Source organism: Sapajus apella, unplaced genomic scaffold (assembly GCF_009761245.1).
Source record: "Sapajus apella isolate SASKATOON/1434 unplaced genomic scaffold, GSC_monkey_1.0 scaffold74, whole genome shotgun sequence".
NCBI classification, from domain to species: domain Eukaryota; kingdom Metazoa; phylum Chordata; class Mammalia; order Primates; family Cebidae; genus Sapajus; species Sapajus apella.
Window position 1 is genome coordinate 2,555,538 of NW_022437014.1, and position 72,089 is coordinate 2,627,626.

Sequence of the window (72,089 nt, forward strand, 5' to 3'; positions counted from 1 at the left end):
GCAGAAGAGATACAAAAGGAGAAAGTCTCATTTTTCTGGCCACCCCCTTCCTTATCTTTTGCATGTTATGATGCGAGGACACAAAAAATTGAAGAAAAGGCCAAGACAATTGTGGAGATGATGACTTAACATCGATACTTAATCATGACTTAACAAGATGACATTAGGCTGGGTGCAGTGGCTCATGCCTGTAATCCCAGCATTTTGGGAGGCCAAGGCGGGTGGATCATCTGAGGTCAGGAGGTCAAGACCAGCCTGACCAACATGGAGAAACCCTGTTTCTAGTAAAAATACAAAATTAGCTGGGTGTGGTGGCACATGCCTGTAATTCTAGCTACTTGGGAGGCTAAGGCAGGAGAAGTTCTTGAACCTGGAAGACAGAGGTTGCAGTGAATTGAGATTATGCCATTGCACTCCAGCCTGGGCAACAAGAGCAAAACTCAAAAAACAAAAAACAAGATGACACTGTTGAGCCACTAATCTAATCCTGGAATCACTTACCTTTAAACTTCTTATTGAATGGAATATTTATATGTTTTTAGGTCAAGCAACTGTTAGTAGACTACACTGTTACTTGCAGCTGAAGGCATTCTAATTAATACATACTTCTAAATGGAAAGCTGTCAACTGCATATCACTTGGACTGTGTCACTTGGATTCCAAGCATCCTGGCTCTTAGAAAATAAATTTAATGCCCAGCCACAAAGGAAAAAAAATGTTAACCCAAAAAAGATGTGGAATTGGTTATTTTAATCTCAGAGGAACCATATTTGAGCTTCCAAACTTATGTAATAAGAAACTATCTTCTTCTTTTTATCTTGATTCATATTCTTCCCACCAAAGTGTACCCAGATGGTTTATAGGTCCAGTCTCAATTACACCATCTGTTGATTGGTAAATTAAACAAGATAAGGCCAAAGTACTGAGACTATTAAGTAGATGTTAGGTGAATTGTAATTATCATCATATACTTTTGTGCTTGATAATCAGCTAGTTTTTTTTTTTTTTTTTTAAGACGAAGTCTCCCTCTGTCACCTCAGCTGGAATGCAGTGGCATGATCTCAACTCACTGCAACCTCCACATCCTGAGTTCAAGCAATTCTCCTGACTTAGCCTCCTGAGTAGCTGGGATTACAGGCACCACCACAACTGGCTAATTTTTGTATTTTTAGTAGAGACGAGATTTCACCACGTTGGTGGGGCTGGTCTCAAACTCCTGACCTCAAGTGATCTGCCCACCTCAATAATCAGCTAGAATTTTATTTTGGCAGATTAAAGTCCATGATTAATAACAGTATCACTAAAGTCCCACCTGGAGCCAAACTGGTGATAAAACAATTTCTACATATGCTTATCCTCTCTGGGAGGATTCATAATTTCACCCAATATAGAAAAAGTCAGTCTGTGAGAAAGGTCTGGGAAAACTTCATTCTATTCCAGTTAGGGACCCATGCTATAAATTAATAATAGAAATTTTGCTTAATATGAATTTAAAGACAGGCATTTTCTATAATGTTGAAAAAAAACATCTCCCTCTAATTCTGATTCTTAGACCAGGGTCAGCGCCTGCTTACACCCTTTAACCAAACTCTCCCTAGACTAAGACAGAACAAGAGAGCTCTGAACTCCATCAAATGCTGTGTTACTGATGATCTAATGCTCTTCTACAAATACCTTTCGAGAGAGGTTCTCTCAATATTTTATACCAACAGACTTTAACAGACCGAAATCAATACTGTTTGTCCTTCCTTAGGCAAACAAGGGCCTTGTCCTTGTAATTCCAGGGTGGATTAAAACTATTAAAAAGAAATCATCCTTCCATAATAAAACTTGGCAAGTATGCCCATAAAACAGCAACCAGAGAACATACTGCTCTATGCCATCCACAGAAGCCTAACTGGGTTCTCATTTTACAGAGCAGCAAAGAACACTTGGTCATTGTTTCATGAGCAGTGACCAGGAAAAGGTGTATCAGCACATTTTAGAGCACTACATCTGTCAGTCATGCCAAAATACTAAGTATCTCCTGTGGCTGTCTGTCCAGTGCCTAGAATACAGCCTGGCTCAGGATTGCACATGATATTTTTTTGAATACTTTTTTTAAACTTAGAGAAACCAGGGTGCTATACCTCAGTGGTCATCCAGAAAAGGTGAACTCTAAGACCACAAGCCTTATTTTAAGGCAAATAGAATTTTACTATACTATTTCAAACTACTTTGTTTAAAAATTATTTTACTCTGTCCTATCCCCCAAGGAGAAGGACTTTTATTTAACTTTATTCATCTATTTTGTATATTTTCATTTTCTGCAAATTAATTTCATACAGCCACTGGAAAAGTAAACATTGTAGTTCATTCGTTTGTCATTTGCCTTACAAAATGTAACAAACTCTTTTGACTTAATTTTTCTATTGAATTGGCACATTTGAGGTACCCAACAGAACTGAAATTCAATCCACACCATATTTGGTATTTTAAATCCAAAGCATTTAAAACCTCCCATATTCTAGGAAAAGCATGGACCAAACAGAAAAGCTCTAGAAAGAGAGCCACTTAGCCAAGGCCAGAGGAGAGAGTCCTTTCCAACCCATCTCTCAGAGTGAAGTTCACAATGGGATTAAGCAAGCTGATGTTTCCATCCTTGTAAGGCTGTTTTGACAATGAGACTTCATTGCATTTCAAGGATCAGTTTCACAATATATAGGTATATGGTCCCTGCTTAGTTGGGGCTCACTTTTGCAAGAAAGATAACCTGATACAGTGGCAGGAATCACCCCTTGTCTGACTGAGTTCCTGTTCCTCCTCCAGGATCCCTGAACAGGTGCAGAGGTACAGCAAGGCAGGGAGTGATGAGGGGGCCTACTGCCACATACAGGTCTGGGATGTGCTATTTTACTCACATCAACAGTGCTCACACAAACCCCATGGCTTGGCTGATTGTGTTCTCATAACCAAGCCCAGCATTTGTAGTGTTAATTCTGCAGCAGGATGTGAACAACTCAACCTTTCTCCCTTTGCTATCTTAGCAGTCTTTCAGTTCATGCTTGTGTGGATTTAAATATTTTCTCAGCCCTCAGGGAACTTAACTCTCCCAGGCTTTTAGGAATGGTCAAGTGTTTATGTGCTAAAAACTGGGGCTCCTTCGGAGCCATCTTTTCTAAGGGGATGGTAGCATAAGTGTTCCATTTGCTTCCCTTTACTTCCCTACCCCCTTGCAGTTAGGCAAGGCCAAGTGATTTGCTTTTGCTTGTGAAATGTGAGCAGAATTGATGTGTCACTTCTGGAAGAAGCCTGTGTTTGCAGGTACTCAAACTCCAGCCGCTCTTCTCTTTCTTGGTCATCAGGACAGCATGTACTGAGAAAAGCCTCTCCCAGCCTTTGATCCTATGTCACTGTGATGAGCAGAGCCCTCCTGCCAATCCATGTTAGACACAGAATGAGCAAGATATAAACCTTTATTACTTTAAATCACTGACATTAAAAACAAAACAAAATAAAACAGCCTCTATCAGGGCCGGGTGCAGTGGCTCACGCCTGTAATCCCAGCACTTTGGGATGCCAAGGCACGCGGATCACAAGGTGAGGAGTTCGAGACCAGCCTGACCAACGTGGTAAAACCCCATCTCTACTAAAAACACAAAAACTAGCTGGGCATGGTGACGGGCACCTACAGTCCCAGCTACTCGGGAGGCTGAGGCAGAAGAATCACTTGAATCTGGGATGCAGAAGTTGCAGTGAACCGAGATCACGCCACTACACAGAGCAAGACTTTGTCTCAAAAAAGAAAAAAAAAAACTCTATTACAAACTAATTCATTCTAATGGAGGGCTATTAAAGGTGCATTAAGGGCTACTGTGTATTTGCAGGAGGAAGTGGAATTGGGGCTTTTGTGAATGAAGGAGTAAAGAGAGAAGTGGAGGCGTCAAGGGAAGGGCTGGGAGCACATTCAAGAGTGGGTCCAAGGGTCCTGGAATGGGCAGCTGGGCTCTGTCTCTGCAAGTGACTGCAAGTGACTTCCTCTCTCCCTGCAGGTGCCTCTCTCTGGTAGTCAGCAGCCAGAGAATGCTGAGGCCAAAAGCAGGATGCTTGTAAGGGAATTATTCATGGGCCCAAGAACTGAGTAGAACCAGAGAACTGACCTAGTCCAAGAAGCCTATGCCAAAGAAGCTTCTGGCTTCAGGGGAATGATCACTGCTAACATTTCTAGATGCTGGACACAGTCACAGGAAGGTGGATTCATGATCTGCATTAATGTGGGTCTCTAAGAAGCAGATACTACAAGGAGATTAAGATAAGCAAGGGATTTGTTAGCACAACACCAATGAGGAAACATGGGGAGGGAGCCAGAGCCTAAGGAAGTAGGCAGAACAATGAGATTACAGTGAGGTCTGAGGCCCCTGAAGGTGAGAGGGAAGGAAGGCAGGGAGGGAGGCCTTCGACTGCCGTGCAGCTCTAGGAAAGTTTCAGCATGATTGATGACTGATGAGTCCTTAAGCCAAAAATCCCCTTTTAGAGGAATCCTATGTTTCTCACATCTTAGTATCCTTGCCACAGTTATGACTGGCTGAACTAAGGCCCTAGAAAGCATGGCCGAGCGTTAATGTTGTGATGAATTTCATCCAGCAGCACTGAGACCCTCAGTTAACAATGCTCCTGTGGTAGGAGATCTGAGAGGAGAATTTCCAAAGCCACCACACAGCTGCTGCACCATCCTTTAGAGCACTTACAAAAGTCTAATAAGGGCCGGGCGCGGTGGCTCACGCCTGTAATCCTAGCACTTGAGGAGGCCAGGGCGGGTGGATCACGAGGTCAAGAGATCGAGACCATCCTGGTCAACATGGTGAAACCCCGTCTCTACTAAAAATACAAAAAATCAGCTGGGCATGGTGGCGCATGCCTATAATCCCAGCTACTCAGGAGACTGAGGCAGGAGAATTGCCTGAACCCAGGACGCGGAGGTTGCAGTGAGCCGAGATTGCGCCATTGCACTCCAGCCTGGGTAACAAGAGTGAAACTCCGTCTCAAAAAAAAAAAAAAAAAAGTCTAATAGGAAGAAGATTATTACACATAACATGTAGAAGAGTATCTTGGTGCTAATAATTCTACCATATATTTGTTTCAAGTTTACCCTGGGCTTTCACACATCTTACCTCCACTATAAGGGTGGGAATTCTGAAGCTCCCTAGGGCACCTGACCATGCAGAGGGGAGTGGAGCCAAGCACTTGGCCCTTTCACCTTAGTCCAGTATTCAGTCCACTGTATAATAGAAACATCTGTTTGACAGCCAGTGCTCCCAACATGTTTGTCATGTCTTTAAATGAAAATTAATCTCATGCCGCTTGCTTAACAGGCAGCTCAGAAAGAAAATACACTTCAAGAAGGCTCCTCTTCTGTTTGGTTTGTGAGTAGAGGTAGAACTTATAAAATGAGAACAAATCAAACATGAAACCAAGGGGTTAATTTGATAAGGTCAGCCTGCCCTGCTTGCTTTTGGTCAATTGCATTCTGGTTTTCTCTCCCCCTTTTCCATGAAGCTGAAGGCCACAGTAGCTGAAGGCCTCACTGCTAAATGCCAAAACTTTTTTTTTTTTAACTCTGTCACCAGGACTAGAGTGCAATGACGATCATAGCTCACTGCAGCCCTGAAATTCTGGGCTCAAGCAATCCTCAGCCTTCTGACTGGCTGGGACCACAGATGTGCACCACATGCATCACATGTGCCCAGTGAATTTTTAAAAGTTATTTTTTGTAGAGATGAGGTCTCACTATGTCGCCAAGGTTGGTCTCAAACTCCTGGCCTCAAGCAATTCTCCCACCACAGCCTCCCAAAATGCTGGGATTGCAGGTGTGAACCATCGCGTGCAGCCTGAACACTGAAACTTAACCTTCACTGGCTACTTTACAGATAATACATATATATGTCACCATGATAATGGTCGCTTCAGTTGTTGTTCAGGAACTTGAGCCAGCTCCTGTCCAGTTCAAACCAGTTGAGACCACTCACCCTTCAACTGGATGTGCCCAAGAGATGGCCTTTGGTGCCAGAGGTCCAAAAACTCCAACCTCAGATCATGCTAACACCACCATTGTCTGTACATATCTCCTATGAAATGCCATAAATCCCAGCTACACTTGTGCAGAATTAATCCGTTACTTCATTTCTTCCACTGCCAATCTCATTTCCCCATGACTTAGATCACCTCACTTCCCTAACCCATCAATATCCCTTAGCCTTATCTTTGGGGAGGTGAATTTGACAGCTGTTATCCTGCCTCCTTTCTTGGTGCCCTTGTGAATAAAACTCTTCTCTTGCAAAACCTGTGGCACAGAGATTGATTTACTGCACACAGGCAGAATGGACCAGGCCAGTGGTAAAGTTTCCTATCTACCAGGAAAGTCTTTATGAGGGGAGTGTCCAATCTCTCTGGCAGTGAGAGATTGGGCTAGAATCTATCACTGCCAGAGCAGTCCAGAATGGCTGCAGGATGGGGGAGGAGAGGCTTCTGGGCTGAAATGTCTTCCCTGTAAATAGAGAGGAAGGCTGGGTTAGAGATGCAAATTCTGCAGGAAACCTTCCCAAAGCCATAAAGCCTTTCTTATCCTTTCAACAGGCTTGTTTATGTGGGACTAGACTTTTACTTAACATTAATGGAGGTTTTCTTCTTTCCAAAAATAAAGAGCTAAAAATGGTGAAACAGGAATTACCCAGACCATGGGGAAAATTCAAATCATAGTTCCAACCATGAATTGGCACAGCTCAGGGGAAAAGACGAAGATACAGACTTTGTGTAAAGTTTCAGTGTGAAAGAGATCAGGCAGCCCAATAAATGAGCTATGACAAGTGAAATAAAAATAAATATGAAAGCTTCAAGTACCAAGAAGAAAGGAATATAATATGTCAATTCAAGGATTGTTGATTATATGGAAACCATCTGAAAGCATTTATATTTTCATTGGTTATCAGAAAAACACCCAAGAACAAAGACCTTTTAAATTATGAAATTATCTCCCAGAGGAATGAAATGTGAAATATTTCCATTTCTGTAGCACACTTCATCCAACTTCCTTTTAGAGTAAGATAGAAACAAATTGCACTTAAGAGCTCTCCATGTTTGCTTCCAACAAGAGGAAAATGTTCTGGGTCCATTAGACAGCACCAAAACTGACATTTATTTTATACTTAAGAATCACTTATTCAGCAGTAGGAAATTGCTTTCCTTTCTTAGTGGAAGCAATTGCCCTGGGTAGTCAAAGAGGAAATAGCATGGTATTGGGCTGGAAAAGGGTCCCTAATTTCTAGTCCTGATGACCACAACTAGGTGATGTTGGGCAGGTCATGCAACCACCCTGTTTCCTTATTTATAAAATGAGAAGGATATTCATGGTTCAAAGTGTTTTTTCCTCCTCCAATTGGCCTGGGGAGCTTGAATAAATACAGATGACTGGGACCTTCCCCAGAGCTACTGAATCAGAATTTCTGGGAATCTAGATTTTTAAAGATCTCCCTGGTGAAATCATCAGGTAGTCATTCTGTAGATCAGTATTTTTGGAACAACTAGACAAGATGTTCAATTCTCCCCACCCCCAGTTCTGAAGTTCTATGATGGGGAGGAGGTAGGAAGAGAGGGTCAGGGAGAGGCCATTGTTCTGTGCATGGAGCAGCTACGCACACCTGTGTTAGAAATGCACACCTATGTTAGAACCTTGGCCAGGTGCTGTGGCTCATGCCTATAATCCCAGCACTTTGGGAGGCCAAGGCGGGTGGATCGCCTAATGTCAGGAGTTCAAGACCAGCCTGGTCACCATGACAAAACCTGGTCTCTAATAAAAAATACAAAAATTAGCCGGGCTTTATGGCACTCACTTGTAATCCCAGCTACTTGGGAGGTTGAGGCAGGAGAATCGCTTGAACCTGGGAGGCAGAGATTGCAATGAGCCGAGATTGCACCACTGCATTCCCGCCTGGGCAACAGAGTGAGACTCTTTCCAAAAAAAAAAAAAAAAGAAAAAAAGAAAAAAAAATAAATGCAGAACCTTGTACCTTACTCCAGAAAACCTACTGAGTTAGAATCTATTTTAATAAGATCCCCATGTGGTTCATAAGCATTTTAGAGTTAGAGAGCCCTACTCTATTTCACATAATCAGGAGTGCGCCTGTGTACCTGCAGGTCAACCAGTCCTTTTCCTACCCAATCTCTGTGGCTTGGCCAACACAGGAATATATCACAAAGGAAACATTCCTAGGTTTCCTGGGAATTTTAGGTGGCATCACTTACTGGTTGCCTTTCTCCTCAAAGCATGAGAATTTGAGACCTCACCAACTTACTGTAAGTCTCTTATCAAACTTGGCTTAAATTCCCATGAAGGTGAAAGAGTGAGGTCAAAGAGAGAGAGCTAGGCCGTGTGTGTGTGTGTGTGTGTGTGTGTGTGTGTGTGTGTACAGTGTGTGTGTGTGTGTGTGTGTGTGTGCACACATGCATGCATGTGTGTGTGTGAGAGAGAGACGGAGATATTATCTCATCTTTTAACCAGGCAGAATTTTTCCAGAGGAATTCCAGAGGTGAGGCTGACAGTCTCAGGGAGAAGAAAATTTTAAATTGTGTGTGACTATTGTTATTTGATTGGGGTAGAGGAAAATAAAATACATTGCAACTCTAACTTTCTCAGGTACTTGCCATCCTTACCCACATCCTGTCTTAAGAGCTCATTACCAAAAAAAGAGAAAAAGAATAAAATAACACCCCCCACATGGAAAAATACTTATTTTTGCTTTTGGAGAAGAGAGAGGGATCCAATTTACAAAAAGCCCCTATAGTTGGTCACTTTCTCACAGAAAGTGCTGCTGATCTACTTCCCAGTTTACGTAACTTCAGCGCTTTGCGCAAAGCAGGAGGTGGTAAAGAAATGTGTACTAAATAAGTTCATTTGACAGCTGTCTTCATAGCACATATAACAATGATGCTTACCTCCTCTGCCAGAGAGAAAACTTCATCTAGTTTCTTGTCCAGTATACCCTCAGCATCTGTCATTTGGCTCACAGTTAGTTCCCAAAAAATACCTGATGGATGAATAACTAAATAAATACTTCCTCTGAATCTCACAAAACATCCAGTATACCACCGATTCGAGAAAATATTTGATATTTTCTCAAAGCAATAATATTTCTGGAAATGAAAACTTTTCTGGAAACTGCAGTGTAGAAGTCTCCATTATTTCCCTTTTCAGCTCAGTGAGTGATATTTTGCCATTTTCTCAAGTGTAAAGCAGCATCAGTAAAGTGTATTACTATGGAAAGAATGTTAAAAAATCAGTGAGAATGTCAATTAAAAAAACAACAACAATGGAGCAAAAGAAACCACAGAGCATAAATGATAATGGTCAGTGAAGGGCCATTTCCTGCTGCTTCCCATCCCATGATATATGTGCAAAAATAAACAAGGGGGAAAAACCATATTTTAAGATAGAATATGAAAAAATGACTCAGTAGTATGATTCAAACATAAGGCAAGAGGAACTGATTAAAACAAAAGGAAAAGAAGCTTTTCATTAGTGGACATTATTGTACAAAATTGTGCTTAAGCAAGGCTGTCTGATGAGGATGGCAGTACACTGGTTCCGACATGCGGAAAGTCCCAAAAAAGTAGATGAGACCTGCCTTAAAGGTCAACATTCATGCAATGATAAAAATCCCTCAATCAGCTGGGTTTTGTTCCCTTCCCCTCAACAGGACAAGAGTCAAGCATGGGGTGAAGGTGGGGGAAGTCAGACATTGCAAGAGATAATCCCAAAATAGGGATTAATGTTTTTCTTGGGAAGCATTCTTCATTCTCTAGTCAGACTCAGATTGAATAAGACAAACCAGAAAACTTCGTTTTTGTCTGACTGGAACTCATTTTCCAATTTTAACCTATGGCCTAATTTGGTTCTCAGTAGCAATGGAAATAATAAGTTAATTTCTTCTTCCTGAGGAAATCAAGCTAATTCAAATTACAACTAAACCATTCAACTTTTCTTTATTGAATCCATTCTCTGTAACCCTTTTGTAAATTTCTGAATTGAGGTTACATCCTGAATCCTAAAATTCTAAATTCTAAATCATAAAATACCAAACATATTTAAATGTTTGTTTAATGACTTGGGAAAGAAGAGTAAGGAAAAGCATTACAGCATACACAATTTAAAATTATTTACAAAAATGTTGACGTCCACAGAGGGGATTTTGCATTTGGAAAATGTTCCAACTAACAATATTAACCCTTTGTTTCTCATATATATTGAAAATGTTTTTCTCAGTTTAACTTCCTAAACTTTCATTACACATTAAAATATTTCCTCAAACTGCAATAAGTTAAAGCAGTATACTCCTAACACAGGTATAGATGAACAGGTCATCTATGAACAGAATAGAATAGAGTCCAAAAACACCCATTTATACTTTTACTACTAATAAATCATAATGGTGCCCAACACCATGAAACTGGTCAATGCCCCTGGGTGCCAATGCCACACTTAAACTGTCTCCATGAACCCTCACCAAGGCAGGAAGAGGCAGAGCTACGCAAACCCAGACCTCTCAGACCCCTAAATCTACACTCTTTATAAAAATATGCTAGAGTCTTCATTTGTATCAGCAGTATTTAAAATAATTACAGAAGGAATATTGAAACAATTAGCTAAAAATGTGAGGAAAAGTAAAGTTAGATTATTCTCTTGTATCACTAAACCTTTTTTTTTTTTTTTTTTTTAATATCATTTGAGACGGAGTTTCGCTCTTGTTACCCAGGCTGGAGTGCAATGGCGCGATCTCGGCTCACCGCAACCTCCGTCTCCTGGGTTCAGGCAATTCTCCTGCCCCAGCCTCCTGAGTCGCTGGGATTACAGGCACGCGCCACCATGCCCAGCTAATTTTTTGTATTTTTAGTAGAGACGGGGTTTCACCATGTTGACCAGGATGGTCTCAATCTCTTGACCTCGTGATCCACCCGCCTCAGCCTCCCACAGTGCTGGGATTACAGGCTTGAGCCACCACGCCCAGCCTCACTAAACCTTTTTTACATGAACTAAAATCTAAAATGTAAAAAAAAAATTAAGTGTTATATTAAATAAAGAACAGTTTTGTAATCTTAAAGTAAAGAAGGCTGTTCTTAAAATGATATCAAGGTCAGACACCATAGAGGAAAACTGACCTATTTGACAACTTAGATGAAGGAAGACACTATAAAGAAACTTATACAAACCTACAGAAACACTTATAATGTATATGAGAAACAAAAGATTAACATCCTCAGTTAGAAAATGTGCTAACAAATATGAAAAATATCAACATTTCAGTCAAAACTGGGGAAAAGGTATGACTAGACATTTCACAAATAATGAAAATAAATTGCCAAGAAATATATAAAAATATGTCCACTTTCACTTATTAGCGTTATGAAACATAGAAAATACCCAGACCTAGTGAGAAAGTGTGTGCAGGAATAGTCATTCATGTACACTGCTGGTAGATGCATAAATTGATACAAAGAAAGATACATTTCCTTATCCAGGAAATAAAGGAGGTAGATTAATCTCTAAGATTCTTTCAAGATCTAAACTTCTAAGGATCTATGTTTCTCTGAGTTGAGTCAATGACATATTAAAGGATGTAGCAATCAACAAAATATGTTTTTGTAGCAATAAGATATGTTTTCCTCTCCAGTGATTTAAATCTATTTTGAGAATTTATATGATTTATATCGTAAACCTTATTGCACCCAACACTAATACCAACACAAACATGTACCAAGGCAAGCATATGGAAGCACCTAGGGTTTTAGAGTTGTTTTAGTCCGTTCTCACACTGCTATAAAGAACTTCCGGAGGCTGGGCAATTTATAAAGGAAAGAGGTTCAATTGGCTCACAGTTCTATATGGCTGGGGAAGACACAGGAAACTTACAACCGTGGTGGAAGGTGAAGGGGAGGCAGGCACCCTCTTCACAGGGTGGCAAGAGACAGAATGAACGCAGGAGGAACTACCAAACACTTAGAAAACCATTCAATTTTGTGAGAACTCACTCACTATCACGAGAACAGCATGGGGAAAATTGCACTTGTGATCCAATTACCTCCACCTGGTAACTCCCTTCAGAAATGAGGATTATGGAGATTGTAATTCAAGATGAGATTTAGATGGGGACACAAAGCCTAACCGTATCAAGAGTCAACCAGGAATTGACTCTGCAGAGGAAACCACAAAGTCAACAGACAGTGACAACACAGTCTGAACAGCTAGACCAGAGCTAAGAACAGGCTGTGAGGGCACATGAGACGGGCATCCAATCCAGGCTTGGGGATAAGGAGTGTCAGAAAGATTCTCCACAGGCAGCACCTTGTGCAAAGGGGAGCCCCTGGGGGGGACAGGGAGTCCTAGGATCTACTGGGTTCACCGAGGCTGAATAAGAGGACAGCTAGGAGCCCAGAAAGGTAAGAAAGGTTTTATATGTCATCTTAAGAAGCTTGGTTGTTATTCTTACAGTAAATGTAAACCATCACAGGAATTTAAGTAGGAAATGACCAAATCAGATTTGCATTTGAGAAAAATCTCTCTAGGAAATTCCCATTTCCAGTAAGACCATACAACTGAGAGAGTCGGAAAAGGTTTCACATAAAAAACACGAAATGGGTAAAAGTTTTAAAAATTAGTTCAAAACCATAATTGATACCACAGAAAAAGAAAGTGAAATCCTGAGATACCAAACACAGAGGAAACTGAAAATCAGAAAGGTAAGTGCTTGAGCAGATGTGACACTGTCTGAAGAAGAGTAGGAAGTTTTGTCCTCCTTCAAGAACTTGAACTTAACTGACACCGGATGAAGCTTGGGCTTAGGAGGAGCAGAGAGTTAGAGCTAAGACTCTGAAGAGTGACCCCTTCCGTATCTCATCCTTTCTCACCTCCTCCAGGACGTCACTCCAGAGGTGCTTCCATCTCCTGCTTATATCATCAATTTGTCTCTCCTACTGGATCATTCCTGACAGCATGCTAATAAGCTGTTTTCTCTCCCATCTCAAGATTCTTGTCTTTGATCTCAGTACCCTAAACCCCATTAGCCAGCTCTTCTTTGCAATGAAACTCCTCAAAAATTTGCCTATACTTAGCATTTCCATTTTCTGTCTATTGTCAAGTTTACCAGTGAACTTCACAATACTATTGGATAAACTGCAGACCTTATTCATGTCTCACCCACTGTTCCATTCATTTTCTTTTTCTGTTTCAGAATTTAATCCAGGTCCCATATTGCATTTACTTGTTATTTTTTTTTTAGTGTTCTCCAGTGTGTGACAGTTCTTTAGTCTTTGTCTTTCATGACCTTGGCACTGAGCTCTGCTCAGTATATGTCAAGTTAGACTTGAAAGTTTCAGGTAAAAGGTTGAATGTGTATGTGTCTGGAACATATAAGCATATTTGAGGGGTATCAGCATCTGGAGGAGGGTAGAAACCATGGGTATGGATGGGCCATGTAGGAAGGATATAGAGAGCAAAATGGGAAGAGACAAGTTACTATAATGAAATACTGAGGAAGAGAAGCTGAGAAAGGGTGGCCAGAAAAGCAGGACAAAAGCTATTGAAAAAACCTAACTTGACAGAATCCAGGAGATGAGAGAACATTAATAAGAAAATTTGCAACAGTGACAAATATTAGCAAAGGAAAAAGTCCTCCCTGTTAAAGCCATATAGGCAAATAATCAAGATCGATCTATTATCTTTGCATATGGTAACGTCAAGACAGTAGGATTTTACCCTGACAAATCCATTCCTTGTTACAGTATAAACATTTGTCTCCTCCAAATATTGTGTTGAAATATGATCCCCAGTATTGCAGGTAGGGCCTAATGGGAGGTGTTTGGGTCATCGGGTCAGAGCGCTCATGAATGGTTTGATGCCATCCTCTTGGTAATTAGTGAGTTATCTATTAGTTTTCATGAGAGCTGATTGTGGAAAAGAGCTTGGCACCTCCCTGCCTTCTCTCTTGCTCCGTCTCTCCCCTTGTGATACACGGGCTCCCTTTTGTTTTCCACCATGAATAGAAGAGGTCTGAAACCCTCAGAAGAGGCAGATACTGGCGCCATACTTCTTGTACAGCCTGCAGAACCATGAGCCAAATAAACTTTTCTTTATCAATTATCCAGCCCCAGGTATTCCTTTTTAGCAACACAAGCGGACTAAGACATTCATATTTAGTGAAGACTGACTGTGTCCAGGATCTGTCCCAGTGTCTCTCTTGCTTTTTTTTCTCTTATTGAGATAAATCCAAACTCTCTTTTGGTTGTTTCCTGAGCTTCCGGAAATAAGCATGGATTCAACATATAAACTTAACTTGGTTAATTCCTAAATGCCCTGGGCTTCCCATTCCATTCCTGTGTATGTTAAAGTCAAATAGTTTTTCTGAGTATGACCTTCAGTTTTCTATGTATTATCCCCAGTATTTTGTACATTAAAAACATATTAAAAATCCATGTGCTCTTTCTTTTGCTTTTCGGTTATAATCTTGTTTCACAATTCTCTAAGTCAACTCTATTTGTTACTCTCTTGGGATAATCTATATACTTTGTAAAGACATTTCCACTGAATCTAATAGAATGCGTTCCTCCCTGGATTAGCACACATGGTCCTAAAGCTCCTTCTCTATATTCATGCATTAATGGCCACCTACCATTCAACACCTACTAGTTGTTCTTTTTTCCATCAAGGAACTTAAATCTTGAAAGAAAGATAAATCATCAGATTAAACAATTATAATCCAATGCAGAATATTCCAGAAGAATGAGCAAGTCTATGAGACTTTACTGGAGAAGAAATCACCTTTGGCTTGAGTGACCTAAGAGGGCTTCATGGAAAATGTGGCATTTAAATGTGGTCTTAAGTGAAGAGGTCAAGCGCAGTGGCTCATGCCTGCAATCCCGGAACTTTGAGAGGCCAAGGCAGGAGGATTGTTTGAGCCCAGGAGTTTGAGAACAGCCTAGGCAACATTAGTGAGACTGACCCCGTCTCTACACAAGGAATTTTAAAAATTAGCTGGAAATAGTGGCATATGCCTGTGGTCCCAGCCACTTGGGAGACTGAGGTGGGAGGATTGCTTGAGTTCAGTACTTGAGGCCACAGCGAGCTGTGATCACACCACTGTGCTTGAGCCAGGGTGACAGAGCAAGACCCTGTCTCAACAACAACGACAAAAAAAAAAAAAAAAAAGAAAATGTAGAGGATTACAATAGGTGAGGTAAATGAGGATGAAGAATGGAAGAGTTATGGAAGGGCAATGGTATGAGCAAGAGCAGCAGGGCAGGAAAGCACAGAGAAAGTCCAGGAAGTGATGTGTAGGTGTACATGGTGGAAAACAATATATCAGAGACAAAAAGAGGGACAAAATACTGGCAGCTAACTCTGAGCTCTTATAACAAGCCTGACAGCCTACAAAGTGCTTTGTGTTCATTCATCATTCCATTGAATCCTCACAGAACCCAAAGGGCAGATACCATTCCATTTCCATTTAACAGGTGAGGAAACCAAGGAATAGCAGGATAAAGTGACTTGTCTAACATGGACCAGATAATAGTAGGTGGTTGAGCCAGGATTTGGACACAATAAGTGATTTCAGAGCTGTACACTGTGCAAGGTGGCCAGAGAAGGCAGAGTTACTGAGTGAACCATGGGGACCAGATCCAGGGAAGCAGTGAGTAGTCACAGATATGAAGAGAGGAAAGAGTTTCAAAAAGGTAGAGGTTGTTTATAGTCATAATCTCTCCAAGAATCCCTGGGTCAGGACATAGAAAAGCCTTTTAGGGATGAGTAGTTTGCTACTGGAGAGCACTTTCAACATAGTGGTGAAGAAGCCCAAACCCAGAGGATTAAACAGGGAGAGGGTGGGAGAATGGGATGAGGTGACCAAAAATCAACTTATCAAGAACAGAGAGGACAGTAGTGAGAAAAGAGGGATAAACTTAAGATTTTTTTTTAGGCTAATGATACTTGGGTTTATTTATATGTAGAGACCAAGTTAGTGCAAATTGTCAGAGAAAAAAGATAGCTGAAGTGACAAAGTCCCTTTTGAGGTGGGAGGCAAAGTGATCAAAGATGTGAGAAAGCCTCAGAGGGCCACAGAGATGAAGGAAGACAAGGGAACGGAAGGGAGGGCCTGTGAAGATGGATTCTGAGGTCATGAGGCACAGGCTGAAGAAGTCTACTTCTGATAATCAAAATCCCCTGTAAAGAAGGAAGCCATTGCCAGTGCTCAAAGTAGTGGTTCAGCTGGAGGTGAAGATGTAAGGATTGTGGTAATGATTCACAACAACCTGTGGAAAGCCAACAAAAGCTGTGTTGGGTGTGGCCTGGCATCACTAATAGAGCAGGTTCACACGTCTCTTCACCCGGCTTTGATGCCAGTCCCTGGAGGGTACACCAGCAACACACTCACTTTGTGTGTGCTGCTTCCTAGAGCCAGCCACCTCCACCACAAACCAAGGGGAATGAACATCCAGATGAGATGAAGCAGGGCAGAGAACAAGACATCTCAAGAAAATACATCCATTAAGAAAGCACATCCGGCTGGGCGCGGTGGCTCAAGCCTGTAATCCCAGCACTTTGGGAGGCCGAGGCGGGTGGATCACGAGGTCAAGAGATCGAGACCATCCTGGTCAACACGGTGAAACCCCGTCTCCACTAAAAATACAAAAAATTAGCTGGGCATGGTGGCGCGGGCCTGTAATCCCAGCTACTCAGGAGGCTGAGGCAGGAGAATTGCCTGAACCCAGGAGGCGGGGGTTGCGGTGAGCCGAGATCGCGCCATCGCCCTCCAGCCGGGGAAACGAGAGCAAAACTCCGTCCCAAAAAAAAAAAAAAAAAAAGAAAGCACATCTATTAAGGAAGAACAAAACATCATGAGAGATACAGTTTTCACAGTTAGATGCCCTTTCTCATTTATATGAAAATCTATATTTCATATTTCAGTATGTCTAATTAAAAATGCATAATTAAGACCCAGGCATGGTAGTTCATGCCTGTAATCCCAGCACTTTGTGAGGCTGAGGCAGGAGGATGACTTGGGATCAGGAGTTTGAGACCAGCCTGGACAATATGATGAAACCCCATCTCTACCAAAAACACAAAAAAATTAGCCAGGTGTGGTGGCACATACCTGTAGTCCCAGCTACTCAAGAGGCTGAGGCACAAGAATCATTTGAACCCGGGAGCAGAGGTTACAAAGAGCTGAGATTGTGCCACTGCACTCCAGCCTGAGTGAGAGTGAGACTCTGTCTCAAAAAAAAAAAAAGGATAATTAAATATTCAAATAGAATGTTTAAAGTATATGTGATATTTATGTATGCCTAATTGAAAATTCCTAATTACTCTAAAAGAATGTGAACTTTAATAAATGTGCAAGTACACATGCTAGAAGCTACCTCTAAATGTCTCCTGAAAATAAACAGTTGAAAAATGCAATATAGGCATCAGCACCTTTCTCTCTTTGTTTCATATCATTTAACCTAATGTACTAATTCATGGAAAATATTATGTAATTGCAAAGTTGTTTGGGGTTAAATAAAATTGTGCTTTTTTTTTTTTTTTTTTTTGAGACGGAGTTTCACTCTTGTTACCCAGGCTGGAGTGCAATGGCGCGATCTCGGCTCACTGCAACCTCCGCCTCCTGGGTTCAGGCAATTCTCCTGCCTCAACCTCCTGAGTCGCTGGGATTACAGGCACGTGCCACCATGCCCAGCTAATGTTTTGTATTTTTAGTAGAGAAGGGGTTTCACCATGTTGACCAGGATGGTCTCGATCTCTTGACCTCGTGATCCACCTGCCTCGGCCTCCCAAAGAGCTGGAATTTTACAGCCTTGAGCCACCGCGCCCGGCAATTGTGCTTCTTTTAGTCAAAACTTACTGCAAGACTTATTTTTAATTTTTTTGCTGTTATTTGAGACCTAAGTACCTACTTTAAAAAGTGATTTAAATAAGTTAAAACGTATTGGGGGTTTATGCTTATTGCGTGTCCAGTTTAAAGGACCACATTAGATGAATTAGTCTCATTTTTACTTTTAGCAGAGGTTCTAAAGATTTTCTAAATCTTCTACTCTCTTTGTTTTCATCATCTTGAAACCAAGAAAGTTTATAAATGTTTACAGAACATACATGTGGAATTTTGGATAAAACTTGCCTGAGTCACTTTTTGGACAGTCCCTACTCCCTATCCTGGCTTATTTGTCTTGACAGTTGCCATTCAGTCCTGTTCTGAATTATTTAGACATCTAAACATCTTGGGACAGTGATTTTTTTATATAAAATTATTAAATTAGACAATTCATCATGATGCCACATCCATGTCTTTTTGATGGACTGATGCTGCTCTTTTCAATTACTTTACCTTATAAGCTTCTTGGAATTACAAAACTATAAGTTTTGGGAAGCCATAAGCAATGCTTGAGGTTGCCATAAGAGATCTACCCATTTCCATTTCCATTTTCCCTGAAAACAACAGTAATGGGAAGAGGTGAAAACCGGGCATCTGCTAGTCCATATATATAACCTTGTGTGAGGTGAAAACACATCCTTTTCTATGGGAAGATGCAGCTCATAATGGGGATCATGGCTTAGGGAGCAGAGTTATTGCATGATTTCAGCAACCACTCCCCAGAACATGATAGCTTCATAGAGATTACAACCCAGCCCCAAGTCAGCTCATACTCTGAATGAAATAACACAGATAACTGTTAAATAAACAGTCCAAAACAAAATTCCTCAGGTTATAATGGGGTTCAGGAATAAACTATGAACAATTCCAACCATAACAGCCAAAGGGAACTGATCCTTTAAATAAACAACCAGACACAGGCAAAGAAAGCATGTCAGTTTCAAAAGCAATCTCAGCTCTCCTTCAATTCATTTACTAAGTTGTGTTTGTTTGAAACTCATATTTTTAATATCAGAAAATCTTTTTGAGCCACACTTGAATTGCCTTAAGTGCTTTTATTACTTTTTTTTTGTTAGTTCAAATTACTACCAGTCCCATTCTGTGTGGCTCTGGTGTGTTAGAACCTGTTTTAGTTGTTTTTCCTCTCCAGTGAAGCTTGGTTGTTTGGGTTTGTTCTTATTTCTCTTGGTGCCGCTCATAGAGACTCAGTTTACCTATATTCCCTTTCAATTTGTGCTATTTTATACCAGGCAGCTTCCAGAAGGAACTTATTCTCTGTTCCCTGATTTTCTTTTACTCTCCCATGTTAGCAAAGCCTCATCCTTCTTCATTTCCTAAGGACCCAAAAAGTCTGGGAATATTTCCCACAACTGAGGTTGATCTTCCCTCAGGGGTAAAGGATTCCTTAAGCCGAGCAACCTCAGGCATAAACACTCATGGTTTCTTGCTCAAGGCTCTCCTACTGCTGTCTTCCAGCTTCCTTTGGATCGTAGAGAAGGGAGCCCAGCTACAGCTCTCCACCAGCTTGGTTTTGAAAATGATGAACTATCATTGTCATTATTGTTGTTGTTTCCATTTTACAATGAACTCATTTTAAACCACAGATCCATTATTTCAGTGGCTCAATCTTTTTAATTGTGGACCCCAAAGTACACATTTAGCAAAGAAGTCTTCACTGAGCTTTCATTATTACATTTACCGCTGACAGATGTGGTGAAGTTGGTATATACAAACATAAGATCTGTAAAATACATATACTCAGAATATGAATACGGAATTAACTACTGCCTTGATGGTTCTATTGAATTCTGTAGGTCTACATCACTACGTGGTAAAACAATTCTCCCACAGCTTTTCTTTGTTGGAACAATGGTGAAACATTTCTTGTTACACTGTGCCATGACATCGTCAGACCTTGGCACCAATGTGATTGTGAAGAAGACCCTGTAGGAACAGTAGTAGGTCACACTGACTACATGAACCGAAGAGATTTAAATAAATATTTAAAATTATTTTAAAGAATAATATTAAAACTTCTTTTGGAACTTGTTCATCTTTGGGGATAAGTATAGGGGTTCAAGCTAGAGAAACTTGCAGTAAAGATTGCCCCTAAGTGGTCTCTAGCCATGAGTCTCAGAGCCTATACTCAAAAGCCTTCCTAGTTTTAGAGTAATTTGCATTCTTTAGAAGAAAAAAATATTTTTTATGTAACCACGTGACATGCTACCAGATCCAGTTCTGTTTTTAGATGTTTGTAGTTGATTTTACAGGAATTTTTTCATCAGCACTTTTCCTGAAGAAAAAAATTGAATTGATATGCTAATATACAACTTTCTTTTCTCAGTATCTTGAATATATTAATTACCTATCTCTTATGCAAATTTTTAAGTACACAAAGGCTCTAGAATTCAATTTTTTTTTAACTTTGCAATTCCTTTCCTTTTTTTGGTTTTGTTTCCTCCCATTCCCCCATCTCCTCACTGCTGATTGATGTTTCAAACTTTGGGAAACTGCATTTGGAAAGACAAAAGGGCAGGAGGGAGCCTTGACTTAGTTGTGGTTTGCAAAGAATACTTTGCTTTTAACCTCATTGTAAATGAACATAAATAGATTCCTAATTTTCTTAGGTTTACTGTACCTACTACGTGATTGGTATGTGTTTCTATCTAGTGAGAAGCAGCTTAATTTTTTTCAAATCAAAACTCTGTAATAACTTTAGTTCATTTATGTTTAATGGTATTCGTGGTATCTTTGTATTTATACCTAACCGTCATGCTATTTTTTTTTTTTTGAAACAGTCTCACTTTGTTGCCAGGCTGGAATGCAGTGGTGCAATCCCGGCTTACTGCAACCTCCACCTCCCGAGTTCGAGCGATTCTCCCGCCTCAAGTCTCCCAAGTAGCTGGGACATCAGGTGCAAGATGCACACACCATACCCAGCTAATTTTTGTATTTTTAGTAGAGATGGGGCTTCACCATGTTGGCCAGGATAGTCTCAATCTCTTGACCTCATGATCAGCCCACCTTGGCCTCTCAAAGTGCTGGGATTACAGGCATGAGCCACTGCACACAGCCCATCTTACTATTTTTTTTTTTTGAGACGGAGTTTCGCTCTTGTTACCCAGGCTGGAGTGCAATGGCGTGATCTCGGCTCACCGCAACCTCCGCCTCCTGGGTTCAGGCAATTCTCCTGCCTCAACCTCCTGAGTAGCTGGGATTACAGGCACGCACCACCATGCCCAGCTGATTTTTTGTATTTTTAGTAGAGACGGAGTTTCACCATGTTGACCAGGACGGTCTCGATCTCTTGACCTCGTGATCCACCCGCCTTGGCCTCCCAAAGTGCTGGGATTACAGGCTTGAGCCACCGCGCCCGGACTTCCATCTTACTATTTTTATTGATCCCACTTGTTTTATGTTTTTTCTTTTTTCCTTCTTTTGAATTTGCTAAATATGTTACTGCATTTTCTACTTTATTATTATGTATTATTTTACTATTTCTTAGCAGTTACTCTACCGATTATGACATGCATTCTTTATTTATTACTACAGGGTATATATTAATATTTTAATCACCTCCTAGACAATACTAAATCCTTAAAACATCTTAACTCCATTCGCTACCTATCCCTACCCAGTGCCTTTTGTTTTATTGTTGTCATCTGTTTTCATTTAGCATATTTTTAAACTATATACAAGACATGATTACTATCATTGTGTAGAGTGTGCATTCATTTGGATTTATCTCATGTTTACTCTTTCTTTCCTGCATCTCTGTTTTTCTGTGTTGGAATAATTTTTATTATGCCTGAGGAATTCCTGCTAGTATTCCTTTCGGTATGAATCTTCTGGTAGATAATTCTTTTAGTTATTATTTGCTGGGAAGTGTCCTTGTGTTTTCTTTTACTGGAAGAACATTTTCACTAGTTATAGAACTCCAAGCTGTGTCCAGTGGCTCATGCCTGTAATCCCACGACTTTGGGAGGCCAACATGGGTGGATCACCTGAGGTCAGGAGTTCGAGACCAGCCCAGCCAAGCTGATGAAACCTCGTCTCTACTAAAAATAAAAAAATTAGCCTGGCATGGTGGCACATGGCTATAATCCCAGCTACTTGGGAGGCTGAGGCAGAAGAATTGCTTGAACCCGGGAGGTGGAGGTTGCAGTGAGCTGAGACTGTGCCATTGCACTCAGCCTGGGCCACAGGAGGGAAACTCCACCTCAGAAAAAAAAGAACTCCAGGTTGGCACTCGGGTATTTCACAAACGCCTGTGCCCATTCCTAGGATTTAAAAAACATGCACTCGCTGGCAAATTTCTCTCCAGCAGACAGCAGCACACTGCCGCTCAGACAGCTCTGCTGTCTATTTCCCCGCTATGGTGTCAGAAATACAGGTGCAAGACCCAGGAAGACTTTGCTTCAGGCTCTTTTACTTTCCCCTGGCTGCATCCCAAAGGGTTCTCCCATGCTCTGTCATATACTTCACCTCCCTTTTCTCTTCACTACTATTCCATTAATCTTCGGTATTGGTGACTTGCAACCCACATATACATTATTCAAGTTTCTAATTGTTGGAAAGGTATTGAAAAGTAAATGGGTATGTACTTAAATTTTGTGAAAAGAAATTCAAGATTGAAAGGGTTTGCTATATTTCAAACTAGGTAAGTGCATGATTATTAAGTAATCTGACTTTCCATCTGATTAACAACTTGATTAGTCACGGGAAGAAATGCTGGCTAGTTGCTAAAACAAGCAAACCATTTATCTCAGAAGCCTAGCCCAATAGTAGTTTACTTTGTACTCAAAGAGAGTTCATCTGGGTTTCCAGTGGCAGTCTGGCATGTGGAAATCAAGGATGCTGCCTTCTCTAATCCCTGTGCCTCTGAGGCCTCCTTTGTATTCAGCCAGCAGAAAAAAGAAGAGAGTAATTGGCGGCTTATGACAGGCTGCTTTTCACAGGCTGCGTGTATAAGCCGTGCGCATCAGTTTCACCCACATGCGTGGGCCAGGACTCAGTCCATGGCCACACCCAACTTTAAGACAGCACAGGAAATGTCATCAAGCTATGTGCCCAGGAAAAGGAGGAAACTGGTCTGGCAAGGAGTTAGTCTCTACCACAGGAATTAATAAGAATTCAATTTAAAAATCATTGACTTTTTCCAAATGCAGCTCAAGAAGAATTATTTAATGTACACTTAATTTGTGCTCAAATTAACTCAGATATGATAAAAATTAACATAGACTAAAGTGTAATTTATCCCTGTTAGTGGGGTTTTTTTCTCTTTAACTTTCATAAACATAATAGAACAAATGGTTTTTCAGTCATCCATTACAGACTGTAGAACTGTCACTAGTGTTGATCATTATTTCAAATGTACTACCTGTCTATTTGGAGCAGCATAACCCCCTGGTCTGTCTCAAGTGTTACTTTTCCATTCCTGCCTTGAGGTCACGAGAAGTTAAAGAACTGTGCTAAGGGACCGTCATACTCACTACAGTTGCGCTCTCAGCTGTTGTCAGCCAACTGCCACCACCACCATGGCCACCACTCTCTCACCTCCTACCTGTGCCTAAGGGCCTTCCCTGCATTGGCTGCTCCATTCTTCTCCTAATTCTTCATACCCCTGACATTCCTTACTTTAAGACAAACTCATCTCTTCTTTGCCATTTCTGTTCAGTGACCATCTCTCCTCTTTTCACGAAGGTAGGGACCATATTTTCCATGTTCACAGTTCTATCTCCAGTGATACCTGGTGGATTAACAAATGAGGCTATTTGGGATCAGCTCCATCATGTACCTCACATTTCACCTCAAAACATCTGTCTCTATATGCACCACTTTCACATTCATAACTCTTGTCATGGAGACTTTCTACGGGTTATCTCTTTAATATCACGGCCCATCCTAATATCTTCGAGCCTTCCTCCCTCAATCAACTCCTCTTTCTTTTTTTGCTCTCCTTTTCCATTGGTTCTTCTTTTCTTTTTTTTTCCATCTAAAACAAGTCTATTTTAAAAGCAAAGTACTTTCACAATACTGTCATTTCAGCTTTTTTGCTTCTAGAATGCGAAGGACATAAAGTGCACAAGTACCTAAAATGTGAGTAGCTCAGAAAACACATCAGTGGGTCTTTCATTTCACAGATGAGAAAACTGAAGCTCAGAAATTACAACTCTATCCCCATAATCAAAAAGCAGTAAATTATATACCACCAAGTCTCTCTACCAAATCATAAGACTCATCCAAGAAAAACTAAATGACACATTAATTGTTTAGTTTCTCAAACAAAAGTTGATGCACACGGCACAGCCACTTCTTTTAAAAACAGTTTGGCAACTCTTTTGAGAGTTAAACATACACCTAACATGTGATGCAATCATTTCACTCCTAGCTGAGCCAAAAGAAATGAAGGCACGGCACATGTCTGTGTATTTGTGCAAAGACTTGTACATAAATGTTCACAGTATCTTTATTGTTGTTAATAGGGAAAATTAACGAAGTTCAATATAGGTCAATAAAGTTGTCTTTTTAAAAGTTTGTGCACATACTTGATATTTGATGGAATGTCTTTCTCAACTGGTTTCAACCAAGTAAAAAGCTGCTTTTCACTTTTACTCAATAGAAGATGTTACAAAAACTTAACTCCTTTAGTAAATGTCTTCAGATCACCGAAGGTCATCCTGAGTGACCCACTGGTATTTCCTTGCAACACTGGGATAAAAATTTTGACATTACTGGAAGACATCTGAAGAGTTTCTGCCTTTGTAACCACGGAGTCTGAGAAGCCCAATATGCTGACACACTGGAGAACCAGGAAAGCCACTGGTGTATTTCAATCCAAGTTCCAAGGCCTGAGAACCAGGGATGGTGGATGTGGGTGGGGGTCCATTAGAGTAAGTTCTGAAGTTCAAAGGTCCAAGAACCAAGAGCTCTGATGTTGGATGTTTAATGGGAGTGCTACTGTTTTTTGTCAGCCCTCAAAATATGAACAGTTTTTGACCCATTTTTAAGATTAATTTTGTCTCTCTGCTTCTCAAGCTTTTAATTTCTTTTCCAAAATTATGTTGCTGTCTCCAGTGACTCATTGCCCATGTACTCCCTCTTCTGTGATCTGATAATTACCCTACTCTGTGCTCATAAAGGTCATCAGTGACTCTTAGTTGCCAAATTCAATGATCTTTTCTCGGTTCTCATTTTCCTTGACCACTCTGCAAAATCTGATCTATTGCATACTGTAGCAGAGACTGCTGGTTGACCACCAAATATCCCATTCTCTCTTTCTTTCTTATCAACACAATTCCAATTTTGTTCAAGATGGTAAGGAGTCCAACAGAAGGACAACATTCCCCAGCCTCTCTTGCAATAGAGATGGTCTTATAAAATGTAAGCTGACATGCTTATATTCTTTAGGTTAATGCCAGCTGCTGTAACAAATTCTAAATTCTCATCAGCATTACACAATGGTATATTTTTGCTCGACTATGTTCAAAATGTACATTCCTTGTCAGCAGTAAACATTCCACATGGTCATTCTGGGGTCCAGCGTCCTTTCATATATTTGTCCATCATGTTCTAAGACCTTAGAGTCTTCCACATCCAGCTGGCAGATGGGGAAGGGGAATGAACAGCAGCATGTGGGAGAACAGAATTCAGCTATGTGGTGATACATTAGCGCAAGGGTGGCAGAGAAAAGTAGCTTATGGGACTGTTTAAGAAGAGGAAATGGATTTGGTGAGGAACCAGCTGGTCTCTGCTAGATGGTTAAGTTGTTCATACTAACGGATTCCGCCCCAGCCAGATCTGCAGGCATGATTGGAACAGACCAGTCACTGCTTCCTGACTGGGTGTATGCTAGAGCAGAAAACCTCACTTGATCAGTCCCTAAAGCCAAAGATTAGTGTTTCCTCTTCACACTCACCATAACAAATGTATTATTCTTTTTTTTTTTTTTTTTTTTGTGACAGAGTTTCACTCTTGTTACCCAGGCTGGAGTGCAATGGCGCGATCTCGGCTCATGGCAACCTCCGCCTCCTGGGTTCAGGCAATTCTCCTGCCTCAGCCTCCTGAGTAGCTGGGATTACAGGCACGCGCCACCATGCCCAGCTAATTTTTTGTAGTTTTAGTAGAGACAGGGTTTCACCATGTTGACCAGGATGGTCTCGATCTCTTGACCTCGTGATCCACCCGCCTCGGCCTCCCAAAGTGCTGGGATTACAGGCGTGAGCCACCGCGCCCGGCCAACAAATATATTATTCTTAACATTTTCTCTTCTTATTATTGCTGTGATAACCCACAAGTTAATTTTCACTCTTCCCTAATAAGAACTGTTCCCAATCACAATCAGACTCATAAACTTTTACAGCTATGAAGAGTGAAGTCTGAGAAGTAAATACTGAGATAAAGGAATACATTAATAAGCTGTCCATCAATTTGTAATTTAAAATTCCCAAAGAGAAGCAAAATTGCAAAATTTGAGTGATGTTGGTTATTGTCCACAATAATGTTTTTTACCAAGTACAAAAAAAGGACAGATTATGTTGATAAACATGCAGAGATCACAGTTCTATCACTGCCCAGATCAACAACTGTCTTGTTAGTTTAAATCACTCTGTAGAATCTAAATCAAAGTCCTCCCCAGCATATGTTTACCATTTTTACTGCCTTAGATGAAGTTTGTCGTCTACTCTTGATCCATTGGTTAAAAGTGTCATACCTGTAGATTATCCTTCATCCAGCCCAGATTTCTGTCTAGTAGGAAGACAATTTATCTCTATTTAAATTCAAACTGATCGTAGAAACATTGGAACCTGGTAATTTTCTCCTCCTGTCTCTCCAGTTTCATTAACAGTAACGATAATCACTCCTAAAGTTGGAAGTGTCCAAATTTTCCAACTGTTTATTCTCAAAGCTTTCTTGCTTTTTAAAAAAAAATTGTGTTGTTTTAAATTATTTCTCTTTCATAAAAATCTGCACCAGTTAATGTCATAGACAGAGAAAAACAATCAATTTCAAAAGTCAATTTCAATTGTTAACTTTATGTCTTCCTCCAGAGCCACATCCAGGTATGTAAAATAATTTTGAGTCCTAGACTTGTATTTGCATACAATTTGTGTTTATTTAACCTAGGCTCTCTGCCTGGTAGTTGAAGAGTGGAACACCTTTGCTTCTTAGGTAAGATACCAAATTGTTTAAGACTCAAAAATAGTCTTTCAGGACATGGACAAATAGTAGAAGGTATTATCGCTATTCATTCATTCAGTAAACATTTACTGAGAATCTATTGTGTGTCTAGCAGTGAGTGCTGGGACATAGGGGCACAAAGTTGAATAAGGTGTAGTCCCTGCCCTCGAGAGACTCACACCCAACATGCAAACAAACACACAATATCATACAGCAAATGCCTGGGGCATTTGAGGGAATGCAAGGGACTGGGTAATGGAGGTTTGGAATGAGGGTAAGAAATTTCTGGGAAGAATCTGAAGAAGATTGCTGAGGGATCAGAGAGATAAAATAAAAATTCAAGACTAAGCTGAGGAAAGGTAAATCAAAAACAGTGATGCTGTTTGAATATTTGTGTGCACCAAACCTCATGTTGAAGTGTAATCCCTGATGCTGGGGGTGGGGCCTGGAGAGAGGTGACTGGATCATGGGGGGCAGATCCCTTATGCATGGTTTAGTACCATCTGCTTGGTGTTGTCCTCAAGATAGTGTATACTTTCTCATGAGATCTGGTTGATTACATGTGTGTGACACCCTCCCCTCTCTCTCTCCTGCTCCCACTCTTGCCATGTGACATGCCTGCTCCCTTTTTACCTTCCTCCATGAGTTAAAGCTCCCTGATGCCTCCCCAGAAGCCAAGCAGATGTCAGCATCATCCTTCCTGTATAGCCTGCAGAACTATGAGCCAATTAAACCTCTTTCTGTATAAATTACTCAGATTCAGGTATTTTTTTTCTTTTTTAAAATTGTTTAATGTTGTCTGTCACTGTGAAAGTTAGTTCTTTATAGCAACATAAGAACAACCTAACACAAACAGTATGAATAAAACACAAGTTAGTATTGTAATGCTGGGGCCTGGGCAGTAGCCTCACTTCCCTGGCTCACCTAAAAGGTGATCAGGGAGGCTCCTTTAAACCTTAGGTAGGTATAGTGGAGCTTAAGGGCCCACAGCCTCTGGGTCTCAGCTGAGATGCCCACCAGCACTGCCACCAGTACTGAACACTGTAATGCACGGCTCAGATCCCCTTCAGGACTGAAAGGCTTATTTCCCTGGCTGTGGCACAGTCCTCAGCCGACAGCCCCCTCCATACCTGGCCTTGGCTGAGAGAGCTGCAGCACCCAAGACTCTGTGCCCTTCCCCAGGGCAACCTGTCCCCAGTCACTGGCCCATTTAGGGATACAAGGGCCTAGTACCCTTACCTTCAACTCAGGACAACTTTGAGGGGCCTTGTCAGCTTCTGAGTTTCCAGTCAGGTTGGTTAAGGTCTTTTATTAGAACTATCACAATCCAGTTTCTCTACCCAATTGTGCTTCTGTTCCTTCTTTTTCACTGGCGTTAATCTCAAAAGCACTTCTTAATAAGTATGCTACATATCCTATCCTAATCACCATCTCAGAGTCTGCTTTTTTTGGCAACCAAACCAGCCATACCTGCCAATAACCTTCCTTGGAAGCTTATGCAAGCTGCTAGACAAGCTCAGTAATCAGCGAAACTTCAGAAGCTATGATTGGGTTACAAATGGATTATTCCACAATTTATTTACTCTCAGGTCATCACCCAAAGACATTTTCAAAAATTTATGCTGATCTTTTGAAAGTACATTTTCTCCAGTTCCTACATATAGAAAGATCCTGATCCTGATTTACACATGGACAGAAGATCCTGATCCTGATTTATATGTGGACTTCTGTCCATGTGTAAATCTCAGCTTAGCAGCCATAAATCAAAATGGAAATTCTTGCTAGACAAAAGAGTAGGGAACCCCAAAAATCAGGAATAAGGATCAAACAAAAATGAAGTTTTTATTAAACTACCTGCAAATAGCAAACAGATCCCAAAATATTTGAGCAGACTTCACCACAAGATATTGTATGACCACAGAAACACAGGCCACTGAAACACAGGGCACGGACATGTGATCTGTCCCTGGTAGTAGTTCTGCCTCTTGACTTCTGAGTAGACAGAGAAAGTTGCAGGGTCCCTCCTTTCTCTCTCACTTCCTGGTCTTCTCTGCAATTTTCTTTCTCCAAGGCAGAGGCTTGCGAAATCCAAAAGATCTGGATGTCATTCTAGACTCATCACATACTAGTTACGTGAACTTAAACAAGTTATTAACGTCTCTGAGTCTCACTTTCCTTATCCAAGAAATGAGAGATAAAGAAAACTTCTGCAGTGCAGTTGGCAGAAATGAAAGCATTAATGAATATCACTTACGGAGCCATGCAGAGCATGCCACAGAACAGCGCTTAACATTCTCCCCTTAGCTGCACACTGGAATTAACTGGGGAGCTTCAAAAAATACTGAAGCCTGGAGGGCACTCCCTAAAGAGTCTGCTATCATCAGTTTGGGGTGCTGAAACATCAGAAAGGTTTAAAGCTCTCCAGGTGATTCCAAAGTGCAGCCAAGACTGGTAACTATTGTTCTATGCAGAGTATTTTATTTAAGCAAGATACTACCCTAGGAGTTCAGTCCAATTATTCCCCTTCACCCTCCTTCCCTCATTTCTACAGATAAGGGGATTAAGGTTTAGAAAAGTTAGAAGATTATGCAAGGGTACAGATCTAGCAAGGGACAAAGCTGAGATTTAAGTTCACACAGTATGACTCCCAAGACCTAACACATCATGGCCACACTGCTACGCTACCACTCCATGTCCTAAATGTGAAGAAACATCTAGCATGGTCTCTAGCATGCAGAACATGCTCCAAATTTGAGAGCTAAGTTTGTTTGTCATTTTTTAGCATCCTTCCTCTCCCTTCCTTGCTCTTCACAATCCCCAGCCCCAAATATCACTTGGAGTTCAGTAGAAGTAAGCAATGGATAAGATTTAGAAGCATAGTCAGGATGGATCCAGAAAAAAAAATATTCTTTTTTCCCTCTTTTCTCCTTCCTAAATCCTCACCATAAGCATGCATTTGTTGTATTCGTCTGTTCTCATGCTCAGAGACATATATATAAAGACATATCTGAGACCAGGTAATTTATAAAGGAAAGAGGTTTAATTGACTCATAGTTCCACATGGTTGGGGAGGCCTCACAATAACGGCAGAAGGAAAATGAGGAGCACAGTCATGTCTTACATGGCAGCAGGCAAGAGAGAACTTTTGTAGAACTCCCCTTTATAAAACCATCAGATGTTGTAAGACTTATTCACCGTCACAGAACAGCACAGGAAAGACCTGCCCCCATTATTCAATTACGTTTCACCAGTTACCTCCCATGACAAATGGGAATCATGGGAGCTACAATTCAAGATGAGATGTGGGTGGGGACACAGCTAACCCATATCACTTGTTTTACATTTAAAGTCTTTTAAAATAATTATTACAGGTACAATATTGAAAATATCAGAATCCAAGGAGACATTTTTCTACCATTCCTTCTCACGTGTAAGTGAATGCTTTCATTTGCCTACATAAGCTTCTGAGCCTTGTCCATGAGCATCTATGATTTTTATGTTTACATTGCCATAATGTAATTATATATTTAAAATTGTCATCCACATGATGTCATTTCTTTTTTCAGAAGATCTGTCCTATAACCCAATTAAGCAGTCTGGTACAGCTCTGCAGATAATGGAGGTAATTTTACCATTAACTTAGCCTAAAATAATGCCATTAAAGGTTTCCCTCTTAAGCAAAAAAAAAATAGCCTGGTTACTCTGAAAGCTAATATAAAAATGTATAAGCCTGTAGAGCTCACACAACATGACGTTTGCCTTTCCATATCTGCTGTATGCCCTTCAGTGCCCACACGCCTCATCCCTCTCACCCCCACACTTGGCACGGAGTAGGAACTCAAAAAATATTTGATGCATGAACAAATGACCTGTTTCTTGGCAGTATAGTGAAATTATAAAATAGGATTTCTCAGAAGCTGGCACAGAAGACTCCAAAGTTAGACCTGAGAACAGGGCAGGGTGAACACTGGCAAAGCAGGCAAGAAAGGCAACAGGAAATCCCATGGCAAAGGACAGCTACACTGTCCGAGAGGAAACGTGTGGTTTCCTGAATTGCACTTGTTCAAAACCTTCAGGCTTAAAGCACGACTATGTAAACCTTGTCAAGGACCCACAGCTGGCCCAACAGTCATACTTTGGGGTTGTTTTCTTTAAAAGTTATTTATAGTCTTAGGGTTCCTAGGAGAAATAGGGAGTTGGAAGCCACTGTAGCATGAAAATAAAGCTGCAAGGAATTGAAGTAGATATGCTTCAGAAGAACAATTCATGCAATATTCTTAGATGAAGGATTCTTAAGCTAGTGTCCATTGGGTCTCCTCTGGGTACCATAGAGGGACTTCAGGAAATGGTGAATGGCCTGAGATTGATGGGGGGGAGAGAGAGAGAGAGAGAGAGAGAGAGAATATGAATATGTGTGTGTGTGTGTGTGTGTGTGTGTGTATGTTTGTGTGTGTGTGTGTGTGTGTGTGTGTGTGTCTGTCTGTCTGTCTGTCTGTGGAGGAGACCACAGCTTTCAGTAAATCCTCAGGTCTTTTGATTATGGGGCTGCTCTTCCTTTCACTTCATTAAGTCAGGTGGGGCTCTTCTAAACCCATCTTTATGTGCTAGGGGCTAGAGGTGGGGATGAGAGAGAGCAGGTAGAAGACAGGGGAACTAACGCTATATAAAACCTTCTTTTGAGTCAATATAAGTAAAAGACTTAGAGAGTGTCCAATCTGCATCAGGACCAATAAATATTAGCTCTCTTTATTATTATTATTGCACTATGCCAAAGCACTTCATGTTTTCTCAAACTCACAACAACCCCATGAGTTCAACATAAGTCCCATATTCCATTAGGTTGAACAACCAACCCAGGGTCACACAGCAAGTGGTGAAGTTCAGAACTCTCTAATTCCATAGCTTAGATTCTTCCTCTCCATGCTGTGGCCTGAATTACTGGCCAGGCTTTCAGTCTGGAGGCAGCTTCTCTGTCTGCCCTTCAGGTTTTCACATCTAAAGCCCAAGGGTCTCGCTCTTTCCGAGTCTGTCCATCAGAACAGGCAGGAGGCCTAAAAATGAGCCCCTTCAAGCCAAGGCACAGTCTACTTGCTTACATAACATAACCTTAGTCATCCCACTCAGGTTCCACACTCAAAGCCAATTTCTCTTCTAGGGCATCCAGTGCTAGTTAAAGAAATAAAATCACATTTATCATAATTAACTCTCTTGCCTTTCTGACACATTCAAGTCAAAGGCCAAAAGGGAATAATTTTTTTCTAGTGGTCACAAATCAGAGCAGTGAGAAAGCTCTACACCAAATCTACCATTTTCTGATTTCAAAATCCATGCTAAAAACTGCAGTTAAATATCAGCTACCAAAACACCCTTCCGTCACACGAGAATCATGGCGACCGCATGTATTGAGCACTTTCTATGTACCTGCACTTTATGTGTGATTTCTATGCCTCAAAAGAGCCAAGCAGGCCAGACAGATGTTACTGCTTGGGAGGCTAAGCAAGTCCCATAGAGTCACACATGCAGTGAAAAGCAGAACCTGGACTCCAGCCCAGGCCTGTCTGATGATATCAACAGTGTTGCTAACCATGCTCTTCCCACCAGCTCTCTACAGTCACTGTGATTCACGGTACCCAGGACCAACACTGGCTCTTGGCTTTCCCGCAAACCACTTCCCTGAAACCTGGGGCAATTTCTTGGGAGGAGGAGCCATGAAAAAAGAACAGAGGGACTCCAAAATAGAATACTGGGTGAGAGTCCCAGCTCCGCTACTTCGCTAGCTCTGTCACCACGGGCAGATCACTTAACTTTCCAAGGCCTCAGTTTCCTCACCTATGCAATGGAGATGACCGTCAATGCCCCACATTGCGCTGATCTAGAAGAGATGAGAAGAGGAGATAAGGTTTAGGGGCTTCCCAAACGTGAATTATCATTACCCTTCCTTAACTCGCTAATTCAAGACAGGTGGAAGTCCTTTCTCAGCCTCCTCTCTTTGCTCATCTTCAGAGCTCTTGGCCACCTCCAGAGTTCCACCACTGGCACCCTTCGCACTGCCCTCCTCCCAGGTGGCTGCTGCTTAATTTCCCGTCCATTTCAGTAGTTCTTCTCTTGCCTCGCTGTAAGGACTGGTGTGGGCTGTTACGAATTCTGGCTATTTTCCTTCTGTCCTTCCGCTTCAGCACCAGGGTCTTTCTCTACTGAGAACGCAGCGCTTCAGGGCCGAGCTCTTTACTGGTCTGCTCTGCGCTCCGCAATGCCAGCGCCAGGCTCGCACCCTGCAGAACGTCCCGCCTCTCGAAGAGGGGTGTGACCGGCGAGTTTAGATAGGAGGTGCCTGCTGTGGGGTACACCCCACCGCCCTCGGAGCTTTCCCTGCGGCGCAGCCTCTCCGCCAGAGCCGCGGGTGTGCGGAGCAGCCGGGGGCTCCTCAGCACCCAGGCGCCAGGGCCCTCGCCCTTGCCCTTCCGCAGCCTTGACTCCAGCCCTCCGCTCCCGCAAGTCATGAGGTTGCCCTTCTACCGCTGCCAGAACACCACCTCGGTGGAAAAGGGCAACTCGGCGACGATGAGCGGGGTGCTCTTCAGCACCGGCCTCCTGGGCAACCTGCTGGCCCTGGGGCTGCTGGCGCGCTCTGGGCTGGGGTGGTGCCCACCGCGTCCACCGCGCCCGCCGCCCTCGGTCTTCTACGTGCTGGTGTGCGGCCTGACGGTCACCGACTTGCTGGGCAAGTGCCTCCTGAGCCCCGTGGTGCTGGCTGCCTACGCTCAGAACAGGAGCCTGCGGGTGCTTGAGCCTGCATTGGACAACTCGCTGTGCCAAGCCTTCGCCTTCTTCATGTCCTTCTTTGGGCTCTCCTCTACACTACAACTCCTGGCCATGGCACTGGAGTGCTGGCTCTCCCTAGGGCACCCCTTCTTCTACCAACAGCACATCACCCTGCGCCGGGGAGCGCTGGTGGCCCCGGTGGTGAGCGCCTTCTGCCTGGCTTTCTGCGCTCTACCTTTCGTGGGCTTCGGGAAGTTCGTGCAGTACTGCCCCGGGACCTGGTGCTTTATCCAGATGGTCCACGAGGAGGGCTCACTGTCGGTGCTGGGCTACTCCGTGCTCTACTCCAGCCTCATGGCGCTGCTGGTCCTTGCTACCGTGCTGTGCAACCTGGGCGCCATGCGCAACCTCTACGAAATGCACCGGCGGCTGCAGCGGCACCCGCGCTCCTGCACCAGGGACCGCACCAAGCCCCATGCCAACGGAAGGGAAGCGTCCCCGCAGCCCCTGGAGGAGCTGGATCACCTCCTGCTGCTGGCGCTCATGACCGTGCTCTTCACTATGTGTTCCCTGCCCGTAATTGTGAGTCCCGGGCCCGAGACAGCAGGGAGCTGGGACTGTCTGGCGGTGGATGCGGGGCAGGGTGGAGTGAGCGGGGATGGACGCGGCGTCAGGGGAGCTGCGCCCTGGGCCAGGAAAGTTTGTTGTTGAGTTCCCCAAATTGGATTTCCTCCACAGCCCCAAGATATAACTCAGTTTGTGGAGCAAAATGAAGTTAATGAAAGGAAGGGAAAGACAGCCCGACCGTGTCTCCTAGGAGCTTAGCAAAACCCTCTCCATGTGGCAGAACTCCCTCCTCTCTGCTTCCTTCTGGGGAGATCTCGGGATCATTTTTGCTCCTTAGGAGGAGCAGAACTTAGTTTCTCCTTGGCAATAGAAGCCCTCTACTTCCCGACGGCTGGGTGATGTTTTATTTTGTTAGACTCGCTCATGACTTCAGTGGTATCAGAAATGGGTGAATGGCGTCTTGGGGAGGGGGTCTTCTTCGCGGTGTTGGCATAGAAAGGGAAAATGAAGTTTAATCTCGCCAGAGTGATTTGCAGATGCATAGTTTTAATTTTTAAAAACGCCTGCGTAAACTTTTGAGGCGCCACGGCTGCTGTTTCTGGTGCTGCATCCGCCAGGGATTGTGGTGATGGAGGCCAAGGTTCTTTGTATGTTTTAGTTGCTGGTGTCGTTTTGATAACCTGTCTTGACGGGTTTTGATGTATCTTGGCAAGTGAGGTGACATGAAAGCCGTCGGGTTTCAATTTAGTAATTAGGATGGCAGTGGAGATGGAATTATCTCGTCGTTTTGAAGGCATTTGTTCCTGGAGCCCCCGCCAAGACATCTGGGAGTAGGTGAGGCTTGAAGAAATTTTTTCAGTGTTTCTCCTCTCCTTTTTCCCACCCCCAAGGTACCTGTTAAACAAAAACAACACTTAAAGAAATTCCATTGCCAATCCCATGTTCTCGAAATCCTGAGACTTCTGTCAATAGGAAAGTTGTTCAATTTCTTCTCAGAGTGTAGCAATTTTGTATATTACTCTCAATGGTGAATAAAAGGGAAATACAAAGTGATTTTTCCTTTAAATGACAACCTGTGTGTGGGAAAAGGAATCTTGAGCATCAGCCTGGAGGGCTGGGAACAGTATGCCCCCAAAATAAACAAATACATAAATCTATATCCATCTAAATCTATCTAAATATAGATATAGGCATAGATGACATATAGCAGTGTTTTTCAAACTTTAACATGCTTAGAATCACCATCAAGGCATCTAGAAAAACAGATGGCTGGACCCCATTCCCCAGAGTTTCTGATTCAGACATTTTTAAAGAATTTTCATTCTTAACAATTTCCCAGGTGATATGCAAGCTCTGATTCAGGGATCACATTTGTAGAATGGCACTCTGAAAACAGGAGTTGGCAAACCACAGCTCACAGGCCACAGCTATCCTGGCCACTGTTTCATATCTCCCTGGAGTTAGGAATAATTCTTAGAAATGAATCTCTGCAATCAATTTGATAAGGCCCAAGAGCTTTGAGCTTCAATTGAGCCATACTATTCCAAGAAAAATACTGTTCCAAGAAAGCATTTTATTCTTCTTTTTAGTAGATATATTACCAAAAAAAGTACTCAAATATTAATACATTTTGAATTCCATCAATAATAAATTGTGTAAATGTGTGTTCTCCCATGTTATATTAGTACCTATCAAATATTTATGATCTTTCCTCTTGGCCCATAAAACCTAAAATGGTTACTATCTGATTCTTTATAAAATCTTTTAGGGGCTCCTATTTTAAAGTTGGGACCTCACTTATCTAGATGCTCTGATAAAACAGACAGTAACCAAACGCATGGAAAAATTTTGACCTGAGTTTGAATGTTTTAGTCAGATCAATGCAGAAAGCAACATCATACAACGGAAAGAACATTGCATTTGGAAATGTCCCTAAAGAGACTTGGATAACTCATAGGGTGTTGTGAGGATTGAAGGAAATGGAATTGAAAATGATTTTCTAAAAAACTTGTAAAGTTCAAATATATTTAATGTTGACAGCATTCTTCACAAGAACCACCATTTTCTAGAAAGGATAAGGGCTTCAGCATCAGACATGAGTTTGAATCAGGCTTTATCACTTACTAGCTATGGAAGTGGCTAATTTACCCTTTCTGACCTCAGTTTCCTCATCTGTAAAATGATTTTAACCATACTTGTTCTGTAAGATTGTTATGAAGATTTGAAATTATTTGCAGAATATATACATTCATCACCTAAACCAGTGCCTTGCCTCAATAATTAGCAGCATTCTTACCATGATTTATAACTTCCATGTATTATTGTTGCCTACTACACATTAAAAAAATCAAGAAATATTATCTTCTTGGGAGATAGTGCTATATCTAGGGTAGTGGCTCTAAAACTTTATTTTGGTCTAAGGACACCTTTATACTCTTAAAATTATTAATGACCCAGACAGCTGTTGTTTATGTGGATTAAATCTATCAGTATTTCTTATATTAGAAAATAAAACTAAGAAATTCTAAAAATATGACTGCAAAACAAGATAAAATGTACCTCTTGTGTTTTTCCATAGGTATAAGGAAAATGTGGGGATTTCAAAATGATCTAATGAATGATAGTAAGGTTACAGACATTATAGAAAGTAAAATGGAAAAATCCTGTTAGGAGCACAAAAGTACTGAAAACACTCTGAAAACTCGTGTGTGTAGTCTCAACCTACTACCTTAAAAGGTCTAGAAAACACAAAGACACATTTAATAGGTATTAGAGACTTTACACTCTTCTAAGGAATGGACCTAGCAATTGTATCTGTATCTGAAAGGGGAGACATGGGTGACAGTAAGTTACATGATTAAGTTGGCTTAAAAAGAAAACGCTTTACATGAGTTTGTTTTCCATTTGCCCCTTTCTCCTCAAAGTGGAGTGTGGCAAAATATAATTCCAACCATTTGAGAATGCTTGATTAGTTAGGATCTAGACAACTGAATAATACTGGTATAATTAAAATAAATAATTTTATTTTCGAGGCAGTATTTTTCCATGTCAGTTCCACTAGGTTATTTTGACTTTCAAGTCACTTGATTAGTATTAGAAATGTATTGTTCATTGGGGCATGGTGGCTCACACTTGTAATCCCAGCACTTTGGGAGGCCAAATCAGGAGGACTATTTAAGCCCAAGAGTTTGAGACCAGCATAGGCAACACGGTGAGACCCTGCCTCTATAATAAATAATAATAATAATTAGCCAGGCATGGTGACATGTGCCTGTAGTGCCAGCTACTTGGCTGAAGTGGGAGGATTGCTTGAGCCCAGGAGGTCAAGGCTGCAAAGAGGCAAGATCCTGCCACTGCACTCCAGCCTGGGTGATAGAGTGAGACTCTGTCTTAACAACAACAACAAAAAAGACACGGGTATTTTTAAAGTGCTCAATGAATCAGTGTGAGAAGAACGCCCTCTAATGGACTTGGGAGGCATTGAGACAATGTTGTTAGCTCTGCAACTGGACATCCTGCTGGGCAGCCCTCTCCGGCTTCTGATACCCTCTTCTATCCAGTCCATGCATTGTAACAAAGCAGACCTCGCCCTCTGCTTTATCCCTTTAAATCCCCCTCAGACCCTTTTCCCTGGGCCCATCCCTTGCCTGTTGTCCCTTAGAGGCTTCCCACAGCCTCCTTTATAAGGAGCATCTCACCCATTCTTTCTGCCCCCCAAAATGGCTTAGGCACGAGAGCTCTCTCATGCACTCAGGGTGTTCTCTATCTCTTCTCTGACTCCATGGATTCTGACAAGCAATTAAATAGCTTATACTTATCTACCTGGCTTACAGACCTCTCACTCATAACACCTAATATATACATGCATACCCTCTCTCATCCATCCCTGCTCCCCCACCAACCCCCAGGACACTGTGATTTTCTAAGGTAAAAATAATTCGGGTGAAAATATGTTTGTTTGTTTGTTTGTTTGTTTTGAGACAGTGTTTTGCTCGACTCCCAGGCTGCAGTGCAATGGCACAATCTAGATTCACTGCAACCTTTGCCTCCCACATTCAAGCATTCCTGCCTCAGCCTCCAGAGTAGCTGGGATTACAGGCACCCACCACCATGCCTGACTAATTTTTGTATTTTTAGTAGATACAGTGTTTCACCATGTTGGCCAGGCTGGTCTCGAACTCCTGACCTCAAATATCTGCCAGCCTCAGCCTCCCAGAGTGCTGGGATTACAGGTGTGAGCCACCATGCCCGGCCTGAAAATTCTACGTGCCTTAGAGAAGGCACTGCAAGCTGCCTCTAAAGCTCATGCCATATTCTCTTTACTTATAGTTTCTTCCTATTGTATCAAACTGGAAGTTTGAAAATTCAATCTAGTTAAGTATTTAGCATTAAAGTGAATTTTAAAAATCATACTCCAACAAACTTTTCATCAAGCTTAATGAAAGACAATATTTATGTTATGGGTAAGCTGTTGTTTGTTAAGATTCCCCCGCTGCCTCCTCCTTGCCTGACTTCAGACCGGCAAGGGCATCCAGATTGAAATAACAGCTGAGTCCAACGTAAGGTGTCTTCCTAAGTACACTAGATTGGAGTGGCTGAGCCTGCTGAAATGCTCTATAGAGAAGAGAGTAGAACAGCAAGGAAATGATTATGGGGAAAATACATCTTCTCCAGCAGATGCTCTCTGATTACCTCAAATGGGTCCAGTCTCTTACCCATATCCCTTCTTACTAATATTGAGTTTGCACACTTCCTGTTCCATTAGAATCCATTTATCCTATTATGGATTTAGAATCATAGTAGGCATGGAGAATGTAATAGAAAAAAAAGAAAAAGGTGGCCAGCCTTAGGCAGAGTGGGAAGCAATGGTTGTGCTGATCTAGAGATCAGTGTTGGCTGAATGGAAGGAAAAGCTGTGTTTGAGGCATTTTGCAGGGCTCCAAGGAGGCTACTGAGACCTCAGGGAAGATCAAGACAATAGGAGTTGGTTGGAGCTAGGGAAGGCAGCCTTAATTTTTTTGCACGTTTTGCCTTCTAGATTGAAAAAAAAAAGGATGTCAACCATGAAAAGGTAACAATCTGTGCTAAGAATAAGTAGAGCAATTTATACTGGTTGAACAGTCCTTTTTTCCAAGTCATCTCATGTCTTTTCATTGCCAGATATCCTGTCTCTTCACATTGATTAGAAGCTTCCATTTTATTGGTGTCTCCACACATGTGACATTTCACAGGTGTGATTTATTTCTGAAAGAACTAATAGGAGAGGATAGGAAGCAGGGAGAAGAGAGAAAGGAGAACTGGAGAAAGTATGTCTCAGGGTGCTAGCTGGAAAGAGACCCTGTTTGTAAAAGATTCAGTAGATCTTCATGGCCTGGCAGGGACCTAGAAACTTGAGCCAGGCAGGTAAAATAGCCTTCAGGAACTTAATCATACAGGGTCTCCGGCCAGTACTCCACCCCACCTCCCAGGTCTGCCCCTCATCTTCCCAGCTCCCCACTTGCACCCATCAGCTGCAGTGGCCTTAGCTGTTTGTAAATGTACCAAAAGTGAGTATTCCAAGCTCAGCTGCCAAGTTCTTACAGAAACTTAGATGAAGTAAGTGAATTGATTGCTATCATTAACTTTTCCACATCATAATGGAATGTTTTTCTTCAAAACAGTATCGTGCTTACTATGGAGCATTTAAGGATGTCAAGGAGAAAAACAGGACCTCTGAAGAAGCAGAAGACCTCCAGGCCTTGCGTTTTCTATCTGTGATTTCAATTGTGGACCCTTGGATTTTTATCATTTTCAGAGCTCCAGTATTTCGGATGTTTTTTCACAAGATTTTCGTAAGACCTCTTAAGTACAGGAACTGGTGCAGCAATTCCACTAACATGGAATCCAGCCTGTGACAGTGCTTTTCACTCCGTGGTAAGCTGAGGAATATAGCACATTTTCAGTCAAAGAACCATGATTTAAAAAAAAAAAATCTTACAATTTAAATCCTTAAAAGTTATCTCCCATAACAAAAGCATGTATATGTATTTTCAAAAGTATTTGATATATCTTAACAATGATTTGTCATTCAATAGTCAGGAAGCCCTTCAGTGCATTTTCATTTTGTTATTAACAGCAACTAAAATTTCATATATTGTAACCAATGTTAAAAGTCTTAAAAAGCAATGCTATTAATTGTCCCTACATTTGTACTTGGTGGCCCTAATTTTTTTAGAGAGGTCTTGAGATGTTGGTCTTTTAAAATATAGTAGAAACACCACGGTTTATGATTATGTGATGGGGGCGTTCTTAAAAAGGACAATTTCTTACCCTATTCATTTTTGGTGAAACCTCATTCATTGAGTTTATATCATCAATGCCCCTATTTAGTTCATCTCTTTGCCAATTGATCTAAGCATAGCCTGAATTATGATGTTCCTCAGAGAAATGAGGTGGGAAATATGACCATGTCAGGCAGCTGAAGGGGCTTCCCCAGCCACGATCCGGGAATACTTGCTGCCTCATGAGGAGACCTAAAGCTATAACTAGACACAGAGCAAGATATGACTATAGCCTACAACCCAAAGAAGCAAAAATTCATTTTTATCTTTTGAAGTCCAGTTTCTTTTGTATTGAGTCAAGGTTGTCAGTAGGAATCAAACTTTGGGGGTGGGTTGCAAAATGTTCTTTCAGTTTTTAGAACCTTCATTTTATAAAAGGTTTATCCTATCGATGGATTCCTGGGTGGAAGGATTTATGCTTCTTTGAAAACCAGTATGTGACTTACTGTAGAGCCACGTTCACTGTTTGACTGTGTGGCGCAGTGGGGCATCTGGCACAGCGAAAAGCCCACACAGGACTTGGTCAGCCTCAGTTGAAGATGACAATGGCTATAACATCTACCTTAACAGCTACTTATTACAGCCATATTCTGCTTTGTGGAGACAGTAAGACCTTAGGTTCCAAGATCTACTTCAAATTACACTTTCAAAACTGGAGCAGGATATAGCTGCAAAAGAGCACAACTGAGCACTTTAATAGCAATTTAAAAGTTTACAAGGGTCAGCAACATGATGACCTAAAGAGAAAAGTGGAGGAAACGCAGCTGCAACTGAAATGGAGACTCTAAACCCAGCTTGCAGGTAAGAGCTTTCGCCTTTGGTAAAAGAACAGATCGGAGAGGTTAGAGGGGTTTCAGCACCTCTGGAGTTCCTTTGGATCCGACACTCTATCTGGGACTCCGAGATGCAAAGCCTGCTACATTTGCATAGTCTCAAGACTTCTAGCCGGAAGTCCCTTCCAAAGACAAGAGTACTCATGTTTACTTATTTCCAACTTAGCGGCAACCTCATTTGTTTCAACTCTGGTTTTTCTAGTATCTCAGAGATAGTATAAAGCTGGATACATGTATATAATTTTTTTGGTATAGCAAAACTGTGAAAAAGGCAAATTAGGAATACAAGAAGTATAATTTGACAATAACATGATGAAAAAAATGTAGTTGTTTTTGAAATTTCACTTTGGTTTGTATCTTCTATGTGTAAGTACATGTGTGTTTTATTGTCAGAGGAAGAACATTTTTGGGGAGGTGTGTTACGATAATTGTCCAGTTAATGTGAAAAGTCTCCAGATGAATCAATAAATATAATTTTGTAATATTTTGTCAAGGCAATTACTTTTCTTTGAATGAAAGAAAAGGGCTTGGTTTTCTTTTTTAAGCAGTTGCAATATTTCATTGTCTAGCAGTTTCATAGTGTGAATTTTTATATACTGTCCAAATTAACACTTACGTTACTTTAAACAAGCTTTCATAGACTTAGCTAAGGACTTAGTGCTCCTTTTTGTTTTATACAAAATGTAGCTACATCATCTAGATGAAGTCCCTGTTGAGTTAAAACCAACTCTTCAGTGATGTTCATATATTTATTCATTAATTCATTAAAAAATTGACGGAGACCTTGTGCTAAGCAGTTGGTTAGATGCTGAGGAAAAGAATAAAAATAAGACTCAGTCATGGTTCATGAGTTGCTCGTTGTCCACTAGGGAGAGAGGAGTGTAAACAATTAGGATACAGTATAGAAATCCTCCATAGTATTGTGAGTGAGCATTTACTATTAGAAGAGGAGGCCCAAACTAGGAGCCACATGTAGGGTTGTCAGGAGAGCTTCACAGGAATAAGATGCATTGAAAGTCAAGTATTGAAAATGAGTAGGAATTTTGACTCTGATTGAAAGCTGAAAAGAACACAGAGAAAGTTTACATAAGAGACAATACATGTAGTTAATAAATGTAGAAAAATATTCCGCCTAATCAAAGAAATGCGAAATTAAAATCAAATTATATAGGACCTAACAAAACAAAACAAACTATGACTCTGAATAACAGAGGTTATTCAGAGAGGAACATTCATGTTCTCTTGGCGAGCTTATAAATGTGTATACCCTTTCTTGATCGAAACCCAACAGCGTATCAAGAGCCTAAAGGGTTCTTTTCTGTTGTTCCAGTAATTCCATTCTAGCATTCTCTTGCAGAAAATAATCAGTAGTCCTGGACAAGCCGCAGTAACATCACCTGACACTTACTACAAATGCAAATTCTCCAGCTCCACCTCAGACCTGCTGAATCAGAATCCCTTGGGCGGGGCCAGCAATCAGGGCTTTAACATGCCCTCCAGGTGATTCTCATGCATGTTAATGTTTGAGAACCACTGCTCTACCCAAAACAAATAAAGAAAATACCAAAAAAAGACAAGAAAATATGTGATAGACTGTTTCTCTGACCTCTGATTCTCAGATCCTTTGAGGTGCAGATACTCTCTCACACCTGAACTTCCTCAGTGTTTTTATCTGTAATGTTCTTAGGGAAGTTACAGCTTTTAAATATCTTTCAACAGTGGCAGACCTTGCTGATTCTTTCCCAAGTTTGAGGTTCTGATAGCATTGATAAGACTGGTTTTGCTCACCTGGAAGTAAAAATGCTACCTCAGCAGTGATATTTCTTTGGCCTTCTGCAAACACTTATTGGGCACTAAGCCTGATGTTGTTCCCTTGTGAAAGAAGATAAACTAAAGAGCCTTCATTTATGAAAATATTGTCAACGATTGTATCTAAAGTGAGCTTTCATTAGGGATTAATATTTTCTAGCCTCTCTATGGGAGAGAAATTTCCACTGAAATATGTAAAGCTATTTTTAAACTTTCATAATTTGACTCTTGTATATTTTCAGGAAAATATTATACGTTTCATCTTTCTTTCCAGGCATTAAAATCCTTGTGGACTAGTCATCTATTTTTTTTTTTTCCATTTCTCTTAGTAGTTCAAACATTTACTGTAGAAGAGCTATAAATATACCACAGCTATATTGAATAAAAGGTGTTCTCTCTCATGATAATCCTAAAACATATGTCTAGTCAATAAAAGGCTGCTGTATGGCTTGGCTAAAGATTCCTCTGTATCTGATGAAGAATGTTCTCATATCACCATATAAGGATTTTTCTCTTAGGCTATCCAAAGTCGAAAATAGTACATATAGGAGAAAAAATTTTTGCTCTATATTATTTCCTACTGTTACAGACATTATGTAAATTAACATGTATGTGTCAGTTTTCATCCAGGAAAGCAACCCATACATAATGAAATTAACAACATAAAAGTTTGTTAATTAGGCAATCTTAACATTGTAAAAACAACTTTGTCTTATTAGAACAGTGTTGAGTGGCCTGCTCTTTAATTATTTTCTTGAGTGAGACTAGGATTGCTGGCCTGGGTGTTCCCAGACTCTAGGTGGAGGAAAGATGAGTGCATAGGATGGGTGGTACTATAATTAGGCTTCCTCTCCCAACCATTTCACAATAGCCAAATTCAGTGGAATGAATCAGCAGGTCTCACCTGATATCAGTGAGGTGAACATTCTAGTCTTCCAGATATTTTTTTAAAAACTGCACAAACTCAGGAGTAAGTCTAACCTTAAAAATATTTGCAATTAAGGTATTTAGAACCTATCATGCTCTGGTTACAAATAGGGGGAAGATATAAGCTTTTTTTTTTTTTTCTACTAAAATGCCTCAACCAGTGAAGACAATAAAATACAGTCAAGTCAAAGCTCAAAAGAAAGTATTTTAAGTCTAGTTCATAGGGTCTTATGATGATCTTAAACTCAGTAAGCACTTGGAAACACAGGACAAACTAGCACTGTAGAAGTTAAAAATTATACAAAGTAGTATAAATGTTAGAAAGTACTAAAGTATGAGTCAGATTTTAAAACAAGCCCCAAATCAGCGATAATTGACGTTTTTAGATTAGTCTAGCAATGCACTGTATAAACACCTGGGCAAACAAAGTTGGTAGCTTGCCAACATCAATTTCTTATCACTACAAAATAGAATATAGAAACAATAACTGTCATGAAACACAATTTATAATGAATTTAGAAAATACTTTTTATTCCCCCTGAATTAAAAAAATCCAGAGTTCCCAATTAGATTAAAAAGATAAAGTACAATGATTTACTGATTACAATTGTGTGAAAGCAAAATAAATCTTGGGACCCCAAATTCACTCGGCCAAAGGGAAAAGTCAAGCTGGGAACTGGGTCACACCAACCTGCCTCCCATTTTGGTTCCTAAATAAGACGGCTAAAGGATGAAAAGCTGCATACCTCCCTCACATTTTGCCCACAAGGAAATTCCTTGGCGCCCCAAGACCTTGACTCTAAATTGTTTCTGTTAAAGTTCTTCATGGCAATGTGAATCGATAGCTTTTCTCCACAGGTGTAGGGACATAGGCAAGAACTCAAAGTCATCCCTCTGCCCACCTGAGACAAATGCAGATCGGATTGTTTTCTCTGCTCTATTGTCTACATTATCTACGTTATGTAAAAATGCAGATTCACTGAGCCAAAGGCATGAGTGACTGTTTTCCCCTACCTCCCTCTCACATGAAAATTATGAATTTCTCAGTATCCTTCCCTTTCCTCTTTAAATATTGAAATCCTCAAAATCATTTTTGGAGAGAGGAATATACCAAGTGTGTGTCCTTAACTTTGGCAAATAAACCTCCAAAAATGACTGAGACTTACCTGGGTTATTTTCCTTGATTGACCACAGAGGGATCCTGAGTGACGGTGGCCCTGGTCTGCAACAGCTTTCCTACTTGTACTAGCTTGGGCTCTTTATAGCCCAAACCAATAGGACAATTTGCTGACGTCTGGGACCTCCTCCCTGCAGGAATTTGAGGGTCTGAGGTTTAATTTGCTGTTTAAAAAAATATATATATCCTTTTTTTTTCCTGGGTATTTCTGTTTGCTTCCTCCAAGGAAGGCAAGCTTGTCTGCTTCGTCATCAGTGGAGAACAGTCTTCAGCTTGAGCCTCATCACTAGTAAGGGAAGAAGCTGAGTTGGGATTCTGTCTTGCAAATTCTCTTTTTTTTTTTTTTTTTTTTTTTTTTGAGATGGAGTCTTGCTCTGTCGCCAGGCTGGAGTGCAGTTGAGCAATCTCGGCTCACTGCAACCTCCGCCTCCTGGGTTCAAGCGATTCTTCCGCCTCAGCCTCCCGAGTAGCTAGGACCACAGGCGCGTGCCACCACGCCCAGCTAATTTTTTGTATTTTTAGTAGAGACGGGGTTTCACCATGTCGGCCAGGATGGTCTCGATCTCATGGTCTCGATCTCTTGGCCTCGTGATGCGCCCACCTCGGCCTCCCAAAGTGCTGGGATTACAGGGCAAATTCTCTTTAATGACTAAAGTTACTGTTAACAACCAGCTGGTCTTAATTTCTCCTTACATTTAGAGCACTCAGAAATTGTATAATTTGTGTGATTGTTGTTTGTTTTGCTTAGATGTCTTGTCTATTTGTTCCTGTCTTGTTAGTTTTTTTTTGTATGTTTCAGTCCTTCTCTTATTGTATTTGGCCAACTCTAAACCCTCTAGCTTATGAGTATGGAATTTTCCTCTCCAAAGAAATAAGAGCACCTTGCCCCTCTCAGCCTTTCCGGACATTCTTAGGCAACTGAGAATTTCATGAGAGTGTCTGGAAGAAACATTCCCTAAGGTGTGCAATGGCTCTGAGTAGAATTTCCCCTTAGAAGAACATACTTAGGGTGTAATCCCAGCTAGCAGGTGCGAATACATAGCGCAGGTGCAAATACGTAACTGATCTCCTGCACCTTGAGCCCCTGACACACTGTGCCAGGTAGCCACAATATGGGTGGACCAAACCGGTTCAGGAAGTAACGGCCCTGAAAAGCTAGGTCCCCACGCAGCACACTTTGGATCCAATAAACCCTCCAACTTGGTCAAATCTGAAGGAAAACTAAATTATGTGGAAGGAGGCCTTAAGTTGGCTAAAACCCCACAGCTGCGGAACACCAAGTTCCACCCTTAGAAACTCCAGCCCTGTATATGCAAAAACACTTATTGTGAATTGTCATGTAAATATTTAATCAAGTGGACCACTATAACCAGGGCAGATACTTACAGTGGCCTAGATGGGGATCTTCTGAGATGCCCAAATTAGTGTACCTGTGAACTAGCATGCGAAACACAGGCACAAAAACTAAACAAACAGAATGGGAGAGCTACTTTCAATGGTGCCTAGAGAGTAGCAAATGGGGAGAAGATCATGTCCTTACAAGAAGCCAACAAACAACTTAGAAATGCTAACCAAGGACTCTGTGATGTTCTATCTCTCTTAAAGAAATCCTCAGAATCCCTTACGTCCCCGTGGCACCTCCCCACCTTCACTTACACCCCCACTTTACCCCGACCTCTCTAAACTTCCTGGACCAGATCTGTTCCCTCCTCCTGCATGTGCCCATTCACCATCTTCCCCTCCTTGATGCCACTCACTCAACTTAATTTAATCTCCTCAGGGCAACCCATAAAGAATGGACAACCAAGTATCAGAGCTGTTAGAAACTATTTTCAATCAAAACTTTTGAAGACTGTAAAAAATCCCAGGTCACTCTACATTGGACACCACTAAAAATGGAGGGAACCAATATGCTATTACTACAGCTAAAAAAGCAACATTAAAGCCAGAAGCCCCAATCCAAGAAATTTCAGGCCATAAAGCCTGAAACACTTAAAAACATGTTGAAGGAAACCTAGAGTATAGCCCCAACAAAAGAGAAATCCACTTGGAAACAGACAGGGGGATACCTGTCTCCTGAAACTAAAATATTGTATGGACCTAATAATAAATCATTATTCTAATGGGATGTCAGGTGCCGCTTATGGAATATGTTCATAATCTGACACATTGGAATCCAGATAAAATTATATCCTAGTGTAAATGATGTTACTGGAAATCATCTTTCACAGTGGCACAAAAGGTTTACTCCCAGTGTGTTGTTTGTCCTAAGAATAATCCAGGGAAGCTCCTCCATGAGGCCCAGGGTCATTATGGCAGCTTAATTTTATCCAGCTGCCATCCTCTCAAGGTTACATGTTTTAGTAATGGTCTCCATGTTTTCCCATTGGGTTGAAGCTTTTCCCTGCAGGAAAGCAACAGCAGAAGTTGGAAAATCTTATTAGAAAAAATTATTCCACTATGGGGAGTCCACTGTGAACGTCACAGTGATAGGAGAACTCATTTTACTGGCCAAGTTTTTAAAAATATTTGTAAAATTTGGCCCATATTTCAAGATTTCCATTGTGCCTACCAACCCCAGTCCTCAGGGCTGCTGGAAAGGACCAATGTAATAATTAAAACACAATTGGCTAAGTTCATAAATGGATATCACCTCCATTGGCCAAAAGCACTCCTTACACTCTGGTCCACCTTGGAAAGCATCAGCTTTCCCTTTATAAAATTATAACAGGAAGGCCCATGTGTATGGGAACCAAAATAACCAGCCCAACTTTTCTCAAGGGACATATATCACAATATTGTAAGGGACCTATTCATCATCTTTACAAAAGCCAAGATTTGGTAAAGAACTCCTTTCATAGTCCACTCCCTGAAGACAAGGTTCCTGGTTATGATCTTCAGCCTGGAGACTTTGTCTATTGGACAAGATATTTAATAAAGGACTCCCTTCAACCTCAATGGAAGGAGCCATACCAAGTACTGTTAACTAATCCATGTACTGCAGAATCAGAGGGTATAAACTCATAGATTTACATCTCTCATCTTAAAAAGGCCCAACCTCCTAAATAGGCTGTAACTCCTACCAAAGATCTTCACCTCCAGTTCACTAAACATCGACCTTCAATCCAGCACTAGAAGAACATGATAGCTGTTGTGGACATCTTAAACCCAAGACACAGTACCAGGCCTGTATACAAAAGAACACCTATGTGTATTGCATAATAGCTATTACAATTACTGTCCTAGAGATACTGGCAACTGCTGTCTTATGCAGAACTGGGCACTTGCCTTGTCTGATTTAATGTCTTTTTAGCAGTTTAAAATGAATTTCACAACCTTGCTCCTATTTACCCTATGTCTATACACCTTCTTGCTACTGTCACCCATTGTTGCCCATAAGACAAATCTGTTTTTATGATGCGCTCCGGACTATGTGGACAGATTATAAAAGGATGCCTGCTTGATATGTGGATTCATGCCTCTTTCCAGTGGCTCCAGATTGCCATGGTGGGTATCCCCCTTCCAAGGTCAGGACTAGATAGAATGCCAAAATTTATTACATCACAGAAACGATCTGGTATCCTTAGTGCTGGATAAGCATAACAAAAGACTAAATATATATAATTGGCCCATTAAAAACATTCTTAAAACCAGGGACATGGGAAAAGATTTTCCGGGGAAAGGACCAGCTCACCAGCTCTCACTTTAGCATCCCCCCAACTAAAAGAGAAGGTGCTAACCATGCCCCAAACAGCCCATTTTCAAAATGGGATAATGCAAATTGGGATGGGTTTATCTGGCTCATGCCTTCATTTGGCTAACTCAGCCAAAATGCTCCTTTATGCTTGGAACAAAGAAACCACCCCAAGCACCAATGGCCAAACACTACAAGAGATATGGGGTGGATACCTGGAGAACGTTGTAACCACATTATCATATGATGAGACACTAACTGGCAGGCCACCGATTGGGGGCAGCAACCAGGTATTTATTGGCCAGCTCCAAAAGGGACATATTGGCCATGTGGCCCTAACTTATGGCCTTGGTTATCTGCAGGATGGTTAGGACAGTGTTCCCTAAGTTATGCCTGGGCACAAGGACGAGTAATTTGGACCCTGCCAGAACCAGCAAACCTTTTTCATTTACAGTCTCGCTGGACACATTCTGTGTTCCAATGGTATGATCACTTAGCTTCAAAGTTCATACCACAAGTAGGTATTACAGATGTTATATGGCATATAGAGGTCTTAATAAATTACACATAAAAGGTTCTAAATGATAGCCGCGTGGGTATCTGTTTGCTAAAAAATAAGGTCTAACTTATGAGAAAAGCTCTGCTGCAAAACCATAGGGCCTTAGATGTACTCACTACAGCCCAAGGGGAAATCTGCACCATCATAAAAACTGAATGTTGTGTTTATATTCCAGATAAATTAATAGTGTAACCTGACTTATGACTGATATGAAAACCCAGATAACCAATCTGTCAGATCCAAAACCCTCATTAATGGATTAGTTGAGTGGCTGGTTTAGATCCTAGGGAAATTGGTGGCAGAAGTTATTGCTTCTAATAGGAATAATGATAATAATTTGTATTATGTCCTGTTTTTGTTTACAATGCTGTTATGGTATATGCAGATTAGACAACATTCAACTGAAAGGGCTAGAGTAATGATTGCCCAAAGAATTGCTCTAACCGAGGAGGCAGCAGCATCGCCTGACCCAGCTTCCAGGTTTGCTTTCCCCTTTTCTGCTATATATCTCATCTAGTCCCTGTTGTTAATTTCCTTTTTCCTTCTCTCCTCTCCCTATTTTAATCTTCATGGGACATGATCTCCTAGAAATGAACCTTCTTAGCAAGGTGGGACCTGAATTTCTGGAATAAACCATCCTAGTAATGAGGGACCAGCTCAAAAAGAAAAAGAAAAAAGCAAGCTGACACTCAGAGACACATTTTCCTTCTAAAACACTTTCTCCAAAAAAAAATTTTTTTTTTAAAAAAGGGAGGAATGTGAAAGTAAAATAAATCTTGGTGCCCGGAACTCACTAAGCCAAAAGGAAAAGTCAACCTGGGAACTGGGTCATGCAAACCTGCCTCCCATTTTGGTTCCTAATAAGATGGCTACAAAGATGAAAAGTTACATACCTCCCTCACATTTTGCCCACAAGGAAATTCCTTGTGGGCCCCAAGATCTTCACCCTAAAGCATTTCTGTCAAAGTGCATCATGGCAATGCGAATTGAAAGCTTTTCTTCACAAGTTCGGGGACACAGGACAGAACTCAAAATCATCCCTCTGCCCACTTGAGACATATGCATATATGACTGTTTCCTCTGCCCTACTGTCTACATTAATCTTTTGTAAACATGCAAATTCACTGAGCCAGACAAAGGCAGGAATGACTGTTTTCTCCTTCCTCTCTCAAATGAATATTGTGTATTTCTCAATATCCTGCCCTTTCCCCCTTAAATATGGAAGTCCTCAAAATCGTCTTCAGAGAAAGGCATAGACCTGTTTCCCAGTTGTGTGTCCTTAACTTTGGCAAATAAACCTCCAGAAATGAATGAGACTTGTCCCAGTCACTTTCCTTGATTAACAATTGGCACATCCAAAAAAAAAATGACAGCCTCCTTCCCCTCAAAGAGCTAAAGATAAAAACGGAACAAAGATCTATACTTCAAATGTGAACACAAAGTAATATTAGGCTAAGTAACATTTAAGGCAATAAGTTTTATGGTTAAAAAGTCAGTATGTGGTCGACCTATGTGTGCAAGTTGCTACAATGGAAGTCAAAGGGGAAACAACAATTCACAGGAAAGAGTACAAAGGCATCACAGAAAAAGAACACAGATTTTGTCAACACCTGAGATTCTGGTTCTTCAAAGACATTTCCAAGAAAAGTTGCTAAGAAAGGTGGATCTAAAATCACATCTAAGAACTTTGAGAAAAGTGTCCCAAAACCAGGGGAAAAGGGTGAGAAGCAGTTGAAGAGTAAGCAACAATGGGACAAGGCACCAAGGAATTCAACAAGAAGAGAAAATTTCAGCCAGATGGCAAAAGTGTTGAAACAACAGCCAAGAAGCCCAAATGGGGTAACTTCGAAAAGAAGAAGAACTGAAGCAGAGCAGGCAACTCAGTGACAAAACTATGACACTGTCGTGTGAGCAAAGCACATTTGGAAGACTTTAAGAAGAAAAGACTGTGACAAAGAAAAAAGAGTAAAGTTAATGAATGACTTGCAGAAGTTGATTCAAGGGAAAATTCAAACTGTTGCATTTATTAGTCGGGCATGTTGGCACATGCCTGTAATCCCAGCTACTCAGGAGGCTGAGGCACCAGAATCCTTGAGCCTGGAAGATAGAATGTGCAGAGAGCTGAGATCCTGCCACTGCACTCCAGCCTGGGGGACAAAGCAAGACTCTGCCTCAAACAAACAAACAATTGTATTTGCACATGATTAAACTCATGTAATGCAATGTTACATTCAGTGTGGTAATGAAGAATAGTCAAAACAGGCTTTCGAAGAATTGGGAGATTATTTGGTAGAATTAAGTAAAGCCAAATACTCCAGAAATATTGTAAAGAAATGTCTTGGGTATGGAAGTCAACCACAGATTGAGGAGACAATGAGAAGTTTTAAAGGCCCCATGAGGGATGCTGTGGCAGGCAGAAGCATCAGCCATTGTGGAGGATGCATATAATGGAAAAGCCACTTTGGAGCACAGGAACATGCTGATAGAAGAGTTCTATGGGAATATATTTCACCTTTACAAGTCAGCTGATCACCAAACTCCAAAGTATTAGAGGTACAGCCAGAAAAATTAAGAGCTTATTATATGGATGAAATGAAACATATTCTAACTCCAGTGGCCCAAAAAGAAGCTGCGATTAAGCATTCATTGGTGCATATTCTTGGACTTTTTAAAAATTTACCTGTGCACCCCCCAAACTCAGATCAGAAATGACTGAAGTCATCCACAAAGCAGTGGTATAGCTAGCACACACACACACGAGGGCATGGGTGGCCATGCACTGCCTGTGGCACAGCATGCCCAAGAATAGGAAAGTGACTGTGAAAACAGTGAAGACTTATATTGAAAAAGTGACTGATGGCCAATATTCTCATTTGGTTTTACTGACAACATTTGATTGTATTGATGATATTAAGCTTGTGAAGCAGATAATCATCATAACAGGAATTAGCAGTTCATTGCCTAGCAGAGAACATTACAAACATGGAAGAAAGGTCCTGTTGTATTTACTAAACCCCAGAGATCCTGTACATCCAGTATGAAAAATCACTGAGTTTGTGCAAAAAGGAGATGGAAATGCACACAGTAATGAAGACATAGAAATCTGCAGGCATGAGCTCCTAGAATCCATTTCTCCAGTTTTGTTAAGCTACCTGCAAGGACATGCCCAAGAGGTGGTGCTAGGTAAGTCTGCATGTGTTGTTATCTGACATTCTGGGATCTGCCACTGGAGATGTTCAGCTTGCCATGAATGCCATTGCTGCTTGGCAGCAGCGAACTGCAACCCGGTGGCAAGGACAGAGAGCTTCACATTGCAGAACATCCTGCAGGACATCTAGTTTTGAAGTGGTTAATAGAGCAAGATAAAAAGATGAAAGAAAATGGGAGAGAAGGTTGCTTTGAAAAATCATTTGTAAAGTATGTTACTATGAGGAACCTGAAGACCTGGGCGAGTGTAAATCAAGGTGCCTTTATTCTTTCTCGCCTCCTCCAGGCTGTGACCAAGAAGTTGCAAACAAACTCAAAGCTGGACTGAAAAGTTTGATTCCTACATTGGAAAAAAAAAAAAGGTACCAACAAAAGAATAGAAACTCTACTTGAAAAATTGGGCTCATGGGTGGAAAGAGTTAAGAGCAGGATGAAATCATTTTTCCTGTTTCCTGTTCTGTTTCCCAATGCAGAATAAAAGGGCTAGGGTCCATCTTACTGGTAATTTGGGTGCTCTATACCTATGTTTCTTCTTTGTATAAGAATCTATTTATGAAATTGTTTTTAAAATGAAAAAGTCAATATTTGGCTATGAGATACCATTAGTAGTGAATTTACATCATGGAGCTATTTTGACCAAATAACACGGCAATGAAAGTACAAAAGAAAAAGCATTAGAAACATGAGAAATCAAAATGTTACTACTGTCATGGGTGATGTTCTTGCCCCACCATCAAGCAAGGTAGATCAAATAGACAAAAAGACATATTTAAACATATATTTATAGTTTTGTTTCTACATTGCTCAAAACTCTGATAGATTTTTATCAAACACCCAGAATATGTTTATGCTGGACTGTGTTTCAGCATAGGCTGTGATACAAACCTACAATTCTTTGGTGGCCCCGAAGGCACCTCAAGAGACAAGGAATGATCCTCCAAAGCAGCTCAAACTGAGGGTCAAGAGGCTTGAGTGACGTGGAAGATACCTGCCATATGTAAAACGGTACTGTGGGCAGAGAAAATGAACAGTGTTTCAAACCCAAGCCCCAAACTCGAAATCATAAGGACAGAATCTCTGACTGTTAAATGTAGAGTTGTGATCACGCTGCTTTAAGTATTCAAGACTCTGTATACTGCTGTGCTATAGCTGGCCTAGAGTTAGAACCTGAGCAACGCCATTTTATACAAGACAAAGCTGTTTTCCCAAAAGTTGTAACGGCTGCCCCATCCTCCTTGCAATAACTGCTGTCCTTGGCTTCTGTAAATAAAAACAGCTAGCTTTGAAAAAAGCCCACCATGTAAAGCTGCTTGCCTTTGCTAATCGGTAACTGCCGGAATTGCTCACCCTTTGCTTATCAGTAACTGCCGGAATTGCTTCTGTAAAGTTGTCCGCCCTGCATCCCCTCACCCTCTTGGTCCTAAAACCAGGATGTGGTTTTTCAGCTTAAAAACCCTGCTCTCCCTGAGTTCACGGCCATGGGTTGGAGAGACGTGAGTCCTCTGTGGCCGCTGGCAATAAAGACCCTACAGTTTGGCATATTTTTGTCTTGGTGTTATTTTAATCTCGCGTTCAATACTTCACTGCCATTCGGGATGAGTACCATCAAGATTCTAATTATTTGATAATGATGAACGAATCTCCAAAACGACACAAGAGAAGCCAGGTAGTGAGTTGTACCACTGCAGTAGGCAGCTTCTAAGAGAGCTACTAATGATCCCTGTCTCCCCGTTTCCTGGTATTCATGCCATTGGGTAATTCTTTCCCTGCAAGTGTGATCTGAACCTACAGACTTGCTTCTAATGAGGGGAATACAGCAGAAATACATCTGGAAAGATACACCCGAGATCAGATTACAAATAAGTCTTGGTTGCTTGCTTGCTCTGATGGAAACCAGCTGCCATGCTGTGAGCTGTACTATGAAGAGGCTCACATGGCAAAAAATGAAGGGAGGCCACTGGTCAGCAGCCAGCGAGGAACAGACGCCCTTAGTCCAACAACCCAGGAGGAAGCAAATCCTCCAACAACCACATGAGTGTTCTTGGAAGTGGATCCTTCCTTCTAAGTACAGCTTTGAGCCAACTGCAGCCCCAGCCGATATCTTGACTGCAGCCTTATGAGGGACCCTGAGCCAGGGGGCCCAACTAAGCTGCAACCAGATTCCTCACCCACAGAAATTGTGAGGTGAGAAAATGCTGTTTCATGCTGCTACATTTTGGGGTAATTTTTTTCAGCAGTCATAGATAACTAATATAATTCACTGAATTATAATTAAATTAATGGATATCCCATTGTATATGAATCCATAGCATATTTTATTGACAAATATGATACATGAAATATTTATAAGCTCTGATTATATACTAGGCTATAAGAAAAATCTCAATAAATATAAGAAAGCAGAAATTTGCAGTTTATTTTCTTTGGTTAGGAAACATTTTTATTTAAGTTGAAACCAAAAGCTCTCTCTGATCACATGGAAATTTTTCTTCTTTTTGTATGCATTATACATACTAAATTGTGCATACAACATGCATAAGCAGTTTAAATAGTAATTATAAAGTGAATATCCAGGTAGACATTGTACAGGTCAAGAAACAGAACACTGCCAGGACCAGAAGCCCCCTGTTCCTTGATCACAGTCCCTCCCTCTCACCGAGGTAAACCCTGTTCCAACTTTTAATAAATCATGTCTTTGCTTTTTCTTTATCTTACCCCCATGTGTGCATCATAATATATGTATTTTATGAGAAAAAGCTCACTTTTTCTCGAGCTTAGTAATGTGTCTTAGCTTGGATCCTCACATGCAGTCTAGGACAGAGTCAGGTTCATGTGACTTGTGGAGCTCCTGCTTTCAGGAGAAAAGTGGTGAAAGCAGCAGGACAGGGCAGAGACAGAAGCGAGGCAAGGATGAGGTGTCAGTTCTGTCTGATCTCAAAGCAGGGGCTCTGGAGCTTAAATAGCAGCACAGTGTTGGTCCCACCAAGACACTTGTGATAGCCTGTTACTAAGTCTTTGGTCAACATGTTCCGGGGGTAGCCCTTGAGCCAAGGGCAATTTTCCAGAAAAGGGACCAGCTCTGAGTCATTAACAACCAAAACTCCCAGGAGCTGGGGGCAATGGCTTGGAAAAGTAGATCTGAATGGTATTCACCATATAGTATGTTTATGAGATTCATACTCTCCATACGTGTAGCTGCGTTCCTGTATTTTCATTGCCAAATAGTATTTCACCGCATGAATATATCACATGCTGTCAATGGACATTTGGGGTATTTCTAGATTTGCCTATAAAAAATAATGCTGTTTTTAATGACTCAAGGGGCAAAGAAAAGAAAAGAAAAATAAGTAATGCTGTTTTAACTGTTCTTACTATGTCTTGTGTTGGACAAGTGTAAAAGTATGTATCTCTACGGCATATCTAGGAGTGGAATTGCAGGGATATAGGATGTGTGCACCTTTTATTTTATTATATTATAACAATTGTTTTCCAATTTACACTAACACTGGGATTCTTTTCATTGCTCTACATCTTTGCTAACACTTGTATTGTGACACTTTTAGTTTTAGCCATTTTAGTAAGTTGGTAATGGTATTTCCTTGAGGTTTTAATGTATTTTTCATATGAATAATAATGATATTGCACACCTTCTCACACATTTATTGGCTGTTTGGAAATTCTAGTTTATAAAGCTTCTGTTCAAGTCTTTTGCCTTTTTAAAAAATATGTTTGTTTTTTCATATTGATTTATAGATGTCCTAATTACTGTTACTTTGTCAGTTTTATGTGTTGGAAAAATCTTTTCCCATTCTGTAATCTGTCTTTTCACTCTCTTTTTGATGACTTTTAATGAATACAAATTTTATTTTATTAGAATCTAATTTCTTAAACTTTTCTTTTATGGCTAAGCTTTTTATGTTTTATTTTAGAAATTTTTTCCAAACCTAAAATCATGAAATATTTTTCTATATTACTTTATCAAAGCCTCATAGTTTTGCTTTCCACTCTTAAATCTTAACCCGTCTATGATTTATTTGGTGTATGGTATGATGTAAATATCCAATTTTGTATTTTCACCATATAAATAGCCAATTGTCCCAGTATCATTTATCAAAAAGTTTACCTTTTCCCCATTGATCTTAAATACCATCTCTGTCACATATAAAGTTTCCATATTTGTATGTTTGTTTCTATTCCATTGGCCTGTTGTATTATGTGCATTAATGCTTCCACCTAGCTCTATTTGAAGGGAGCCCTTTAATCTTAGTTCTTTAGTTCCACCAAAAACCTGTTGGGATTTTCACTGGAACTGCACTGAATCTATTGATTAATTTTGTATACTTTTCAATTGATTTATGTCCTTTTTAATGTCTGTTTATAAAAGTTTCAAAATTTAACTAAAGTATAACATGCATACAGAGAAATATACAAATTATAGTAGACAATGAAATGAATTTTCACAAAGCTAATGCCCCTAAGTAACCAGTACGCAGATTAACCAAAAAAAAAAAAAACCCACAGAATTCCAAACCCCTCAAAAATCCCCTTGTTAACTGCTAACTTTACCCACAAGGGGAAACCACCTTGAGTTCTAATACCATATATGAATTTTTTCCACTTTTGAACTTTATATAAATGGAATCATTCAGTATGTACTCGCTTTCTTTCCCACACCAGTATGCTTGTGAAATTCATTCATGTTGTTCAGAGAGTTATATTTTGTTTATTCTCTTTGCTGTAGTGTTCCACTGTATGAATTCCACTGTATGAATTTACCACAGTATATTAATCTATTCTACTGCAGATGGACATTTGAGTTATTTCTAATTGAGCCTATTACAAACAGTAATAAGTATTATTTCACATATCTTTTGGGAACATACACATGTATTTCTATTAAGGATATAACTGTAAATGTAATTGCTAGGTCATACGTTTTGCCCTTAGCAAATACTGCCAAGGGGTCTTCCAAAGTGGATTGTGTCAGTTCATATTTCCACAGCAACGTAGCCGTGTATAAAAGGCCGAGTTGATCCTCAAGCTCATCCGTACTTCCTATTGTCTAGTTTTATTCAGCCATTCTAGGGGTATTGAGTGGTATCGAATTGTGGCGTTAATGTGCATATCCCTGATCCACAACTTTTCCTGTGTTTATTGTCCTTTGCATATCCCTGTCTGTGAAGGATCTGACCAGGTCTTTTCTCCACTTTTCTATTCAGTTGTCTGTCTTTTGTTTATTGAATTTCAAGAGTTTCATTATCTGAATCTATTAGGTTCTTGACTTTGGGACAGTATGTGGCAAAATTTTTTTTAGTGTGGGAATCCTAATGCATCCAAATCTTTTTGGTTCCTGGAGTTCGAAATGAAAATGTAGATAATGAAGGATACCTGAAGTCACTATAGGTCTATTCCTGCTGATTCTGGCTGATGTCACCCTATTTTCTGGTGAGCTTGGGTATTACGAGAGCACATATTCTTTAGATTCTCTGATGCCTAAAATAATGGCGCCTGCCTCCAGAGGGGACTTGCACTCTTCAGGCACCTAGGATCAGTCCAGGACTTCTTTAAACCAGTTCCAGGCATAGGGTTTTTTGGACCATCCAGGTGAGATGAATTGGAGTTACAAACTCACAGAGACTGCCAGCACATGCTTGTCACTTCACAGAGACGGGGTTTTTCTTTACCTTCCCTGCTATGCACTGTTCAACACCAAAGGATTTTTTTTTCCCTTAAGATCTCCTGGGGAAGTGTTGGAGGGTTAGAGGGTAAAAGTGGGTTTACATTTACTTCTAATCATTCCTAACCTAAGGAAGTAGGCCTTTCAGGTCCTAACCTTATGGAGGAAGGTTTCCTATTAGACTCCCTACCTTTGCCAGAACAGAAACTTTAATCTCTGAACTTGTGGGCCCTGAAAAAATAAAAACAATAAAACCCAGGTTTCCTTCATTGGCATACGTCCACAGAGGCAAAATCAACTTCTGTGTTCTGAGATAGGGTTTGGCTCTGTTGGCCAGGCTGGAGTGCAGTGGCAGGATCTTGGCCTACTGTGACCTCTGCCTTTGAGGTTCAGGCTACCTTCCTACCTCAGCCTCCTGAGTAGCTAAGACTACAGGCACGTGCCAGCACACCCAGTTAATTTTTTGTAGATATGGGGTTTCCCCATGTTGCCCAGGCTGGTCTTGAACTCCTGAGCCCAAGCAATCTGCCTGCCTCAGCCTCCCAAAGTGCTGGGATTGCAGGCGTGAACCACCACCCAGTTGCAACTTCTGTGTCCTGCTTTCCCCTCTAGATTCTAGTTGCCATGTAGATTTTGTCATGATAAATCCTATCTTACCACCTTTCTCATGCTTTTCAGACTTTTCCAATTTTTGTACAGCATTTTTCAGTTGTTCTCAACCGGTAGATTAGTCTGAATAGTTTACTGACTACATTACCCAAAATATAACTCCTTTTGAGTTTTCAGACTGCCAAATAATTATGAAAACAGGCAGGGAATATCTTAAATGAAATGGCTAAAATTATTCTTAATCCAATTTTGTATTTTCACCATATAAATAACCAGCTGTCCCAGTATCATTTATCAAAAAGTTCATCTTTTCCTCATTGATCTTAAATACCATCTCTGTCACATATAAAGTTTCCATATTTGTATGTTTGTTTCTATTCCATTGGCCTGTTGTCTTAGGTACATTAATACTTCCACCTAGTTCTCTTTGAGTAAAAAAGAGAGGATTACAGGTGTAAGCCACTGTGTAAAAAGTTTAAAGACCAGTTCATGTAAAAATATATAAGATACAGTCAATCCCGTAATTTAGAGGTAAATCATAGCAATAAGTACTTTTGTTGTTCTTGTTTTTGTTTGCTTCTTTGGAGACAGGGTCTCTCTCTGTCACCCACGTTGGAGTACAGCGGCATGACCATAGCTCACTGCAGCCTTAAACTTCTGGCCTCACACGATCCTCCTACCTCAGTCTCCTGAGTAGCTGGGACTATAGGCACATGCCACCATGCTCAGCTAACTTTTTGTATTTCTTATAAAAACAGGGTTTCATCATGTTTCCCAGGCTGGTCTCAAACTCCTGGCTCAAGCAATCCACCAGCCTAGTGCTCCCAAAGTGCTGGGATTACAGGCAAGAACCACTGTGCCCAGCTGGGACAAGTAATTTTCAAAGTCAACTTCCCAGAGCCTCACAAGAGTATGGCACATGAAAGGAGATGGCAGGACATCATATTAGCAGGGGTCCAACCTTTCCCCTCCTGGTCACCCAGAGCAGCTCCATTTACATTGATACCTAGACTTGACCAAAAATAACACATAGAACAGATAAGCATTACAAATTGCATCAAGGGTCCCCAAGACCACCCCTGGTTTTGAGGCTTCTCTAGATGGACTCGCAGGACTCAGCATACTGTTGCACTCATGCCTACGGTTTATTACAGGGAAAGAATACAAAGCAATAAAAGGAAAGACTCACATTTCCATGTGAAGTCGAGAGAAAACCAGATGCAGACTTCCTAGAGGCTTCTCCCATCGGAAGCACACGGATGTGCTTCCTTCTCCAGCAACAAGGTGACAACACCACTGAAGTGCTATCTGCCAGGGATGCTCACTAGAGACTCAGTGCCCAACATTTTGTGGAAGTTGGTGGTATAGGCAGCCTATGCCTGGCACATGCCAAAATTTCAAATTCCTAGACAAATAGCAGTTGTTCAGCATAAACTATATTGTGTGCACAAAGCAATCCCAACACAGTAAATCGCCCTTATCATGTAGGAAATGGTGGGAACCCTCCCAAAAGCCAGGTTACCATATGCCAACCATGGGCAACGTTGCAAGAGACCTTTCTGAAAATAGCTGTCTCAGGTCCGCTGTGGCAACTCTTTTCTACACACAAAAAAGGAAATACATCATTTTAAACTGATACTATATGCCTATAAAATATAAAGGAATTATCTGATAAGCTATTAAAATAAATAAGAGCTTATAAATATGACAATGTAGAATCAGTATTTTTATATACTAGCAGTAACATATACAAACCAACAAACAAAAGGTCCTACATGCAATAGCAACGAAAACATATGTAGTGACAACATGAAGTAAAAATACAAATTGTATTAAGAAATATAAAATAAAACTTGAACAAGTACACAGATGATTATTCCTGATTAGGAAGACTGGATATAAAAATGATGTTCAAAATTAATTTATGGGTCTAATGTAACCACAATCAAAATCTCTGCTGCTTTGAGTTCCTTCTTTAAAAGAAAAACATGGGTTTTGGGGGGTTTTGCCTACTTTGATAAAATGATTTCAAAGTTCACTCAGAATAAAAAGGGAAGAAAATTTAGAAAAAAAAATAGTTTTTAGAGGATGAGTCCTATTCTGTTTTAATCACTTACAATGATATGGAAATTAAAACACTGTGGTAATTGTACTAAGAATAGCCTTGATCAATTCAACAGTTCAGTCCAAATACGGTCTTATTATATGAATAACAAAGAATGCCTCACAAATCGATGAGGAAGACAAAAGTTTACCAGTATATGATTTAGAAATAACTATTTGACAATTTGGAACACATTAATCTAAACCCTCATTATTTTTTTAAAGAAAGCCAATCATGTCTGATCTTTTTATTACTGCAAATAGCCATTATTAAATATAATTAAAACCAAGATGTGTTTGGCTTTGAAAAAAAATTTACAGTTACATTAGTATTTGCTACTTTGATATGTCAAAAAAAGTCGGTAAAATAAAAGTGCAGACAGGCCTGGGAAAAATACTGCAAAGAGTTAATATAATATACAGTCACACATTACTTAATAAAGAGACACATTTTGAGAAATATATGACTCGGTAGTTTTGCAGTGAGAACATCACAGCATGTACTTACACAAACCTAGATGGTACAGCCTACTGCACACCTAGGCTATATGGTATTGCCTATTTCTTCCAGACTACAAACCTGTACAGCAGGTTACTATACTGAAAACTGTAGGCAATTGTAACACAATGGTAAGTATTTGTGTATTAATATATCTAAACACAGAAAAGGTACAGTAAAAACGTAGTATTAAAGGAAACATGGTGCACCTGTGTGGGGCACTTACTATGAATGGAGCCTGTAGGACTGGCAGTTGCTCTGGGTGAGTCAGTGAGTGGGTGGTGAGTGAATGTGAAGAACATTACCATACACTACTGTAGACTTTATAAACAGTATATACTTGGGCAACTTTAAATTTATTTAAAAATACAGTTTTTTCTTTGATAATTAATTAACTTTGGCTTACTGTATGACCACCACCATATATGCAGTCTATTGTTGACAGAAATGGCTTTATGCAGGACATGGCTGTATTATATCTTTACATGAAGCAGAGGTTATAGTAGAAAGTATCTTGCCCATGGCCATGTGGCCTTGGATAAATCATTTAGCTTCTCTAAACCTCAATTTCCTTCCTTCTTACAGGCTGTGGCAAGGAATAAATATATGTAAAGCTCTTAGCATAATATTCTCCTTATTATGGTTGACTAACAAATGATAGCTAATTAGTAGTGGTGGTAATGGTAATTATAGGTGTAATGATAGGAAGAGCGCACATAACTAAGAAAACACTGTCCCCAAAGATAAATGCATTAAAAACATGTACAGAGAATTCTCAAAGGAGGAAATAAAATTCATGAACTTAGAAAAATGAACTCAACAAACGTTTAAAAAGTTCAAATAAGAACCATGAAATGGCATTTTTTGGGCCACTAAATTATCAAAACATTTTTTAAAAAGTAGAACCCAGTTCTGGGAGGGTGTATTGGAATTGGTATTTGCATACATTGCTGATGATATGTAAATTAGCACAACCCTGCTAGGAAGTAATGTGGAAATATGTGCCGTCATCTCCCCAAAAGATCATATTCTCTGATTTAGTAATTTCAAGGCTGAGATTTACTCCTAGGAACAGACCCCAAACATGAAAATGCCGTGTGTGTACAAATGTTAAATGTAGTTGTTCTTGAATAATTAAAAACAATCTAGCTGTCCAGCAACAGGAGAAATTACTACAATTTACTCTGTAGATATGATGATTAGAATGTTACTCAGAAAATACAAGAAGTAAGGTCCAGCATGGTGGCTCACACCTGTAATCCTAGCACTTTGGGAGGCCAAGGTGAGCGGATTGCCTGAGCTCAGGGGTTGAGACCAGCCTGGGCAAAATGATGAAACCCTATCTCTACAAAAATACAAAAAATTAGCCGTGTGTGGTGGTGGGCACCTGTAATCCCAGCTACTGAGGAGGCTGAGGTGGGAGAATTGCTTGAATCTGGGAGGCAGAGATTGCAGTGAGCCAAGATCCTGCCACAGCACTCTAGCCTAGGCGACACAGTGAGACTCCCCTCAAAAACAACCAACCAACCAAGAAGTAGTCTAGGCACAGTGGCTCACGCCTATAATCCCAGTACTTTGGGAGGCCAAGGTGGGCAGATTGTTTGAGGCCAGGAGTTCAAGAGCAGCATGGGCAACATTAGCAAAATCCCATTGCTCCCCAAAATACAAAACATTAACCAGGCATGGTGGCAAGTACCTGTAGTCTCAGCTACTCAGGAGGCTGATGTGGGAGGATCACTTGAGCCCAGGAGGGAAAGGTTACAACGAACTGAGATTGATCCACTGTCTTTAGTCTGGGTGACAGAATGAGACCTTGTCTCCAAAAACAGTTAAAAAATTAAAAAGAAAATATAATATTAGGCCAGGTGCGGTGGCTTATGCCTGTAATCCTAGCACTTTGGAAAGCCAAGGCAGGTGGATCACGAGGTCAGGAGTTCACGATCAGCCTGGCCAAGATGGTAAAACCCTGTCTCTACTAAAAATACAAAAATTAGCCAGGTGTGGTGGCAGGCACCTGTAATCTCAGCTACTTGGGAGGCTGAGGCAGAGAATTGCTTGGAGCCGAGAGGCCAAGGTTGCAGTGAGCCGAGATCGTGCCACTGCATTCCAGCCTGGGCGACAGAGCAAGACTTCATCTCAAAAAAAAAAAAAAAAAAGAAAATACAACATGAAAAAATAAAGCAGGAAGCAGCATTTTATGTGTATTATAGAGCAGACAAAAGTGAAAGGACATATTTTAATTTAGAAACAGTAATATTAAAAGGTATGATGGGCCAGGCGCGGTGGCTCAAGCCTATAATCCCAGCACTTTGGGAGGCCGAGGCGGGTGGATCACGAGGTCAAGAGATCGAGACCATCCTGGTCAACACGGTGAAACCCCGTCTCTACTAAAAATACAAAAAATTAGCTGGGCATAGTGACGCATGCCTGTAATCCCAGCTACTTAGGAGGCTGAGGCAGAAGAATTGCCTGAACCCAGGAGGCGGAGGTTGCAGTGAGCCGAGATCGCGCCATTGCACTCCAGCCTGGGTAACAAGAGCGAAACTCTGTCCCAAGAAAAAAAAAAAAGGTATGATTATGGAGAATTACTACTTTTATAATTTATAAATTATAGTTAATTAAAACTAGATTTTGATAATTATTTCCACATGAGCTCTTTCTTCTTTAAATGATACCGAAATTTATCTCAAAATCTTGACATTGACAGTCCTGAGTTTTTTTATATTACTCCTGTAGAGGGAGCACAAGTGCTTAAAATATTTCATAACCGTAAGCTGTTTCACAATAGTCAAGAATTTTAGAAGGGCAAGAAAACACAGTAATCTACTGCAGTTTATCAATATTGTAGTCTGGTGTAGATAATCTAGTCTTAGATACAGAAGATGACCTCTAGCTATAAGTAATTTATTTTCTGTTATTAGTGCTGCTTTTAAGTGACACCAATTTTCTTGCATTGAGTATATCATCTTTTTGAGTTGAAGTTCCTGGTAGAGAGGAAAATGATGAAAAGGAAAAGAAAATCAAGGATACAAGCTACTCTCAAAGTCCTAATATTAGTGACATGGAATTACAATATAATTGTTCCTTGAATTTCCAAAGAAAAGTGCTATCAGTCCATTTAACTTTTTGTTGTTGTTGTTGTTGGTTGTTTGTCATTGGTATCCTATTAATGCTGAGTTCCACAGAGCACCAAGAGAAGGAAAGGAAAGAATGTGTATCTTTGATGCATTAGTCAATTTGACTAGGTGTCTACCGAGGCAGGGCAAATCTGATCAAGGATCCAATGTGTCTCTTGCTATGCCAATTGCAAAAGGACATGGGGTTTAGCTTTGGATGGTCCTTAGGGTCAGCCACTCTCTAGCTCTGAGTCTACTCTAAATGTTCTCAAGTTTGTTGCTTTTGAATTTCAAAAACTCTAATTAAGGTGCATAGTTTCCTTCTTGTAATCCAGTTTTGCCATGAAGCTACTTGGAGTCAAGAACAACATGAACAGCCATAGCTTCTTCACAAGTACTTACTCCTCCCTCCATCTTTATATACCCAGACAACAACAAAGACAATAAAAGATGGGGATGATAGAAACCTGAGAACTCTTGTTTCTTCTGACCCGAATAATGAACTTCTTTTCAAATAACATAACAAGTCCTAGTTGCTCTCTGGGCTCATGGACTGAAGAGAACAGCAGATGAACTATTTCTCACAGTTCCTCTATAGTTCATCTCATAGTTCATTTAGAGGTAGAAATGCCCCATCAAACTTATCTCTTAGGGGAAGGCTTGCTCAGGAATCTTAGTCCTCTCTTGGATCTAGCCTGACAGATGAGACAAAAGGCCAGGATCCTGCAGGACTATCCCAGCTGTGGAGCCCTTGCCCAAAATGTAGGTGGTGAGTTCACTCCCTGCCTGTAGGGACATTTTCATCCATCTTCTTTGCACTTTCAAACTACTACTACTACTACTACTTATTGTAATTACGTTTTACTATTATTTAAAAGGATGTGAGCATTGTAGAAAGTTATTTCCCCCAAATCCAAAACCCTTGCTAATTTTACTTAAGGTTCTCCAGCTTTCCATGTCAATACATTTTCATCTTGTCTAATATCTAGTCCATATTCAAATTTCCACAATTTGTTCCCAATGTGTCCCTTATAGTTCATTTGTTCAACCCACAGCCCAATCTAGGACCATGCATTGCTTCTGGTTGAAATGTCCTTCAAGTTTCTTGATCTAGCCAACTCTCCCTTCTTTTTCCTCCTTCTTTTTTTGTTTTGAGACAGAGTCTTGTTCTATCACCCAGGTTGGAGTGCTGTGGTGCAATCGCAGCTCACTGCAACCTCAACCTCCTGGACTCAATCAATCCTCCTGCCTCAGCTTCCCAAGTAGCTGGGACTATAGGTGGGCACCACCATGCCTGGCTATTTTTTCTGTTTTTAAATAGAGATAAGGTTTTGCCATGTTGACCAGGCTAGTCTCAAACTCCTAGGCTCAAGCAATCCACTCACCTCAGCCTCCCAATGTGCTGGGCTTACAGGCATGAGCCACTGCACCTGGTCCTGTATTTCTTCTTTTTAATGACTCTGACTTGTTGGAGAGCCAACCAGGCCAGTTTTCCTAATTCCTGACTTTGTCTGCTTGCCATCTACCATACCATTCAACTTATTCCTCAACTGCTGAAGTTTACATCTGAACGTTAAAACTAAATACAATAAATTCAAGTTAATTTTTGTTGTTGTTGTTGTTTTTCCGAGACAGAGTCTTGCTCTGTCACCAGGCTGGGGTGCAGTGGCATGATCTCAGCTCACTGCAACCTCTGCCTCCTGGGTTCAAGCAGTTCTCCTGCCTCAGCCTACTAAGTAGCTGGGACTATAGGCACACGCCACCATGCCCAGCTAATTTTTGTATTTTTAGTAGAGACAGGGTTTCACCACGTTGGCCAGGATGGTCTCGATCTCTTGACCTTATGATCCACCGACTTCAGCCTCCCAATGTGTTGGGATTACAGGCATGAGACACCATGCCCGGCCTCAAGTTAATTTTTCAATCTGTCATAGATGGTGGTATACTTCACATTGCATCTTCATCATATTAGAGAAGATAGAGATTAATTGCTTGCTAAGATTCATCCCTGGGTTAGGCTAATAGTCTCAGGCTTTTATTGAGTGACAGAATACTGATTTTCTAATTCTGTCATTCTTCTACATTCTTGCCTAGGATCCTTCTGAAAACAGAACTTTCCCTCTTCAGATGGAGCTATTTGGTTACTCTAAGATACATTTATTACATAAACGTTAGATACATAAATGCTTAATTTTTCTCTTTTGTTAACAATTGTCAAAGCAAGAAGTCAATTTTCAAGCCATCGCAAATGATGACTTATTCTCATTTTGGCTTTCTCTTTTTTTAGTAACCCTCTAGAAACAAGGATTTAAAAAATTTAGTGTGATTTAATTCATTAAATCATTATTCTTTTTGATGTTCAAACTGTTGCAAATTTGGGTAGGGGTGGGCTCCCAATTTGGACATACTTTTATTTTTATTTCCCATTAAAAATATTTTTAGCATTTTTTAATTTGTCTGTTGATTTGTTTTTGTATATGAATAAGTTCTTCACTGGCAATTTCTGAGATCAGTGAGATCTCAGATCTCAGTGAGACCGTGATTTCCCGAGCAGTATACACTATATCCAGTGTGTAGTCTTGTATTCCTCACCACCCACCACCCTTTCTCCAAGTCCCCAAAGTCCATTGTATCATTTTTATGTTTTTGCACTGTACATATTTTTTCATTTAGATTTTACAGGTAATATTTCTTCCTCTGGGCATTATCTCAGTCCCCAATTTATGCTTAATATTTTTTGTTAATGTTCTTCTCTGTCATTAATTTAGAAATACTCTTATACTATATATCTGTGTATGTTTTGTCTACTATAAAAGACTTTCTACTTTTTAATTTTCAGCTTTACAATTCACACATATAAAAAGTATTTATCCTTATTTGCCAGTCAGTGTTTTGTTGTCCATTTTCTTATCAGTTTTCAAATTGTATTGTTGTTATCACTTCTCTAACAACAAGGCCTCGTGGAGAGGTAGGCAGGAGCCAGGGCATGAAGAGTCTTGTATGCCAAGTTGGAGAATTTAGACTTTCACCTGAAGGCACTCGATAGACATGGAACAGCCATGAGCAAATCTCCTTTTTGTACTGATCAGCTGATCCAGCTATAATATGGAGTATTTCACAGACGTGAAAAGGACTAGAGGCTGGAAACCCAGTGAGGGACCTATCCTGAAGTGATTCATATAACCACATCTAAGAAAGTAGCCGTGGGTATACAGAGAAGTAAACAGATCTCAATGTGTTTAGAAGTAGTCACCAACAAGGGCTGGATACCGTGCCTCATGCCCATAATCCCAGCACTTTGGGAGGCCGAGGCAGGAGGATTGCTTGAGCCCAAGAGGTTGAGGCTGTTGTAAGCTGTCATGGTGCCACTGTACTCCAGCCTGAGTGACAGAGAAAGGGCCTGTCTCTGAAAAAAATAAATAAACAAACAAGAAATAATGGCCAACAGGATTTGGTGATTATTTAGATGTAGAGGCCAAGGAAGAGGGAAAAGTCAAGCATGACTCCAGGTTTCTAGCTTGGGCAACTTCGTGAACAATCATGCCATTCACTGAGATCTAGAACAATGGATGTGAAACCAGCTTCAGGGGGAAGTATGGCATGCTGCCTTTATAAATGCCAAGTTCCACTATGTTTCATCCTCACTGAGTGAGATATTAATGACCGCACTTTCCCAGTGAATGCACTTTTCTATTCCAAGTCATACATATCTTTTCTACTTGAAATCGCCAACATCCCCTCTTTTTTCCTTCCACAACCTCCTCATCCTGCACTACCAGTTCCAGCAACCTACCTACACCTGTGCCCATGTACACTGGCTTCCATCCTGCCTCGGTGGAAGAAAGGCACCTGCTGCTGTCCATAGCGCTCCTCTAATTGTGCCCTAAATCCCTCTCATGTTCTCATGGTGTTTGTGCTGGCAAGTACACTTTTTCTCTCCTGTGTTATCTTTTTCTCCCTCCCTTTAGGATGATTTCCATCTATATGCTACTATCCATTTTAAAAAACAAAACCTCTCTTAACCTCATGGCCCCTCCACTAAATTTTTCAACACCCTCAAAACTCTTCCAATTCATGTTGTCTTTATTCCTAGCTTTACTTTCTCACCTTTTAATTCTCCCCCATTCTCTTTCTTAGCTCCTCTCTATTGAGGTTTTTGTTTCTACCATTCTACAGAAAGAGCTCTCAGGAGGGTCCCCAATGTAGGTACATTCTACGAAAGTCAAGGCCAGTTATCTGCACTCATCTTATTAGACCTTCCAGCAGCACTGGCCAAGTCTCCCAGTCCCTCCTTCATTCATTCAGCACAACTGTACTGAGAACTTACTCTATGCTAGGCATGTTCTAATCCTTATGCATACATCAGTGAATTAAAAGGACAAAGATTCCTGCCTTCTGGGGACTTATATCCCAGTAGGGAGAAACAGTTAACAAGCAAAAAACAATAAATAATAAATTACATGGTATGTTAGAAGGCAAAGGGATATGGGAAGGAAAAAACATAGAACTCAACAATGCCCTTGAAGAGTTTCCCTTTTAGCACATAATTATCCTTATAATGAGACACCCTCTGTGACAATATTTGATATCAAGTCAAATTACAGAATATGTCTCTACATCCTCACATAATAAAAATGAATCACATTTTCATCTGCTATCTTTCTGAACTCAGTGCTCTCCTCCCTCCTAATTCTCCTGGATTTCATGTGAGGACACTGGAGAAAAAACAGAAGGAACAGTTGAAACTCCAGAAGGGAGAGTGGGGATTTGGTATTTCCCATTTGTGATACTATGTATTGGATTTTGGGGGCAGGCGACAGAAATGGAAGTAGCAAACGTCCAGGGTATAAGCTGACTCTTTTCTTGCTCTTTTTCCAATTATGTCAAGTGATAGCTACTTTCTCACTGTGGAGAGTGAGTCAGAAACTCAAAATATGATAAATGGTCTAGGAGTGAAATTCTCTATGGGTTAATACTTTCTGTTTTCATGTTAAAGAAAATAAAGCTATTGTGTAAATATAATTATGTTAAGTACTGATTTTATACTAGGAATAGCAGACTGTTTGCAAAAATGACTGCAATTATTCCTTTGTCGCTGTATGCACACTGCTCCCATCAAGAGGCACAGTCTGTTTTCCCCTCCTTTTATTCAGTCTGCCCTTGGGACTTATGTTGATTAGCAGAATGTGGTGGAAGTGATGGTGTGAAACTTCCTTATCTGGGCCTTTCAGCATCCACTTTCACCCTTTTGGAACATTGTGCCATTACAGGAGCCAGCCCAAGCTAACCTTCTGGGAAAGGAGACAGGCCCTGCCAGCTGAGGCCTCTCAGACAAACTAACCCCCAGTCAAACCACCAGAACACTGCAGCCACAATACTGAGTCCATACAAGACCAGCACAAGAACCTCTCAGATATCTGAGTCTAGCGCAGCGTAATTGACCCATTAACCATAAAACAATAAAATGACTGTTTTAAACTACTAAATTTTGAAGTGGTCTGTTATACAGAAATAGGTAACTGATGTATTAGGCATTAAATATTTATTATTTATTAAAATGATAATTGTTTTAACATTGAGCATTGATCCTTTAATAAGCAGAACTGGAATAAGTAAATTTAACGTTTATGGAAAGAGATAACAGTGAGGAGTATATACTGGAACCTTTTTTTCTTTTTTTTTTTTTTTTTTTTTTTTTTTTTTTTATTTTTATTTTTATTTTTTTTTGGAACCTTTTTTTCAATGAAAAGTCCACTAGACCTATATCTTGGCATAAGTGTTTATTTTTACAAAAACTAATCACATTATACGTAGTGTTTCATGACTCACTGCATCCATTTGACATTGTAGACATCTACCCGTGCCAATAAATACAGAGCTCTATTTTTAAATAGTTGCATAATATTCCATTGAACAGATACACATAATACATTTGTATAACTCCCTTTTGACTGACATCTAGGCTAGTTCTCAATATTAATGTATTATAAATAATAGAGAAAGGACCTTCTTTATACTTACAACTTTGAGTATTTACTCTTTCAGCCTCAGTTTTCTCATCTGTAAAACTGAGATATATCTGACCCCTCCTATAGAATTGTTCTAAAGATTTGTTGGGCACGGTGGCTCACGCCTGTAATCCCAGCACTTTGGGAGGCCAAGGTAGGTGGATTGCCTGAGGTCAGGAGTTTGAGACCAGCCTGGCCAACATAGTGAAACCATGTCTCAACTAAAAATGCAAAAATTAGTTGGATGTGGTGGTGGGCACCTGTAATCCCAGCTATTCGGGAGGCGAGGTTGAAGAATTGCTTGAACCCGGGAGGTGGAGGTTTCAGTAAGCCGAAATCACGCCACTGCACTCTAGCCTGGGCAACAGAGTCAGACTTCATCTCAAAAAAAAAAAAAAAACAAAAAAAACTGATTAATGACACTTGGTGGCTGAAGCAGAAGGATTGCTTGAGGCCAGGAGTTTGAGATTAGCCTGGGCAACATCGTGAGACCCTGTCTATAAAAAAAAAAAAATAGCCAGGCATGATGGTGTACAGCTGTAGTCCCAGCTACTCAGGTGGTTGAGGCAGGAGGATGGCTTGAACCCAGAAGTTCAAGGCTGCAGTGAGCTATGATTGTGGCACTTCACCCCATCCAGCCTGGGTGACAAAATGAGACTCTATCTCTAAATAAATAAATAAATTAGATGAATGAAATAATGCATATGAAGGCCTTAGCAGTTTGGGGAATGTAATGAGCCCTTAATAAACTGTGGTTTTGTCATTATTATTATCTTATTATCGCTTCATTAGGGCAGAGACCATGTCAGCATGGTCCCTCGGTGCCTGGCACATAATAAGTCCTCAGTACTGAAATAGCTGACACCTGCTGAATGCTTTCTATGGGCCAGGCCCTGGGTTCCACTGCAGCCTATGAAGTATTACAGGTACTGCTATTATTCCCATATTACAGATGAGGAAATTGAGGCACATCGAAGTGAGATAACTTAAGAACAGAGCTAAAATTTGATTTCACAGAGCTCTGATTTCAAAGCCCATTCTCTTAAAACTATACCATGCTGCCTCAGTAAATACATCCCCAGTAAATATAGAAATCA

General features: G+C 40.7%; 1 protein-coding gene and 1 pseudogene across 1 annotated transcript; both read left to right on the forward strand.

Annotated features, from left to right (window-relative positions):
- The first annotated feature begins 33,470 nt into the window (after window positions 1-33,470).
- Window positions 33,471-42,096, forward strand: PTGDR (prostaglandin D2 receptor). The gene is made up of 2 exons (XM_032251064.1): window positions 33,471-34,469; window positions 40,115-42,096. The coding sequence occupies exons 1-2, from the start codon at window positions 33,624-33,626 to the stop codon at window positions 40,346-40,348; spliced, it is 1,080 nt and encodes a 359-aa protein (XP_032106955.1). The 5' UTR covers window positions 33,471-33,623; the 3' UTR covers window positions 40,349-42,096.
- A 9,174-nt stretch (window positions 42,097-51,270) lies between these two features.
- Window positions 51,271-55,383, forward strand: LOC116532153 (annotated as a pseudogene).
- Window positions 55,384-72,089: the final 16,706 nt, after the last annotated feature.

Coding starts and splice junctions, on each gene's coding strand:
- PTGDR (XM_032251064.1), top strand. CDS start 33,624: ATGAGGTTGCCCTTCTACCGCTGCCAGAACACCACCTCGGTGGAAAAG. Junction 34,470..40,114: donor TGTGTTCCCTGCCCGTAATT/GTGAGTCCCGGG, acceptor TCTTCAAAACAG/TATCGTGCTTACTATGGAGC.